This window comes from Capsicum annuum, chromosome 11 (assembly GCF_002878395.1).
Source record: "Capsicum annuum cultivar UCD-10X-F1 chromosome 11, UCD10Xv1.1, whole genome shotgun sequence".
Taxonomy (NCBI): Eukaryota; Viridiplantae; Streptophyta; class Magnoliopsida; order Solanales; family Solanaceae; genus Capsicum; species Capsicum annuum.
The window spans coordinates 69,711,821-69,783,909 of NC_061121.1; the positions used below are offsets into that span (position 1 = coordinate 69,711,821).

The 72,089-nt window shown below is 35.6% G+C and overlaps 2 protein-coding genes and 1 non-coding gene across 4 annotated transcripts; 1 reads left to right on the top strand and 2 right to left on the bottom strand.

Moving 5' to 3' along the window:
- Positions 1-26,648: 26,648 nt before the first annotated feature.
- LOC107852592 lies at positions 26,649-28,534 on the top strand. The gene has a single exon (XR_007046665.1). It is a non-coding gene; the product is annotated as a TLC domain-containing protein At5g14285 (transcript).
- On the bottom strand, positions 28,528-53,376 carry LOC107853276 (DNA polymerase alpha subunit B). 2 transcript variants are annotated; one of them, XM_047398793.1, is made up of 17 exons: positions 53,208-53,376; positions 52,915-52,990; positions 50,494-50,619; positions 49,673-50,033; positions 49,500-49,595; positions 49,178-49,257; positions 48,275-48,350; positions 48,015-48,191; positions 30,622-30,726; positions 30,430-30,525; positions 30,248-30,340; positions 30,127-30,165; positions 29,986-30,027; positions 29,534-29,661; positions 29,313-29,439; positions 28,986-29,150; positions 28,528-28,895 (listed from the first exon to the last, which is right to left on the bottom strand). In XM_047398793.1, exons 1-16 carry the CDS (start codon positions 53,281-53,283, stop codon positions 28,995-28,997), a joined length of 1,854 nt encoding a protein of 617 aa, XP_047254749.1. In that variant the 5' UTR covers positions 53,284-53,376; the 3' UTR covers positions 28,528-28,895; positions 28,986-28,994. The 2 variants fall into 2 exon arrangements, with proteins under 2 accessions (XP_047254749.1, XP_047254748.1); XM_047398792.1 differs by having other exon boundaries at positions 28,650-29,150.
- Positions 53,377-65,900: 12,524 nt separating this feature from the next.
- Positions 65,901-66,512, bottom strand: LOC124888852. The gene has a single exon (XM_047400144.1). The coding sequence runs from the start codon at positions 66,510-66,512 to the stop codon at positions 65,901-65,903; it is 612 nt and encodes a 203-aa protein (XP_047256100.1).
- Positions 66,513-72,089: the final 5,577 nt, after the last annotated feature.

The following is a 72,089-nucleotide window of genomic DNA, read 5'->3' on the forward strand; positions in this document are numbered from 1 at the left end:
CCCGTTATTGTTTCTTTTCATATTTATGAGCATGTTTCCGAATTATTGCATTTCTTCTACATTACTTTGATCATATGAATTAGGTGCATGAGGCCTCCATGGTTTGAAATGCTCGTCACGGCCAGACCCTGGTTCGGGTCGTGACAGTGAATCCCTTTACACTTATCTTGCATAATTTGAAAGTGTATTCAATTCTGTCTTATTTATGCATTCACCCCCATATACTCAGTATATCTAGAAGTACTGACCCATATATATGTCTATGTGCTACATTGTCTAATAATGTAGGTCCTAGTGCTCGTTCCCAATAGCACGATTGATTGTGGGCATCATCTCCTACATCTGTATACTTGGTGAGTCCTCATAGTCCGAAGATCTGGTCTATTAGCATTTCAGACTTTATGGATGTTGGTTAGTTATTTTATTTCCTTTATGGGTTAGCTAGAGTCTATCCTAGTGATTTTTCAGTTATAAGATTTAGGGCTTTTCAGACAATGTTTACTTCAGTTAAATTGATTTTATTGAGATTTCTAAGTTGTAAGGTTTCAAAAGGGAGATTTTAAAATTGGTTTTTTTTGGTTGTTGTGTATATCTTAGTCTACATTACTATGAGTTCATTGCCAATTAGATATCATGGATTATCTTGGGACTATTTGTAGTCTCAAGTACCGTGTGACATCCAAGAGGTATTCTCAAGGCGTTACACCAAAATTCCACAAGATAACATAAATATATAGAGACCAACCCTAATTCTTGAAAATAAACAAATTTCACCACAAATATTTCAAAATTGGATTTCAAGAATTAATTTTGAAGCTAATCTCCAAATATGGGCAAGCGGTGCTTGTTTGTCAGAACTTAAACGTATGTGTGAAGTATTATAAGCCAAGGACACGTTATAAGTCTGCCAAATACAATGACTAAAATGCATTTCAGATGGATTTCTTTGACATTAAGGAGACATGTTAAAACCTCTCCTTCTAATATATACAAAAATATATGAAAATTATTGTGTGTATGTAAACTACAGAAATGTGATGACCCAAACTAGATCATGGCGATGACGAGTATCTTAAGTCCCATGTGGACCGAATATTACCTCCTTCACCTAACCTAGTCAGCTTAACCACCTCAAGTGTCGGATGAATTTCAAACATATAACAAGATAGTGTAAACTAAGACGAATATTTATTCATGAAATGTCTAGACAAATAACAGGTGATTGGAAAAGAATCTGTCACCGAGGCAATCCACCAAGACAACACACCCAAGTCCACAATAATCCAATAAAACCTCTACAAAATCCAAAATCAATAAAAGGTTGGGACATGCTTCCAATTGTAGCCAAAATAAAGTCTAAAAAATAGAATGTAAAGACCAAGAAATGAAGCCTTCCGGAATATGAAAGCTCACTACTTTAATGACACCTTACAAAATAGCTCACGTACCTAATCACTACCCAGGAAAAGTAGAAGAAGTTTTGTTACCATTATCGTGTAGGAATACAACGTCTGGAGACAGTTAGCGATTGGAGTTTTAGCAAGTAACTCAGGGATAGAGGAATAAAATAATGTCATCATTCAAAACCAAGTCAAATCATCATATACAATCACATACATATATATATGTCATACCGGGATAGAGAACCAGGTTTAACATGTATTTAAAAACCTTAACCTGGGCTATGTAGCATAACCGTCATATAACAAGGCACCCACGGGCTATATGGGCCCAACTTTCCCCTAGATGAAAGGGCCCTAGTGAGTGAAGTCTCACAAACCAAAGAATATTCATATCCGTATATAGATTTATGGGGGACTCAAACCTCCTGACATTATCAAGGTGACTTAAGCACCAATGTATAAAATATGGGGACTAAAACCTCCCATTCATATATCCATTTGGGGGACTCAAACCTATCGATCATATAGACACCCGCACCGGCTAGCATGGTTTCCAGTGTTAGTTTGATGGACTCCACTTTCACGGCCCAGCTACACATCCCGTTTTAAAGCCCAAATTAAAACATTTATTTCACATACACAACCATTAATCCAATTACATACCAAAGGTATCTTGTTAGTATCGTCATACCAACCCCACTTGTAAGCGTACAACATGCCATAACCATTATTAATCAACTTTTGGGGCTCGAAGCCATAGTCTAAACAAGGACATCAATTTAATTCAACATTTAGGGACTTAATAAGTGCTGATTTTACCACTCATTTTCACTCATTATTTGTGCACCCTACCTTGTTTAGAATGAATAAGTGAGACATAATTGTGATTAAATGCACTAATATCCATATTCTGCTGGCACAAAGATGATGAGATGAAAAGATATGGATGAAAGCTACAAAAAGGAACAAAAGAAAGCAAAAAAGTATAGTTGAAGACCTAGAACAGAACATGGCCTCAGTTATCGGGATCGCAGGCATCAACCTGCGATCGCGCTGAGTCAAGCAGATCAAAGTACCATGATTGTGTGGCATTTCCTACAATCGTTGTACCACGGTCTCGTTAAAGACACTACAATCGCAACCTAGTGGGGTTTCAGCCTAAGGGCAAAACTATAAATGCAAGAATCTGTCCTAAATTTGCCCAACAAAATAAGACTCAAACCCTAATTTAATGTGTCATTGAATTCCATGTCGTTCCTTCTTCCCTAATTTTTCTACGTTTTAGCTTGAGACTTTGTAGCCTCCATTTTTGGAGAAGAAAATATTGTATAAATTTTGGTAAAGAATGCATTGGAGAATTTCCAAGTGGAATACTTGATTACTTCCATTGTTTATATTGTGGAGGAGCCAAGTTTGAAGTAATATTCGCTTAGATCTACCACAAATTAATTCAATGGAGATTATGGGTATATCTATACTTATTTATATTATGTGTAGATAAATCTCCCTCTTGGGGTTATGTGTGAATAGGGGTCTAAGTGTGTATGGGTTGTGATTGTTAGCATCTATTTGGTAGTTCTTGTTTATGGGTTCTATTATTGCTATTCTATTTTGGTTAGGATTTAATGGGTGAAAGTTCCAAATACCCACATGGTCTTGATGGGTGAAAGCTCCAAGCTCTAAAAAAACCTAAGGCTATCTTCGAAAGAAGGGTTTTGAGTGAATTTTAGGAATCTATATCATCCTCGAAAGAGGGATGTGGAGACCAAAGCAATGATAGATAATTATGTGTGTATTGTGCTAAATTCTCACTATCTTAGAAATAAGGGTGAAAGTGATGCTGACTATGACTTGGGTGTCATCCTAGAAATAAGGATGCCTAAACTGAGGTTGTGATTGCTAATTGTTAAACATATTCATTAGGTGTTCGAAAGGATCAATGGGTGAAAGTTTGGTGTTTTGCTAAAAGACTAGTATCAAAATCTATAACCAAACCTACCCATATTTGACTTACTAAATCGATGTTGATGACTAACTCCCACATGTCACTCCCTTAGTAATACATAATCCCAAGATCCGTGCATAATTGTTAAAAGTCTAATTATTTGTAGCCCCAAATTTATACTAGAGAATCCCAAAAAGAAACATTAGTGTAGGAATTCACTTCCCCCATTTTATCTTTTTGTACCCTTTATTTGAATTTAACCTGTAACTATCATTTAAAATTAATTTGATCGCCACTCATATTGTTCCTCGTGGATTCAACCCTGACTCTAAAGTTGGGTAAATATATTGACGATGACCGTCTTGCACTCACTTTGACTTGTAAGTTGAGCGTTATCAAAAATTGCATCGTTGTCGGGGAATAATTTGGTGTATTAAGTTAGTTTGCAATCATAGTTACTTGCTTGAATTCAAGCTTGTAAATATTTGTTTACGATTTTTCTTTGTAGGTAGATTTTATTTTATTGTTACTTTTCTTAACGGCTTCTTCTAACAAATAGAAGTTTAATGATTGGTAGTCATAATGTGACCCCCTATGTTCGTATTGTTACTGACCACTCTTCAGGAGAGATTGTAAGTATGCTCCTCGAGGAGAGATTTTACCATCTCAATATGAGTAAGAGTACGGTTTCCCATGTGTGGCCATCTACAAAGACATTGGGACTAAGGTCCAAACAGCCCCTCCCCCTATGATACTAATCAATTTGCAAGCTCTTCTTATGAGGTTGATAGATTCTATGAAGAAAAAAAGAAGAACATCAATCCAAATCCACCGGTCTTGAAGCAATGCTCCAAAATATTTTGGACTGAGTAGATGCAACGTAGGAGAATATGAAATCCATGTACAAATAATGGACGGGTACCAAGGAAGAGTTATTGGGCAAAGAAGAAAAGATTGAAACTATTACTACCTTTCCTATTACTCAAGAGGAGTTTTATTATGAAGAGAAACCAAGCTATGATGATAAGCTTGGTAGCAAAGATTCCTCAATGACTTCTCAATCATCCGACTCATATAAGGGGGAAGAAGCCATAATAAAGGAAATGGGTCTAGAGTCCAAAGAAGAAGCCAAGAAAATCTCTTATGATGACTCTACTCATTTTGTAATGGCTATGCTAAGTTGGATGTAATTCCTAAATTAATGGAGGGACCCTATTCTAACCACTTTTCAACATTATGCTTGTTAGATTGGATGAAAGTTTATCTACTCGGGTTAATGATGAATTATGGAGAGAGGGAACTCCACCATTATATTTTAGAATTTGGCACTCCAACGGATCATATGGAGCCCTATACATCAATGGCCAAGGAACTCAACTTTCCAAGCACAAGGAATGGCCTATTGATGCACACTCTTTTACCCAAGAAGACAAATCGTAAAATGGATACAAAGTTGGGTAAAAGGTTTAAGTCTTCGAAGTGGCATGATATAACATTCATCATCACACCCCTACATTTTCCTAATGCACCTCAAAGATGTAATGATCAACAATTGAGCAAGAAATTCATATCCTCTAAGTGGAGACAAAAATAGGGATCAAAGAGGCCTCATGCCGCGACATTAAACCAAGAGGTTGATGGGAGGCAACCCATCATTTTCATGTTTACATGATTTACTTTTGAATAAATCACAAAATTCTAATCTTTTGTAGGTGCTTTGAGGCTGCTTGAAAGGCAAAAACAAGGAAAAACAAAGTTATAAAATGCAGTAGCCATGCAGAAATATAGGTCAAAATAGAGGAGCAGATGGCCTCAAGTACCGTGATCACAGGACACAGGCCACGATCGCGACACCGCGATGGAACCAATCAGGTCATGACCTCGCCTCTCTCAGCTTTTAACATGGTTATCAATGCACTTTTAGGGAGCCCTTTAACCCTTCTTATGCTTTTAAACTGTGTAGTGAGATCACTACAAGCCATACGGTTGGGGTTGTGGCCCTACTCTTGTGTGTATTCATTGGTTTGAAATACTTGAACTTAGTACGCGTGTGCCATAGAAATTTTGTGAGTTATCTATTTTCATTTTTGGTTTTCCATTTTTTTTAATAAGGGTAAAGTGTCGTGTTTGGGTTTTGAGATATAGATGCAGGGGAATTCTAAGTACCCATGGCATTGTTGAATTGGGATCACGTTATACACAATTGGTGAAGTTTGAGTAGTCATATGGGTGGTTTTCCCATTTTGAGCCAAAATGTAAGGCTAAGGCTTTGATTGTGGCCATAGTTTAGCAAACTATGAGTGGTGCTAATGTAAAATGACCAACCCCCTCCATCCAAAATTTTTCAAAAAAAAAAAATCAAGGGCATGAACGTGAGCAATTTTGTAACAAAACATTTTCTCTTTTTGCGACTCCACAAGTTTTTAACTTGTAAATAATGATAGATACTCCAATTTTGTCTCTTATGGGAGGGGAAATTGAGCCCCACTTGGCAAATTTTGCATGCCATGTGTGGTGAACTGTTTGTATTTATCTCTTGTATACTTGTGTTATCTAGAAATTTCCCCGTTAGTCTTTCAAAGATAATTTGGACTATAGTTGGTTGAAGAAATGATCTTAGGCCATCCTTGTGATCGTGGAAACCCACTCTAGCCTAAAAATCCTACCCAATCATAAATGAAATCACTAGTTACCTATTTTGAGCCTTTGGGCCTTTCTTTGGCAAACATATTACAAGCCGTGAACCATTCTTTTTATCTCTCTTTTGAACCCTACCCTCCTTGAACTTGAAAATATAACTTGAGGCTAAAAGCCTAAGTTGGGGGTGGAAAGATTGATGGAAGTAAGTATGGGGCCACAAAGTTGTTAGTGAAATGCCTAAGTGCTTAACCATTGAAAACAAATGACTATAAAAAGCAAGGGTTTAACAAAGAAAAAATTACATGGAAATTGAAAGAAAAAGAAATACATGAAAATAGGTTAACAATGGAAGTAAAAAGTAAGCATATGAAATGATAGAACATAAAGAGGAGTGGCCTATAGTCAAAAGGGAGGATTGAACAGTGTGATATATATGTTCAAGGAAGGGTGTAGCCATGATGTTCCCAAATGATATCCTACCCTAAATCAAACCTATGTTATAAGCTTAGAAAGTCCTTGGAGATCTCCAACCATGAACTTTCTTCGTAGTGGCAATTGAAAATAGGGGCAATCCTATGGTATCACACTTGTTACATAGAAATTTCTTTTAAGAGGGAGAGAGTTCTTGCAATTGAAATTCCTTGTTGCATATTTGATAGTTTGGTCTGTAGAATTCTCTTTCTTGTGAGGTTGGTAGATAAACAAATTGAGGTAGGTGATTTTGTCACCTCCCGAGCAATTAGTCGAGTGGAGTATCGCTTAGATGTGGTTAAAAGGGAGTCACTTCTAGAGTGTTAATTTTTGTTGCTTGGTTACTCTTTAAAGTCTTGTGCATCCTTGGATATAACATCTTATGATGAGGGGTGTAGTGGAAAATAGCTTAGCCCATGTGCAATGAGCTACTTGAGGTAGTGACTAAGGTTGAAGTCATTGTGATCTTTAAGGCATAAAGTTTGGGTATAGATGATTGTGTCTCATGGTAGGAGGTAGTATTGCTTGAGGGCAGGCAAATACTTTAAGTTGAAGGTGTTGATAAGTGGTGATTTTACCACTCATTTGCACTCATCATTTTTGCACCTTACCTTGTTTTGAATGAATAAGTGAGACATAATTGTGATTGAATGCACTAATATCCACATTCTGCAGACACAAAGGTGATGAGATGAAAAGATATGGATAAGATCTAAAAAAAGGAACAAAAGAAAGCAAAGAAGTGTAGTTGAAGACCTGGAGCAGAACATGGACTCAGTTATCGCGATTGCGGGCGATTCAAGCAGTTCAACGTGCCATGATCACGTGGCATTTCCTGTGATTTCTATACCATGGTCGCGTTAAAGACATCGCGATAGCGGCCTAGTAGGGTTTCAGCCCAAGGGCAAAACTGTAAATGCATGAATATGTCCCAAATTTGCCCAACAAAAGAAGACTCAAACCCTAATTTGATGTATCATTGAATTCTATCGCATTCCTTCTTCCCCAATTTTTCTAGGTTTTAGCGTAAGACTTTGTAGCCTCCATTTTTTGAGAATAAAATATTATATAAATTTTGGGGGAAGAATACATTGGAGACTTTCCAAGTGGAATATTTGCCCACTTCCATTGTTGATATTGTGGAGGAGCCAAGTTTAAAATAACATTCGCTTAGATCTACCACAAATTAATTCAATGGAGATTATGGATGTATCTATGCTTATTTATCTTATGTCTAGCTAAATCTCCCTCTTGGGGTTATGTGTGAATATGGGTCTAAGTGTGTGTGGGTTGTGATTAGCAGCATCTATTTGGTAGTTCTTGTTTATGGTTTCTACTCTTGCTATGCTATTTTGGTTGGGATTTGATGGGTGAAAGCTCCAAATACCCACATGGGCTTGATGGGTGAAAGCTCCAAGTTCTAAAAAACCTAAGGCTATCTTCGAAAGAAGGATTTTGGGTGAAGTTTAGGAATCTATATCATCCTCGAAAGAGGGATATGAAGACCAAAGCAATGATAGACAATTATGTGTGTAGTTTGCTAAATTCTCACTATCTTAGAAATAAGGGTGAAAGTGAGGTTGACTATGCCTTGGGTGTCATCCTAGAAATAGGGATGGCTAAATTAATAATGTGGTTTCTAATTTTTGAACACATCCATTAGGTATTCGAAATTATCAATGGGTGAAAGTTTGGTGTTTTGTTGAAAGACTAGCATCAAAATCTATAACTAAACCTACCCATATTTGACTTACAAAATCGATGTTGATGACTAACTCCCACATGTCACTCCCTTAGTAATGCATAATCCTAAGATCCGTGCATAATTGTTAAAACTCTAATTATTCGTAGCCCCAAATTTATACTAGAAAATCCCAAAAAGAAACATTAGTATAGGAATTCACCTCACCCATTTTATCTTTTTGTACCCTTTGTTTGAATATAACTTGTAACTATCATTTCAAATTAATTTGATCGCCACTCACATTGTTCCTCGTGGATTCGACCCCGAATATAAAGTTTGGTAAATATATTAATGACGACCGCCTTGCACTCACTTTGACATGTAAGTTGAGCATTATCAGGACTCGAACCCATTTAGCAATTCAAACCAATTTATGGCCAACCATGCTTTCATAAAACCATTTACCAACCAAGGACATTATTAGGTCAATGCCTTAGATCAAAACATAATTCAACATGTGACAATATCATTCTCATATTTCACAACCAGGTTGAGGGCATACCATTATCAAACCATTATTCAAGCCAAAAACCATCAAGTTAGGGTTAACCATGACCCTTTAGTTTAAATCACTATTACCAAGCACCCACATGTGCAAAACTATTATCAAAACATATATAATCACAATTTAAACCATGAGAAAACAACACTCAATTGACTATGGATCTAGGGCTCTGATACTAACTTTGTCACGACCTGAACCAGGGCCTGGTCATGACGGGTATCTCAAGTCCCACATGGACCGAAGATCACCCCTAAAACCTAACCTAGTAAGCTCATCCACCTCAAGTGTCGGATAAATTTCGAACATATAACAAGATAGTGTAAGCTAAGACTAATATTTATTCATCAAAAGTCTAGACCAATCACAGGTGACTGGAAAAAAGTTTGTCACCGAGCCAATCTACCAAAATAAAACACCCAAGTCCACAGTAATCCAACTAAGCCTCTACAAAATCTAAAACTAATAAAAGGTTGGGACATTCCCCCAACTGTATCCAAAACAATGTTTGAGACATAGAATGTAAAGACCATGAAATGAAGCCTTCTTGAATATGGAAGCTCAACACTTCAATGTCAACTCTTAAACTAACTCGAGCACCTGATCACTGCACAGTAGAAGTAGAAGAAGTTTTGGTACCTACATCGCATGGAGATACAACGCCTGGAAACGATTAGCGATTGGAGCGCTAGCATATAACTCAGGGATAGAGGAATAAAATAATTCTATTATTCAAAACCAAGTCAAATCATCATATGCAATCACATGCATAAATATATATGTGTGTCATGTTGGGATAGGGAACCGAGTTTGATATGTATTTAAAAACCTTAACCTAGTTTGAGTAGCATAATCATCATATAACAAGGTACCCACAGGCTATATGGTCCCAGCTCTCCCCTAGCTGGAAGGGTCCCAGTGCATGTATCCGCACGAACAAAAGAATATCTATGTTCGTGTATGCCTTTATGGGGAACTTGAACCTCCCGTCATAATCAAGGTGACTTAAGCACTAATAATATGATATAGGGGACTCGAACCTCCCATTTATATATCCATTCAGGGGACTCAAACCTCTCGATCATATAGACACTCACACCAACTAGCGCGATTTCTAGTGTTAGTCATTTGGACTCCACTTTCACGGCTCGGCTACACATCCCGCTTTAAAGCCCAAATTAAAACATTCACTTCATATACACAACCATTAATCCAATTACTTACCAAAGTCATCTTGTTGGTATCATCATACCAACCCTACTTGCAAGCGTACAACATGTCATAACCATTATTAATCAATTTTTGAGACTTGAACCCATTGTCTAAATAAATACATCAATTTAATTCAACATTTAGGAACTCGAACCCATTTAGCAATTCAAACTAATTTATGGACAATAAGGCTTTCATAAACCATTTACAAACCACTTACATTATTAGGTCAACGCCTTAGTTCAAAACACAATTCAACATGTAACAAAATCATTCTCATAGGTAATTTCACAAACAGGTTGAGGGCGTAATTATCTCACCATTATTCCAGCCAAAAACCACTAAGTTAGGGTTAACCATGACCTCTTAGTTTAAATCACAATTCCCAAGCACCTACATGTGCAAACCCATTATCAAAATATGTATAATCACAATTTAAACCATGAGAAAACAACACTCAACATTATCCATTCAAACCCTCAACCATGGTTTTCAAAACCACAATTAATGATTTATGAACAATGTTTAAAATACATGATTTTTGTGAACTAACAATGAAGGAAGAGTCGCATGCCTGAGTTACGAATATTCACAAAGAGAATTTGATCTTTAAGCCTCTAGATGACCACCTTGAAGAATCCCTAGCCCAATCTTTCTTGAGAAGTTTTAGAGAGAGTTTAGCTAGTGTTTGATCTTCTAAAATATAGAATGAATACTCAATAAGTGTTATAAGATGTGGGATCTTGAGAGCTTGGGGTGGGAAATATCCAAAATACCCTTAGCTTAAAAGTTGTAGAAAACTTGCAGGTAGGTACAAGTTGACCCTCCAACTTGTCACCACAACATATGAGTTGTACCTTCAAGTCATCACCAGAACAGAAAGTTGGACACCATATTCTGTCTAACATACGACTTCCTTGCCCAACTCGTCACCATACCATACGACTAGTACCATCAAGTCGTATTCAAGGTAGAACATCAAGGGCTAGACACTAGATAACATATGATTGGACCCTAAACCTCTCATCACAAGAACATGTGACTCATATGGAGTCTCTTATAGCCAGGGCAGAATTTGGCCAACAACACACTAACCAACATATGACTTGTGGTGTGAGTCGTATGATGAAAAGAAAGGTAAGCACTCAAGAAATTTGCAAGGGCTAAAGTGTGGGGTGTTTCAAGAAGCTTTTAAGTGCGCCTCAGCGTGATTAACTCGGGCAATTTTTGGAGCTTCCAAGGTAGCGGTTGGACATTCATGCATCCAAAGTTCACCTCTATCTTTCTATAATTGTTATGTCTTTATTAGTATTCGGAGGTAGTTATTATTCCTTTGTGGTTATTTTTTTGATGCATTTGACTCTTGGATTTTATTAGTAGTTCTTACACTATTGACACCTGGTTTTGGGCATGATTGACATTTTGGATAAGTTCTTTCCACATTGTTATGATTACTTATATGGTTCGGCTTCATTCTAGAAGCCTTACCATGGGATATTTCTATCTTTTCTTCTTTTCGTATCAGATGGGTGATAGGTTTACATGTCAAGGTACACCGCGACAAGTGTCATCATGACCCTCGTTTTTGGGTTGTGATATTTTTAAATTTTTCTCAACACTAAAAAAAGAAGTAGAGTTGATGAACATCATATTACGCGCTTATTGATTTCTCTTCAACACTAAAAATCGCAGCAAACTAGAGAGTATTGATTTTTCTTTTAAGTTTCTTCGTGTGATTATATCTTCATAATTGAAAAAAAATAATGCTTTAGCTCTTTATAATTTTTGTTTTCACTTTTATGATGTTTTGACAAGAGATCATTTTTACTGGTGATTGTGATAGCTGATAAATATGATTACTGATGGTTAATTTGAAGTTCTTGAGGAGGTTGATGATATTTACCTCAAAAGTTCAAAGTACTGCCATAAAATCAATATTATCTTTTTTTGTTGAAAGAGAGTTTATTCAATACTTAATATGCATCATACGTAGTACAAAGCTGCGGATATGACCCCATAGTACACACATTAGGAACTAACAGCACACATTGCCTTACAAAAGGGGGGTTATTGGTCAACACCACACTAGAGTTAAAGTTAACAAACTGCCTAGCAAAAGAAGTTCCTTTTTTGTCTACTGCAATAGCTTTACGAATAAATAAAAGTGAAACTGCTCATTCTTTAAAAATCTGAGGTACATCCTTCTTCCTGCCTTCCTTAGCTAGGGAATCGGCAGCTCCGTTAGACCTCCTATCTTCATGGCGTATCAACATGATCCCCAACTCCTGAAGAAGATCCCTACACATAATGAGTAAATTGTTATCAGATACCACTGAATCATTAAAGGCTGAGGCCAATGTAATGGAATCCGTGGCTACAATACGCTTAGTACATTGCATTTTTTTTGCCATTTTAAGCCCCAAGTACAAGACTAATATTTCAGTATGTAGAGGAGATAGAGTAGTAAAATTAGCATTAAAGCCTCATACCCAGTCCCCATGATCATTAATTCTATATACTTTAATATTTCTTAGATCTTTATTAACGTTCACATGTTTGAATGAATTCAAATGGATGATGTTTATAAGTTTTTTTATTTTCATAAAATAAAGAACTTAACAATTCTAAATATGCTTTTTATGATTGCGCGAAGCGCGGCGGATGTGTCGACTAGTAATTAATAAGGAATATAATAATCAAATCTCACTCCTAATTTTTTATTTATAATTACATGATTATTTTTTCATATATATTTGATTAGAGGTTAAGAGATTGGGGTGGGTGGGGGTGGAGGCGTGTGTGGAAGGGGGTAGTTTTTTTTTTATTTTCTACTTTTAAAAATTGAGGGTTACAGGGGTAGGGGAGGGGATGGAGAGGGAGATGGGTAGTTTTCTTTTTCGCATTTCATTGAAAAATAATATGATAGTAATTGACACAATTAAGTACTTTTAGTATTTGGAATGAAATTGAAAGATATTTTTTTTAAAAATAAAAGTGTATAGTAGTTGAAGTTGAATTGATAGACTAAAAAATTTGAAATTTGAAATGAAAGGTAAAGAGTATAATTATATGTCTTAATTGATGAAAAATATAAAGGCAAGAGTCCAACAATAAAATTAATAATTATTTAATAATTAATAGTTTATTGTTTTTAAAAATCAGTTAATGAAATATGATTAAAACAAATAGTAATATAATTCTTTTCATATAAAACATCTAAAATAATTACAATTGTAAGTTATCAAGTATTAGTTGTACTTTCATACTAACAATTATTTTTTATATTTCATTGTCTTTAGAAATATGTTAACGTGATATAATAAAATTGATTAATTTTATAATTTTAAAGTAAACAAATTAATATTTTTTAATAAATATTATTAAAAGAACATACCGCGCATCAGGCGGATACCTATACTAATTTACATAATACTATCACAATTCACATTACCAAGAATTTATAGTAAAAACTGTTGATCCTGTCTAAATTGCCAAAAAATGAATTCTCACCAGGTCTTTTTCCTCTCCCACTCCTAATGAATTAAAGTACACCACATTCTATATTCTATAATATATTATTCTAATTTATAGAAGAATGAAGGATACACCACATTCTATATTCTATAATATATTATTCTAATTTATAGAAGAGTGAAGGAAGCAGGTGAAGGTAGCCATGCCTGCTTTCTCCGTGATTTTACTATATCACTCCTTAATTAATTATTATATATTATTTAAATATTAAAAAATTAATAATATTTACTAAAAAATATAAAATAGACTGACATGTCTGTTTCAGCTGCTTCAACCGTAATTTTACTATTTCATCACTAATTAAATTAACTTGATGACTTATATGGGGTCCACTTAAATTTTTTTTATGTGTACTTTTTATAGTAATTTACGATATCGCTTCTAATTACTTAACCATTAATATTGTAAATTAGCTTGACGACATATATGAGGTCCATTTAAATTTTTTTTACAAGTATTTTTCATAATAGTTTTATTATATCACTTCTAAATAGTTATTATAAGTCATTTAAGTATTAAATTATAAATAATATTTAATAACAGGAATACAATAGATCAAAAGTTATAAACTAAAAAAGATTGGATGAATTACTGTGTAATAGTAATATTTGTATCAAAAAAAATATGAAAATAGTACACCTACTAAGATCTAAATGATTAGATTTAAACAAAAATTAAATATATAATTACGAGCTAATGTCTGAATAATTAAAATATCATTTTTATTAGGGACAACTAAATGATCAAAAAATAGCCCATTAATCTGGTCCATAACATAATATACATTAACAAAAAAAAAAAGAAATTCATTGGAGCACTATTTTGTGTCTCACGTGTCATAATTGGCTAGAATAACAAAAATAGAAAATTATTCCTTAAGTATATGGGATAGTAGCATCCCATAATTGTCCCGGATGCGCAACTAATTACACCTTTACTATATACATAGTTTGATTTATGCTGAGGAACTTGTTTTTTTTTTTTGGAATTCCATGTATTGTTTGTGTTCTGCTAACTATGAAAACATTAATTTAATGATTCTGTGAGATGTGGTTGTTGTACATGTTGTGGTATATCTGTAAAATGGGATTGATTTTATTACACAAATTTCTTGTCTTTGAATGATTTGGAGCTTCATGTTTTCAACTTTTGATGATTCTTTGAGATTTTTATGCTAAAATTAGACTTAAACAAAAATGCTCTGATGTAGTTCTGATTGCCACATACAAAATTGACAGTTACGAATTATCTTGTCACTATTATTGAGCCGGTGTTGGCGCGAGCTTCTCCATCTAGTGGCGAAAAGATACCCATAACGTGCTATTTTTTGAGTTCAAATATTAGATTGTCAGATATTTAATAGGTGTTTGGACATGCTATTTCATCTCGTAATTTGAAATCATGAGATAAAATCAACGTTTGGACATATGATTTCATCTCATGATTTTAAATCATGAAATGAAATTTTAAATTCTCCAAAAAGCTTGATTTAAAAATTTTATATCTTGATTTGAAAATTTTGATTTGAAAATTTTCATATACAAAAGTTAACTCACATTTATATTTTGAAAAAAAAAAAAAAATACCACTACTCTCACCAACCTTCAACCAATCAAATTTATTACTCCCTCTATCTCATTTCATGTGAAACATTTTTCTTTTAGGTCCATCCTCTAAAAAAATGTTACCGTTCTTTACTTAATAAATATATAAAGACATAATTTCTCTTTTAGCCTTATTGGTCCACTTAAGTTCAAAGTTATTTATTTCTTTAAATTTTGTACCCGTTTAAGATGTGACAAATAAAAATAAAACGAAGGAAATATTACTTCAAACCAACGCTTACTTTAGTATTTCTGACCAGATACATATCGCAGGGCCATTAGTGTTTTTCACACAAATGGTTCAAAGTAATAATGTTGGTTCGTCTTCTCAATCATTTCATCGAGAAATGTTGTTCAATCTGAGGAGATTGTACGTACTATATTGGGGAAACCCCCACCACTACAATTCTTGTTCAATTTTAGTTTTTATTGAACTAAAGTTCGATCAATAAATGTTGTATATATTTTTTAAAAAATAACTTTGTGGTAATGCATTATACTTTTGTTATGAACTTTTGCTTATTTGGTAAGATTGTATGAAGAGTTATCACAATTTTAATAGTTTTCATAACTTATGAGATTTTCATATATATGATAAAACATAAGACCGAATTACATGTTCAAACAAACCTTCAACTTCTTCCCAAATAATTTTATATAATTATTTCAAATTATGATTTTACCTCATATGACCAAATGGGCCTTTAGTACGCATCTGCCTATTTGGGGGGTTTGCGGGGGGAGGGCGCTGATAAGTCATAACAACATTGAATAAGATAAGTAGCTTGATATATATCACATATTTAATATGTGTCTGGACATAAAATAAGTGATATTAAAAAAGTAAAACTTATATAAATTCCTACATGTTTACCCCTAATTACACCTATTCTAACATTTAAAATGATTTCATAAAAATTTGTATTTTTATTTTTTTGATATATCTACTAACAAGAGATACGTCTTAGCTAATACATCCATTAAAATAACTATTGCGCCTAAATAAGGAAATAATGCGCGTTAAAAAAAATATGTTCAATTTGTTATGAACTTCAATTTGAAATTCAAAAAAATATTAGGATTCTTCTAGTAACAACGAGCGGTCATATCTCCAACAAACTTGTGTTGCTGGAGCAACCACAACAGATCCAAAACATTCAAAATCGTTGTGAGCTCTAACCCGTTAAACCCTCAATCATTGACCATTATTCTGGTTGAATTTCCTATCCAAAAATTAAAATCCTCTTCTCGTGAAAAAGACATAACTGTTATCACCACTGTCTCTCCAACCAGCCAAACGGTGAAACACGACCTTTCACACATCCACAGCGATACATATCAATACAATCCGATTCATAAATTTGATGTGTTCATACCGATACAAAAATTTGATGTATTTGGATGTAAATTAATAAAATAGACACATACTAATACATAAATCTGATGTATCGGTAGATCAATTTAGAATCTTGATACATAGTTTTGAGATATTTTTCACCAGATGCATCATTCTATCTCTTTTAGAGGGTCCCGTGATGTATCTTTATGTCCTTTACCACCCCACCATTTGATACAATGTTAAGTGTGTATCAAGAGATTCCAACCAACACAAGAACAACAAGATGAACAACAAAGTGCTAGTGAATCGAAAATGACCACGCATGGCTTCATTAGGCTTGCAACACTTGTTTGAACTAGAAAAGTGAGTTTAACAACAAGAACAACAAAGACAATATTGCTAGTGAATCGAAAGAGCCCCACACGGCTTCACTAGACTTTTATATTCAACAACACAATGTTAACAAGATTTACAAAGAAAGAGATAGAAACTTGACACACAATATTCATTAATCTAAGAACCCTAACAAGAGAAAGGACCCTAAGACTAATAAATATCAATACCAAGTTCTTACTTGGACCAAGAGGAACTCAAAGAACCCCAAGAACCTAGTTTCTAGCCAAGATACAACACTAGTATCACTCTACTAGTGAGAATTTGGTTTTGGCCTCTCCAAATGAGAAAGAGAAGTAAAAAATTTACAAGTCTTTTGTTTCTTGAATAATAGGAATGAACTAAAGTAAGACTAGCCCTATTACATGGCTTATATAGTTACTTAGAAAGGAGCGACAAAGACCAAAAATACCCTTGGCATTTAAGTAGGTGGGTTTGGGGTGTCTTGGTGGGCCTCTTCACATTTTATTAAAAATAGGCCCTTAGTTGGGCTCACAAGGGCCTCACACATGGCCAAGAATGTAAACAAGGCTTGGAGTCGTTGCAATTCACGTGCTTGGCTTCGTGTGAAAGGTATCAAGCTAGGAATTTTCGTATCATCCTCTCCATCTTAAAGGGAATTTGTCCTCAAATTCAGATCATTGCCATCCTCCACTGTTTCCACCCGAGAGAGATCACACACATTGAAAGTGTTGTACACTTGATATTCCGGGGGTAGATCAATCTTGTAGGCATTGTCATTGATCCTTTCTAATACTTGGAACGGGCCATCACCCCATTGCATCAACTTAGCATTCCTTTAAGATGGGAATCTATCCTTCTTTAGGTGCACCCACACCCAATCTCCCGGTTTAAGAATAAGCTTTCTTCTTCCTTTGTTGGCTCGCCTCACAACTTTTTGGTTTTTCTTTTCCAACCGCAAACTCACCTTCTCATGTAGCTTTTTCATGGCCTTGGCCCATTTGATTCCATCTGATCTTATCACAAGATCACTTGGCAAAGGGGTTAATCAAAAGGGGTAAGGGGGTTGATGCCGTATACACACTTAAAGGGTGTCATCCACGTGCTCGAGTGTATAACACAATTATAAGAAAACTCAATCAACAGTAAGTGCTCCTCCTAAGAAGTCATTTTTCCTTTAACCATGGACCGTAGCATAGACCTTAAGGTCATATTTACTACTTCTGTTTGGCCATCGATTTGTAGGTGGCATGAAGTCAAAAACAACAACTTAGTGCCGAGTCTACCCCACATGGACTTCCAAAAGTGGCTTAGGAATTTAGAATTCCTATCACTCACTATGGTCCTCGGAACACCATGAAGTTTTACAGCATTATCAACAAATAAAGAGGCTATGCTAGGTGCATCATCACATTTAGAACAAGGAATAAAGTGAGCCATCTTGGAAAACCGATCCACCATGACAAAAATACTTTCCCACCCCCTTCTCGTCCTCGGCAATCCCAACACGAAGTCTATTGATATGTAAAGCCAAGGACGCAAAGGGATGGACAATGGGGTGTATAACCCATGGGGTTGGAGCCGTGACTTAGCTCCTTTGTACTCAACACATTGGCCGCAAATTCGCGCCACATCCTTATGCATTCTAGGCCAATAAAATTGTTCTTCCAAAATTTCGAGGGTATTCTCGACCCCAAAATGGCCCATTAGACCACCATTGTGTGCTTTCCTCACAAATAATTCTCTCTACGAACTTGAGGAAACACACAATCGTCTATCTTTAAACAAATATCCATCAAATTTGGTATAGGGATGGGAACCCCTATCCGTAACCCACCTATCCCTATCCAACTCTTTACTTTCCCTATATATAGGAGTGAAGTAAGGGTCCTCAGGATATAAAGACTTGAGGCTTTCAAACCCTATCAACTTAGACGATAAAGTAGATACAAGTACATATTTTTGGGATAAAGCATCGGCAACCACATTACTTTTACCCTTCTTGTAATGAATAACATAAGGGAAAGTTTCAAGAAATTCAATCCATTTGGCATACCGCCGGTTAAGCTTGTCTTGTGCCCGTAGATGCTTCAAGGATTCATGATCCGTTTGGATCACGAATTCTTTAGGCCACAAATAATGTTTCCAAGTAGACAAGGCTTTAATCAAGGCATACAACTCTAAATCGTACGTAAAGTAGTTTAGAGTTGCTCCTTTGAGCTTTTCGCTAAAGTAGGCAATAGGCTTCAATTCTTGCATTAAAATCGCACCTATGCCGACTTTGCTAGCATCACATTCGACCTCAAAAGTCTTATCAAATTCGGCAATTATAGCAAAGGGGACGAGATAAACATAGCTTTCAAGTCCTCGAAGGCCTTAAGCTTGTTCATCTCCCCACTTGAAAGGCCGGTCCTTTTTAATCACTTCGGTCAAGGGGTTAGCAATGGTGCTAAATCCTTTGACAAAACGTCTATAAAAACTAGACAACCCGTGGAAGCTTCTCACTTCACCTACGGTTTTGAGAGTTGGCCAATTTTTAATGGCGCCGATCTTAGATTCATCCACTTCGACCCCTCTTGAGCTCACCACAAACCCAAGAAATACAACCTCATGGACACCAAAAGAACACTTTTCTAGATTAGCATATAACTTCTCATTTCGAAGGACATCAAACACACATTATAAATGCTTTACATGCCCATCTAAGCACTTACTATACACCAATACATCATCAAAGTAAACAACAACTAACTTTTCGATAAATGGCTTCATCACATAATTCATTAGCCTCATGAAAGTACTTAGAGCGTTTGTTAGGCCGAATGGCATAACCATCCATTCATAGAGACCAAATTTGGTCTTGAAGGCGGTTTTCCATTCATCACCCGATTGCATACAGATTTGGTGATAGCCACTCCTCAAATCAATTTTAGAAAAGAAAAACACGAACCACTTAATTCATCAAGCATATCATCTAACCTAGGAATAGGGTGATGATATTTTACCATTATCTTGTTGATGGCTCGACAATCAATGCACATACACCAAGTCCTATCTTTCTTGGGAACTAGTAGCACCGGGACCGCACAAGGGCTCATACTCTCCTTGATATACCCTTTGTTGAGAAGTTCCTCAACTTGGCATTGCAATTTCTTGGTATCCATTGGGTTGCTCCTATAAGCCAGTTTGTTGGGCAATTGTGAACCCGGTAAAAAATCCATTTGGTGCTCAATTCCGCGAAGTGGGGACAATCTTTGTGGTAATTCCTTTGGGAAGACATCCTCGTAATCCTACAAAACATGAAAAATAAGAGGAGAAATGGAAATATTAGTGGCGTTAGTATTAAAACAATGAGCCAAGAGGAGCATCAGAGTGTCCTCATCATGATCCACAAATAATTCTTTCCTCCTAGCCATCATCACCACATTTCCTTGTCCCTTAGTAATTAGGAGCCCCTCGGTTTCCCCTGCTCGCTCACTTTTGGGTTCCCCTCTTTTTCCCTCACTCTCAGCTTTATTTCCCTTTTTCCTCAGTTCTCATATCTTTTGGTGTAATTAATTCACTTAGGAAGTCAATAATGTATGGAGAGTGACCTTGCGGCCATCCTTCTCAAGTGTATACCAATTGAACCTTCCATCATGTTTGGTCGACCTATCGTATTGCCAAGGCCTTCCTAACAACAAGTGACAAGCTTTCATTAGTATCACATCACAAAGCACCTCGTCATGGTAGTTGGCTACCTTAAAAGGTATCATACATTGCCTTGTGACCTTTAACTCGCCACATTCATTCAGCCATTGCAACTTGTAAGGACTAGTGTGAGGTTTAGTCAGCAATTTCAAGAAGTTCACCATTGCAACACTAACTACATTTGCACAACTTCCACTATCTATCACCATAGTGCACACACTTCCCTTTATAAGACATTTAGTATGGAATAGATTCTCCCATTGGCTAGGATCATCTATTGCCTTACTAATCATGGCACGCCTCACTACAAAGTTTGGAACCACGCATTCCCCTTCTTGCGGATAAGCATCCTCACAATCATCATCATCATATGGATCATTTTCGGGTTCCTCTCTATCTTGAGGCTCGGCCTCATTCTTTTCTTTTTTAAGACCCACTTCCTCACCAAGGTAATATAATCTCCCTTCCCTTAGGATCATATTATGCCGGTTTGGACATTCATTGGCTTTATGTCCCCAACCTTGGCACTGGAAACATTGGAATCATTTAGGATTAGAATACTTATGAGCTTCTTATCGGGGAGGAAATTTGTGGACTATTTTAGGCTCGGGCAGCCTTGTAGTGGCGGTTGGTCCTTGTTTTTGGGCCAACCCAAAGATGGTTGAACCATATCTTTGCTTCTCGACCAACCCGAGGTTGATGGTCCCTTTGCCTTGAATGACGACCTCTCTTTAAGATCCTTTTCAATCTCAAGAGCCGCTTGGAAAATCCCTTCAATGGCATCAAACTTGTGAAGCGTCAAATGAGTGGAGATCTCTTTGTTCAACCCACACTTGAACCGAATGATGTCATGGCCAATTTGTTCTCCCTGATGATTCAGCTTTAACATGAGTTATTGAAACTCGTCATAGTATGACATAACACTTCGATTCCCTTGTCATAAATTGTACAACCTAGCAAGCAACTCATAACGATAACTTTTGGGAAGATACCGTTGCCTCATTAGGTACCTCAACCAAAACTATGGTGGTGGTTGTCCCTCTACCAACTCATTGCCGAACCGCTTGACGTATTCCCACCAAGTGTTAGCATAGCCTTCAAAATAAGCTATGGCATAACAACTCTTTTTCTCCTCCGAGATATCATTCACTCGAAACACTTTATCACACGCCGACTCCCAAGCAAGATACACCTCAAGGTCACTTTCACCCTTAAAGATAGGTAGGCTCAATTTGATGGTATTGATGCCTACGTCTCTCTCTAGGTGTCGATTTCCCCTTTCTCCATAACCTCGGTATCTCTTTGGATCCATACGACCCCCTCTCATCTCTTCCTCCCTTATGTAGGCATCGTCAAAGGCTTCATACCCTTCATAATCCTCTCTATCATATTTCTCAACGTGGAAGGGATGGTTTTGGACATTTGGAACTTGATTCGTAGGAATTAAATTTTGTGGAGGTGGTGGTCTTTGGTTTAGTGGAGCTTGGAAGGGGGGGTTCGGATTTTGTGGAGGCATTTGACATTCAAGTACCTCTTACGGAACTTGAGGCATTTGGGAATGGGTTGGTCTATTGGAGTCTCGGTTTAGAGGGTTGTAAGTGGTTTGGCTTGCAACATTTAGTGGAGCTAGTGAAAGATTTGGCAATTGTGGCCATGTTTCGAGAGTAACGGTGGCGGAGGAATTTCTATCATGTCCACTTGATGAAACATGTCAAGGAGTAGAAGGACGAGAGTTCCTTTGACTCTCCACTTGTTCTAACCTCCCACTAATAGTCGTCACTTCTCCCTTATGGCTCCCACTTCCGTACTCAACTTTTCAAGAGCTCGGGTCATAGCATCAAGAGTGACCCTCATATTCTCCATTTCATTAGAATCCATGATTTGAGAAGCGTTTCCCTCCATTATGAAGGTATCACCTACACAAGAAATAAACGAGTTAGTTTAAAATCCCTCTCCTCACTCACACTCTCTTGGTTCACTCACACTCAAGTTCCACAAGTGTTGTAGATTGGCTAGGAACTCGTGAATCTGTAAGGTATGAGTATGCTCTTGCCCGGAATGGATTCTTGTTTGAAACTCAAAGAATTGTCATCGGACTAGAGCCAAGAGTTACAACGTATTCAAATGATAAAAGCACACAAACAAACGTTGACACGAACACAAGGCTTCAAGGGACTAATTGACAAGCTAGTAGGAATGTACTAGTTTGTTAATTAGTTCTCAAGTTAATTAGAGGAAACTAGGAATCAATAATTAGAAACTAGAACATCCAAATTTGAGCTTAACTATCACGTGAACAGTAACTTAGGTGATGTGACAGCATGTCATTGGCCACGGGTCCACAAAAGTAGTTCATCAACTTGAAGTCTTAGTCCCCTTAGAACTTTTGTAATGGATAACTTGTTATTGGGATGAAAACATAAGGTCTTGTAACCTTTTTCAACTTTTTTTTTCAAACTCAAAAGGTAATGTTTGACCTCACTAATCCCACTAGACAAGGTTCCTTGTTTGAAGGAAAAGTGGTTGTCAAGTCTTGAAAAGGTGATGTTGGCAAGTCTTCTCACAAATAATTTTTTTCAATTTTGTCTTACAACCTTTTTTTTGATCTATTTCTCTTTATAGAAGTTAAGATATAAGATGAGGAGAAGTTTAGGATGAACACAAAATCAACACCTTCAAGAACATAACAACAATACACCACAATAGGCACTTCCAACGCCCCAACACAAGTCAAAACTCACGGCCACTTCAAGTTTTCACAACAATAATTCTCTTCCAATTAAGCTCAACTTTGGATTTAGACACTTTTTGTGTTGATGAGGAAGAAATCAACACAAGAAACAAACTAAACAAGTAAAATCTTTTGTAGATCTACAACCAATTTTTTGACCAAAATGTTCAAGAACACACTTTTTGGTAAAAGCTTCCCAAGATTGGTTTTGTAAGAACAAAACCTAGCCTAGAGCTTTGATACCAAATGATACAATGCTAAGTGTGTATCAAGAGATTCCAACAAACACAAGAACAACAAGATGAACAACAAAGTGCTAGTGAATCGAAAATGACCACACATGGCTTCACTAGGCTTGCAACACTTGTTTTAACTAGAAAAGTGAGTTTAACAACAAGAACAACAAAGACCATATTGCTAGTGAATCGAAAGATCCCCACACGGCTTCAATAGACTTTTATATTCAACAACACAATGTTAACAAGATTACAAAGAAAGAGATAGAAACTTGACACACAATATTCATTAATCTAAGAACCCTAACAAGAGAAAGGACCCTAAGACTAATAAATATCAATACCAAGTTCTTACTTGGACAAAGAGGAACTTAAAGAACCCCAAGAACCTAGTTTCTAGCCAAGATACAACACTAGTATCACTCTACTAGTGAGAATTTGGTTTTGGCCTCTCCAAATAAGAAACAGAAGTCAAAAATTTATAAGTATTTTATTTCTTGAATAATAGGAATGAACTAAAGCAAGACTAGCCCTATTACATGGTTTATATAGTCACTTAGAAAGAAGGAACAAAGACTAAAATACCCTTGGCATTTAAGTGGGTGGGTTTCGGGTGTCTTGGTGCGCCTCTTCACATTTTATTAAATATAGGCCCTTATATAGGTTCACAAGGGCCTCACACATGGCCAAGAATGTGAGCAAGGCTTGGAGTCATTGCAACTCACGTGATTGGCTTCGTGTGAAAGATCTCGAGCTAGGAATTCCTATATCACCATTAATGGTAGATACTTCATGAAACCTGCGAAAAGAAATGATTTAAGGTGAAAAAGATTGAATCGTGGACCACAAAAATCTTGAAGAGGAAAGTAGGAAGGCATTGAAATCATTGATATCTTGAAGGCATTGAAATCATTGATATCTTGAAGCAGACTCTCAACAACCTTCTTAACCCCAAGAATCAGCTCTGCATTGTCCCGCAGCAGCTGCATTAAGTTCTCCACTTCCTCAGGATAAGTTAATATGATACTAAGATAATAGAGAGTATCAATGAAAATAGAGGAGGACCATGATCGAAAGTGGCGGAAGGAGAGACTGGAGAAAGAAGTGGTGGCGGTGGCGACAACGACAACGGTGGTGGAAGATGGAGAGTAAAGAGAGAGAATTGGGTATTATACCTTTTAAAGGTATTATTAAATTGGTGGAGCGAAGATTTTCAGCCAATTTTTAGAGGACAATTAATATATTTAATTTTTTAGGGTGAAAATGATGTATCCAAAAATTTAAAGAGAGAGAACGTAAATCGGAAATTTTAATAATTAATGTAAAAGATGAGGATTTTAAGTAGTTTAGATAAGTTAATTTGTAGTATTAGGTAATTTTTTCATTAAAAAGGAAAGTGGACATGAGCTGACATTTTTCAAAATTAATAGCACGTGTTTGGGCCATTGGACATTACATGGCCAATCGGTCAAAGTAATTCCACATATTGGTCATTCCAATTTTGGACTACTACCCATTTCACAATTTGGGTCATTCAAGCCTTCATTCACATTCTTTTGGCTCCAATATGGGTATCGAACACCGGATGGGAAATAAAAAAAATGTACGTTTATTATGATATCTACTACTTACTTATTATTGTAGAGGGGCTTGGGGTAACTTATAAAGTTATTATCATGCGATCAGGAGTTCGTAGATTTAAGATATGAAAACAACTTCCAATAGAAATGCAAGATAAAATTGTGTCTTGTGAATTTTTTTTTAAGTGGTCCCATATAAGACGTCAAGTTATTTAAAACATCAAAAAATAATTTATCATTTTATGCCTATTTTATTTTTTTAATTAAATATTATTAATTTTTTAATACTTAAATGACTTATAAAAATATCAAAAACTAATTTATTATTCTATATCTATTTTATTTTTTATTAAATATTATTTTTTAATACTTAAATGACTTATAATAATTAATTATGAGTGATATAGTAAAATCACGATTGAAGCAGCTGAATCAGTCATGTCATAAATGTCTATTTAAAAGTTTTTTAGTTTTTTAATACGTAAATAACTTGTAATAATTAATTAGGGATAATATAGTAAAATCACGGTTGAAACAGCTGAAGCAGGATGCCGACCATTAGCAGCCTACTTCAGCTTCTTATTGTCATTTATTAAATATTATTAATTTTTTAATACTTAAATGACTTGTAATAATTAATTATGAGTGATATAGTAAAATTACGATTGAAGCAACTGAAGCAGCCATGTAATAAATGCCTATTTTAAATTTCTTATTAATTTTTTTTAATTTTTTAATACGTAAATGACTTATAATAATTAATTTTGCCTAATATAGTAAAATCATGGTTGAAGCAGTCGAAGCAGACATGTTATAAATGTTTATTTTAAATTTTTTATTAATTTTTTTAATTTTTTAATACGTAAATGACTTATAATAATTAATTAGGATAATATAATCACGATTGAAGCAGAAGAAGTAGGCATGTAACTTCCTCCGTGATTTTATTATATCACCCCTAATTAATTATTATATGTCATTTATGTATTAAAAATTAATAACATTTAATAAAAAATATAAAATAGACATTTATGACATGTCTGCTTCAGCTGCTTCAATCGTAATTTTACTATTTCATCCCTAATTAATTATTATAAGTCATTTAAGTATTATAAAAATTAATAATATTTAATAAAAAATAAAAAATAAATAAAAAATAATAAATTAACTATTAATGTTTTAAATTAACTTGACGTCTTATATGAAGTCCACTTAATTTTTTTCACAACTATTTTTTATAGTAATTTTGCTATATCACTTCTAAGAAATTATCCCTAATCAATTATTATATGTTATTTACGTATTAAAAAATTAATAATATTTAATAAAAAATAAAATAGACATTTATGACATGTCTGTTTCGCGACTTTAATCGTGATATTTGATTGACTGTCGAAATTATATCAGTATCACATAAATTGAAATAGGAGAAAAAATTTTATAAATCACGATAATTAAAAACTTAAATTATTTTTAAAATATAATTGACTACTAGTGCCACAAAAGTTTAGACAATGAGAGTATTATAAATTACAATGACTAACAACTTAAAATAGTAAATTACAATGTCAAAAAACTATTATAAATTATAATAAATAACAACTTAAAATATCTAAAAAAAAATATTTAAAATGTAATTACTTATCTAAATTTTATTTGTGTCACATAAATTGAGACTATAGCCTTCGATATCTAGTACAGATAAACATCGATTTCTTGCTAGATTCTCTCCGGGAAAAATGAGTTGAGAATGTTTCTCAAGTTTTCAATTAATTAAAAGTGATAAGCGAATTTCATAATATTATTAAGTTAAAAAATTAAAACCACTCAAACAATTAAAGACAATTGTTCGACAATTACATTAGTTGTCCCTATAACTATCAAAGTTATTCAATAACTTCACACGATTATTGAATAACTTTACACATTTACCGAACAACTTTGATAATTATTGAGATAACTTATGTAGTTGTTAATACAAATTTTATAGTCAAAAATATTAAAATAAAACATAAAAAATAATTCTTTTTTTTTCTAATTTTTAAAATTTAAAAGACCTCACTTAATAAACAACTTATTTTTCACTTTTAATCGCAAAACCCATTCCCCAAAAAGGAAAACAAAAACTAGTTACAGTAATAAAAAGCAGGTTTTTGCAGCTTTTCATTTGACACACATCTTGATAGAAAATTCTTTCCTACCCTATTCTTTATCTGCAAAAAAATCAATCTTTTCTTGATACCCTAATGGAAACTTTGAAAATCTTGGAACCAAACCTTGTTGGATTCAGTCTTTTATTCTCTGTGATATATTTCTTTGGATATTTTATCATCTTCAAAGATTGGAAAGAAAAAGTGAGGTCTGATGCTTCAAGTTGTATCATGTCTTTAGTACATGGTACCCCTGCAGTTATTTTATCCATATACTCGATGTTACAGAATTCACAAACCTCATTCCAAAATCTTGTTTTTTCCACCAAAAATGCATCATTCCAAGAAATGATACTTGAATACAGCATTGCTTACTTCTTAGCTGACCTTTTGTATTACTTTGTCTTTTATCCAATTTTATGTTCTATTCATTGCTCATTAGTGTCTTTATTACATGGTACCCATGCAGTTATTTTATCCATACACAAACCTCATTCCAAAATCTTGTTTTTTCCACCAAAAATGCATCATTCCAAGAAATGATACTTGAATACAGCATTGCTTACTTCTTAGCTGACCTTTTGCATTACTTTGTGTTTTATCCAACTGATGTTCTATTCATTGCTCATCATTTGGCTACCCTTTATGCCTTCTTAACTTATCGGTTTGTCGTTCATCATGGTGCAGCCACCCTTATTGGCCTTGTTCCAGCAGAGATCACAAGTCCTTTCCAGAACACATTGGACTCTTGCCAGGTACAGAAAAGTCAGATACGCCTATGGCTGCTAAGTTGTATGAAAAATTATCTCCAGCATTTTATATGTTGTATAGTTTGGTTAGGGGAATTCTTGGACCCTTGTTTGTTTACAAGATGGGGTTGGCTTTGCAAGTGGAAAAGCAGATGGTGTGATTTCTAGGCCTATGTGGACTTCTTGAATGGTTGTGATTGTAAGTGCAATCTTGGTTAGTATATTGTGGGTTATGAATCGTTGGGTAGAATTGTTTAGCCAAAGACAGAGGAAGCACTTGAAGAAATGTAATTGATACACACATTGGATGATTGGCTTAAAGAATTTGAATGTTGAACTAGTCTGCAGCTAGCTATAATGGGGGCTAAACTTACATTTTGTACACTTGTACACTTGTGTAAATTATGTTGTTCGCACAAATGATTTTTTTTTTCTGTCGCCATTTAATTTCTTATTTAGATACATATAAGTGGACTGTTCAAATTTGATGCCAAATTAAAGGGCATATTTATGTATTATGCCTTGCATGGAAGTACTAACAAACACTCCCTAAAAACTGAAAATAACTTCCCTGGCAAACTCAAGTCTTAGAACACTAACGAAACACTCGACTTAAAAGTGAACCATCCTCTCCAGCATCTCATGGTTGACAACCCTTGCAAAATTGTATTTCATCTTGTAGAACAGGATCTTCCAAGAACTAACAGACAGTACAGTATTTTTATATTGCATGTTTCTACTTCCTATGGACAAAGACAGCAGAACTTCTCGGGTAAACTGAGATAAATAAACTTGTTACATAGTACACATTCACACATTCACCTCAGAGTGCAGCTGAATTTGTTAGGTATCCTAAGTTATGCTATAACCAGCTAGACAGAACGATGACTTAATATTAACATAGCACACAAGAGGGAGTTTGAAATCACCGAGGGAACAGATGCAGTTACAGCATGACAAGTCACCTGCTTCTTTAATGGGTATCCATGACAAGCCTTCAACAAGTGCAGTCTGCCACGTTTTTCATAGTCATCGTGATTTAGTTCTAGGGTTTCCACAATCTCTGCAACTGCTAAAAACATGAACTGCAGGAAAACTTACGTCTCAACATTATATCCGAATAACTGAAGCACTTGATAAATCACAGCTTCCATGGTAGTTAAGCTCCACAAAGAAACCTCCTCCTTCTCCCCGTGAAAGTCGTCCAGGATTCACACATATGCACTTCACTTCTTCTCCTTCATTTCTTTCCCCAAGGGAGATCACCTGCGGGAAGATGAAATTGAGAAATTAAGAAAGAGATTTAAGAGATTGATGGTGTATCTTCACGTTCAAGCGCATGCATGACTATTTGACATAAGTGCCTTAGTTCAATATAGTTGAAATAATAGAAACAAAGGTCGGTTTGGAATCAGCAGCTCATCTTACCCTAACAAAGTGAGCCAAGTCTGAGGGTAAAATAAGTATATCTGGGGCAGTTGACATCTGAAGAGCTTCTGGAGCAAGAGAGAAATCAATAGGTACACCTTCAGCTGGTGGATATAGAGGATAAAAGCTGTTGCAGTTTGCAGAAAAGACCAAACAAATACTAGGTTAGTTGTGCTTTTTGCAAACAAGAGGAATCACAAATGATATCCCATGAAACATGCCTGCGCTGGTGTAAAATGTGGTTCGCAAGAGTTGTCATCCGTTGCTTGGATCCCCCTTGTGGATTTCGTGAAATCTCCTCTGCACTGAGCTGTTTAAGAACATCAACCGTACAACAAGCCACTTTCACCTGAATATAATACAACATCAAGAACTGGAATAGCATGTAGAAATCCATTTCCACTTGGGGCAAGAGGTAAAAGTAATCTCACAACTGCTTACTAAGTTAGATAATTAGTATTGATGTGTAGTCCAACTTTAATTTTCATGTCATCCTCGATTCAATTTTTACAGTCTAGCTATTGGAGGACAGCATTGACAGAACTATTCCAAGATTCTTCAGCTTAATATCAGTGAGAGTATAAATCGAGCTTGCATCTTGAATGTGAGAAGAAAAGCATGTAAGAGTTGAGAAACACAAGGGAATGCAGTTATTGGAAGCATCAGCTTCTACCTCGTTTGCACAGAATATTCCAGGATTCGTAATGCTATTTATCTGGTGATACACAAAATCCTTGTTAGTAATGGTACATGATCACCAAAATAATTTTTCTTCTCTATGAAACCATTTGACATGTGGCAGTACACTGCATACCTGATGTTCAAGATCAGGTGACTGAATGTCGAAGGCTGGCTGTAAGCAGCAAAAAGTTGTTTTAATAATGTACCTTTGATATAACACCAAACAACATGACTAAGCTGGTGGAGATTTTCACCTGAGGGTAAACGAAGTCATGGCTAGCATCTCGTACAGATGGAACAAGAATAAAACGAGCAGCAGAACCCATATATTCTACATAATCTCTCAACTGAAAACCAACCAATGGAAGGAAACTAAATAAACATATAAGCTAGAAATTAATTCGAAAAGGGAAAGAAGTTTTCTATATACAGATACCCTTGCAAGAATTTCATCCTGAAGGATTTCATCAAATGGCCTATTTACAGATCCTTTCTTGATCTCAGGATGATCTGAATCTACAAATGGTCCTAGCTGTCGAGAGAATTTACAAAGGTAAAATGAAACTTCAATATCAGTTATTAAAAAGAGTTATGTACAAGTTTGGCATGAGAGCTGTAAACTCCTTACCAGTATGATCAACTGAGGCTGCTTGCGCCGCGCGTACGATAGAAGCTCAGCAAGAGGTTCAAAAAATAAGTTATCAACTGTTGTAAAAGGACCCGCAGCTATAATCTGAGCAAGGACGCAAATGTTAGGTCCAAAGTTTCACTTGCTAATTTTGATGATAACAAACCAATACAATTTAATAAAAGAACATTTACTTGTGGTAAATTTATTTTTGATACAGATTTATTTGATAAAGAAAGATTTGGTGAAGATCTAAACAAACATGAAAAAGAAGATATTATGGAAGAAAAAGATTTGTCCAAATCAAGATTTATTTAATGAAGAACTTAGTGAAGATCTCAGCAAATATGGAAAAGAAGATATTATGAAGAATATCTGCTACAATCCTATGGAAGGAAATATTCTACATAAGAAAAAAGTCAAGATCAATTTGTTACTCAAGGAAGGTCCAATAGTTTGAGAGCATCAAGATATGTCTGAAATTCAAGTTTGCACGAAATTCAAGTTTGCATAAGAGTCCAAATTCAAAGTGATCAAAATTCAAAATCAAGAATATGGATGTATTTACATTCAAATTAAAGGTGAAATGAAGATCTTGAAATTCTCTTGGGTTGCCAAAATAAAAGCTCATATTTGTACAACCAAAAAAAAAGAGTGCAGAGAAATTATTGAAAAAAATATTTGTTTGTTTGGAAAGAAAATATTCTATAGAGATACTATGAAAGAAAGCTATCGGATTTGCACTACAAAGACCAAAGTTGGAAGATGATCAAATCCAAAAGATCTCAAGATGAAATGCAATTTGTGAAGATCATGAGTACATATGGAAAGAATCAAATCAAAGCATTAACGAGATTGAAGGATCCCAAAATATGGAATCAGAAAATACTTATAAAAAGAGCAAATTTCGGAGAGCAATCAGACGAGAAGATTAGCACCACCATAAGATGTCAGGATAACCAAAAAAGGAAAAGGATCATATGAATTACATGGACATATCTGGTATGGACATGTATGTATACGACAAAGGAAACAACATATGTAATGCACGGACATATCTGATATAGACGCGCTAACGATATAAGCCCTCAATCAAGGAACCCAATCAAATCTTTAATTGAAAGAAATCCCTTGGGTTTTCCTTTTAGAGCAAAGAAGCAATCATATAAAGACATTGAAGACAGAAGACAAAGAACGCAATCACACTTTCGTCTCAACCATTCTCAAGTTTCTTTGTTCTATTCTTCATAAGCATTGTAATTCATTATCAATTTATTGTGTAGTCAAAGGAGAGAAGAGAGAAATATATATTGTTTGGTGAGGTATTGTATTGGGAGGTTGTAACATCATCGTTTCTTTGGTGTGCGAGTGAAAACCAAAAAGTCATTGGTGAGCGAGTGAAAACCAACCTTAAAAACGTTGGTGGTGAACATGGAAAACCATTAGGGTTGTACTCAACTCAAGTTACAAAGAGCTTAAAGAGAGAACCTCCTTGCAACCCAAGGAAACTAGAGTAGGATGCCACATTGGCTCCAAACCAGTATAAAAATTCTAGTGTCATTTATTTTATACTCTCATATTATATCCTGCATCTTGAATGTTTATTTGAAGGACTAACAATTATCTGCAGGCAATCTCGTCATCAGTCGACTAGGTCCTGACAGTAGTCGACTAGCTAAATTTTAAATGTCCAAAAAGGGGATTTTCTTCAAAAAAATGTTCAAAAATTGCAATTGCAAAGTGATGGCATGCGCAAATCCACCAGTCATAACTCTTTTAGGTCAAACCAGTCGACCCAACAATTTAAACCAACTGGTACGAAACCTATTAATGACTAGCTTGCCTTTAGTAGGTTGACATCTAAGTTAGTCACAAATGTTAGGATTGATCAACCGATTTATTCTATCAAGTCAACTAAAAGGAAACCTGAAAGTGACAAACTTACTTTTGGCAAGTTCACTCATCAGTCAGTCATTAAAGAGCCTTTTTCTCTAAATTGTTATTGTTGTGGTAAAAATGATAATAAATTTTATAAATGTAGATTTCGCTATGAAAATATATATGGTTAGGTATGGAGACCCAAACGTAATACTAATAACATTGAATATAACCCTAAAGGACCCAAGTAGGCTTGGGTACCAAAAACAAACTAATTTGTTTTGCAGGAACTCCTCGAATCTGGCCATAAAGAAAATGATTGAATTTGTATAGTGACTGATCAAGGAACACAAGAATAAAAATGCTGGAAGTTCATATATATTATAGAAAAATGAGATGATAAAACTAAAATGATTGGTGTCAGAAAAGCTTATTCAAGTTCTTCTCACTGCTATAGGTAATGTGTATCTAACTGTAGTGTTAATCTTAATTAGTCTACTAAGTTTAATTTGGTACTAGTCAACTGTATATAGCTTTGAGTCGACTAATGCGTTATGCTACTATGTTGAAGCAATTTTAAGTAACTATATCATGTCATAAGTTTTAGAACAAGAAAGTATGTTATTTTGATTGATATCATATATTTGATTTATGTGTAAGTTTTGTCTTGAACGAATCATGTGCCATATATGTCTATCTTGGTAAGCATAATAACGTTTTATTCAAGCACTGTACTACTCAAGGCCTGCTTAATCTCGTCATATAAACATATTGATAATCTTTAAGGCAAAAGGTACGTATTTTTACCATTGATAATTATTCAAAAGTTCCGTGAGTTACAGTTTTTGATTTATCTAAAGAACTCTCCATCCCAGCTATAGCTATAGCTACATTTGGAGAAGAAACAGGTTGTCAAAAGCAAGATACAGGGCAGTCAGCAAGCTCAAAGATGGAAATGACTTACTTGAAGAAGAAAGCAAGCTTCAGTGGACTAGACCCAAAGTGTTAGCACCAAAAAGCATTGTCAGCATACTAGAGATCTCAACTGGGACATTAACAAAGGAAGATTCAAAGCAGGTTCTTAGTACAAGATTAAGCAACAACCAGAGCAAGAATGGACTATACTTACTCATGCAAGCTGGAATAATCCTTATCTCAGTGCAACCATGGCACGGTAATAAGCACCCAGAACTAAAAAAGAAGGAATTGAAGGTTGACAAAGTTGAACATGATGAAGGAGGCGGAGAAGAGGGGAGCTTAGCTCTAAGCACTGATTTGGAAACTCTACTGAATTGTGTGTTTTCTTTTCGGATCAGGTCGATTAATTGGGCCGGTCCATTTTTTCTTTTTTGCAGACTTAGTAGTTGGATTATTTGGATGGGTTGGTCCATCATGTTTAAGACATTTTGTTGATTAATAAAATCCCAAATTAAACCCAAAAAAAAAAAGGAAGAAAGTATCCATTAAATTTTTTTTTCATTCTTTTGATTGTAAATGTCCATCATAATGGTAAAGATAGTTTTGATAAGTTATATGACATTTTATAATCCTTTATTACTTATAATTATTATTATTTTCAGACATTTCGTTACAAAGACCTTTACATTTGTTTCGTTTAGACTAATACTTTTTCTGAAGTGATATGAGCATAAAGATAAAGAAAGCCCTTGGAAAAACAAGCACAAAATTGATACGGATACATACGCGAAATCAGAAATAAGTTGTCGAATACGCTGGCAGATTAAGGCATAATCTGCTCCACTGATGAGCTGGCAGATTTGATTACAATCTGCTCCACAATAAATTGACAGATATAATTGCAATCTGCTGCTATAAATATGGACATCATATATTGTTATTCTAGGAAAATAGACTAGAGAAAATCCCTTGACTCATGTATCTCCTAGGAATTAGGGATTGATTAGATTATTTGATCTTCTTGTTCACCTATAACTAATGTATAACTCTAATGAATAAAGATATACTTTTGTAGTATCCAAACCTTCATGGTATCAGAGCGGGACTTTTTTCCCTAACATCATATGGTTAAAACAACCTTTCGCGGAGAACACCTTTCTGAAACACCAAAAGAAAACAAAATGTTTTCTCTAGAAATTCCGACAAAAAATATGATGACTCAAGGAGGCAATGCTTCTCACATGTCCTTCCAGTCAACTTCTCATCGATTAAACAGGAAGAACTATCTGGAGTGGGTACAATCCATAAAGCTTGCAATCGATGGCCGTGGAAAGTTGGGACATTTGACCAGAGAGACGAAAAAGCTAGAAACCCAAAGATGAACACCTGGAGATTAAAGAATTCACTCATGATTGCCTGGTTAATAAATTCCATGGAGTCGATCATAGGCAAGCCTCATCTTTTTTTACCCACTGCTAGGGATGTATGGGAAGTCGTTCGGGAGACATATTCTGATGTAGAAAATGCCTCTCACATTTTTGAGTTAAAAATTAAACTATAGCAAGCTAAGCAGGGTGAGAAAGAAGTCCTTGCTTATATAACGAAATGGTGTCTTTGTGGCAAGAGTTAGACCAGTGTTACAATTATGAATGTGAGTGTTATGTGGATAGTGTCAAAGCAAATAAAAGGAAAGAAAATGAGAGAGTTTACCTTTTTTTAGTCGGATTAAATCGAGAGTTTGATGAGGTCAGGTCACGAATACTAGGAATAAATCCTCTATCCTTACTTCGTGAAACCTTTTCTGAAGTTAGAAAAGAGAAAACTAGGAGAAAGGTTATGTTAAAACCTGATTTAAGCATTGAACTAAAACCTGCAATAGTCAGCTCTTGTAACAGTGAAAAATGAAGATGACAAAAAGAAAAAGCCATGGTGCGATCATTGCAAGAAACACTGGCACACCCGTGAAACATGTTAGAAAATTCATGGAAACCACCAAACTGGAAGAAGGGAGCTGATAACGTGGCACTCAATATCTACATGATCAATATCTACATGATCAGGCCCTCCAAGCAACTTATTTTGATAAGGGGCAGCAACATTTTCCAAATCATCTCCATTTACAAAGGAACAATTGGAAATTCTGCACAAACTCACAATTTCATCCAAATGCACCAAATCCTTCTACTCCTTGTTCCTTTGTTGAAACAGGTATTGTACCATCCGTTTTTCTTAGCACCAACTCCAACCAAATAGATTTTTGGATCATAAATCTAGGAGCTACTGATCACATGACTAGAAGTTCTCATTTTTTTCTCTACTTATACTCCTTGTGCAGGGAATAATAAAGTCAAATTAGTTGATGGTTCCTTCTCTACAATTGCTGGAAAAAGAACTGTTAAACTATCACCTTCCCTCATGCTTCATAATACTCTTCATGTTCCAAAACTCTCTTGTAATCTACTTTCTGTCAGCAAATTAACCTGTTCTCTTAATTGTCGTGCTATTTAAGACGATTGGCAATGCTAGAAAATCTGGAGGTCTTTATTTTCTTGACAACGGGAACAACTCTCTACAACCGAATCCTATTTGTTTGAACTCTACTTCTATTTTGAATAAAGTCATGCTTTGACACTATAGGCTTAGACATCCAAGTTTTTATTATTTAAGACGTTTGTTACCTCAGTTATTTAGAAATAAAAGGCCATCCTTATTCCAATGTGAATTCTGTGAAATGGCTAAGCATCACCGATCTTTTTTTCCTTCTCAAAAGTATTAGGCTTCAAAGCCTTTTATGATGATTCATAGTGATGTTTGGCTACCGTCTAGAATTTCAACATGTCTGAAAAACGATGGTTTGTAAATTTTATTGACGAACATACTATATTGAGTTGGGATTTTTTATTGAAGGACAAATCTGAGGTTAAAAATATGTTTGAGACTTTCTATGTGATGGTGGAAACGCAGTTTAATGAAACAATCAAGATTTTTCGAAGTGACAATAGTCGTGAATTCTTTAATGAACAATTAGGATTTTTTTTAGAAAGACAAAGGTAGTACACCAAAGCTCTTGTGCTGATACACCTCAACAAAATGACATCGCAAAAAAGAAAGAATAGGCACCTTTTATAGGTAACGAGGGCTTTAATGTTTACTAGTAAAGTTCCAAAGTACCTTTGGGGAGAGGCTCTCTTGACCGTTACTTACCTAATTAATAGAATGTCATCCCGTCCTCTCAAATTTAAAACACCTTTAACGTTTTCAGAAAGAGTTTTCCTAACTCTAGGTTAGTTGCAGATTTGACACTAAAAGTTTTTGGGTGTACAACATTTGTTCATGTTCATAATCGCAGTAAACTTGAACCGCGGGCTAAGAAGTGTATTTTTGTAGGATATGCTCCAAGTCAAAGGGATATAAGTGTTATAATCCACATGCTAGAAGGATAATTGTCACAATGGATCCAACTTTCTTTGAGTCTCAACTCTATTTCACTACTCATCTTCAGAGGGAGTATCACCTAGAAGATTCGTTTTGGGGGGATATTGAGGAAAATGGACATCAGACTAATGAGGAGCTAGATATTACAATAAATACTGATGTGGGGGATCTAGAAGAAGATATGAATAAGTGTGATCCAAATGATGAATAGGGCGATCTGAGAGATGATAGGAACCTAAATGACTTAAAAGATAAAAACTATGATATTGAACTTATAGAGACTTCAAATGACAAAAATAAAAGTGAAATCGGAGAACAAACAAAAAAAATACAGGTATACTCGAGAAGGAACCAAACTCAAGACAAAAAGACTAAACATTCTCAACACTACTAAAAGTTAATCCCGCAAGACCTTATTGGAATTCAAGGTAACCTTCCAACTGATTCAATTTCCAATTCCTTCTCTGATCTGGACCTACCTATTGCAAATGTAAAGGTGTTAGAAATGCTCCTAAATATCGCACTTCTATGTTTGTGTCCTATAAAAAGTTGTCTCCTAGTTATTTAGCCTTTACTTCACAGCTTTCTAGTATGGAGATTCCAAAAACTGTGCAAGATGCTCTACGAGTTCCCGAGTGAAAGCAAGCTATTTTAGAGGATTACGAGCTCTTGAAAAAATGAGACATGGGAATTGGTTGATCTACCCAAGGGAAAGAAACCAGTGGGCTACAAATGGGTGTTCACCAAATTCAAATCAGATGGATCCTTGGAGAGGTATAATGCCCGACTGTAGTTAAGGTATTCACACAAACATATGGCATCGACTATCTTGAGACATTTGCTCCAGTAGCTAATCTAAACTCAATTAGAGTTTTGTTGACAATTACAGTAAACCTTGACTGGTCGCTTTAACAGTTGGATGTAAAGAATGCTTTCTTAAATGGACAACCAGAGGAAGAAGTCTATATGGAGCCCCCACCGGGTTTTAAAGAGAAATACAAGTCAAAAACATGTAGACTTAAAAGATCTCTTTACAGTCTAAAACAATCTCCAAGGGCTTGGTTCGATAGATTTACTCAATTTGTGAAGAAGCAAAGGTATGTGCAAGGACAAATAGATTATACAATGTTTACTCAACATTCACTGGAAGGAAAAATTGCAATTCTTATAGTGTATGAGTTCGCAACAAATTTTCGTTGTGTTGAAACTTAACTGCAAGCAAAAACAAAATAAACAACAAAGTAATTTTATTAAAATGAATCTTCTGAGTACAATTCTGTGACTCTTGATTCTCCTCTCCTAAACTTAGAAATAATTCGAGGGTCTTCAGTAGTGTGTTTCTCGAATCGTTAGATGATTTGAACTCCTAGAGACGTATTTCAATCGTCGGGGATGTCGGAAAGTGTTTTGTCGCTTTGGAATAATCTTCGGGAAGAACTCCGTTGATTGCTCCTTGCAAGAACTTGATAGTCAATGCCAACATTGTCAATGCTTCTCAAAGTCCTCTTTTCTAAATGTCCTTTAGAATGTTATGTTACCCCCTATTTATAGTTGTAGGAGGTAGGCCTGGTTGCTTGTGATTGGCCGAAATATGTCACTTTGACACTTGACGACTTTTGACTGGCTCTTGAATTTGAATGAGATTTCCATATCATTTGGACATGTGGCAGCACCTTGTTGGTCTTTAATTTGACAGGGATGCCAAGTCACCCTGACACATGGTATGGGTTCGGGCTCCAAAGTGTAATGGACCTTGGGCTTAAATTTAACAAAATGGACTAATTAATTTGTAGGGCCCAAATTTGTTAATCAACCCAAATGATCATGAATTAAACTCAAATTTTGTATGAATTTAACCCGTTGAATTTTATGTCTACAAATGCCCCTTACTTCGGGCTTGTCGACGTGTAGGCTTGCCGAAACTTGGCGACAAGACTTGAAATACATATGAATGTGTTTTTTATATTTTTTTGTTACTTCAAAGGTACTTGTTTCTTGTCGGTGCCTTCTAGATAGACCGCCACTTGAGAGTGGTCTAAAATTCCCGCCACATATTTTCTCATAGAGAAAGCTCTTCTCTTGGTTAAGCGTGAAATAAATGACCCTTAATATTTGTTCAAGTCATTGCACTAGACAATATTGAGGCCCCTCCATATGGATTTGAAATAGGACCATATTGAGTAAATCCTTCATTTACTGCCCCTTGCACGTTAGTAAAGATTCTTGAATTGTAAAGATTCTTGAATTGAACTTTTGAACCAAGCAAATATTAACTTTCCTTTAGTGCTCAAGAAGAATCAATCTTTTTTCAAAGAAATCTTTCAAACATGGTAATTTTCTTTTAGCTACTTGGAAACTTGAAATTCCCAGGGATTTTTTCTTCCAATCTTATTACCATCTTTCAAATATGGAATTTGTATTTCTAATGGAAGGACCGCCTCTACGCTATACACCAATGAATACGGAGTTGCTTGCGTTGCAGTTCTGAAGGTTGTATGATATGCCCATAAAGCTTCACCAATCTTCTCATGCCAATCCCTTTTATTTTTTGCAACAACTTTCTTCATTAGGTTACCAAGTGCCTTGTTAAAAGCTTCGGCAAGACCATTTGCATGTGTATTTTACATTGAAGACTTATGCTACTTAAAATTGAACTTCTCACACAAAGTCTTTATGAGTTTATTGTTGAAGGGCGTTCCATTATCCGTAACTATGCATCTTGGTATGCCATACCTGAAAATTATGTTTGACTTGATAAAATCAAAAACATTTTCCTTTTTCACTTCTTTTAATGGCACAGCTTCAGCCCATTTTGAGAAATAGTTGGTAACGGCTAAGATGTACATTTGCCCTTTTGACGACTTTGGAAGAGGTCCAACGACATCAAGTCCCCAGGAATCAAAAGGCCATGAGGCCAAAGTTGGATAAAGAGGCTCTGGAGACTTATGAATATAATTAGCATGGAATTGACATGCTTGACACCTTTTGGCATGCTCTAGACAAATGACCACCATTGTCGACCAATAGTAGCCCATCCTTTTGATGCGAAAATGAAGTTTAGGCCTTGATTGGTGTTCCTCCACACATGTCCTTTTTTCAGAATGTCCTTTAGAATGTTATGTTACCCCCTATTTATAGTTGTGAGGGGTAGGCTTGGTTGCTTGTGATTGGCCGAAATATGTCACTTTGACACTTGGCAACTTTTGACTAGCTCTTGAATTTGAATGAGATTTCCACATCATTTGAATATGTGGTGTCACCTTGTTGGTCTTTACTTTGACGGGATGCCAAGTCACCCTGACACGTGGCATGGGTTCAGGCTCCAAAGTGTAAAGGACCTTGGGCTTGAATTTAACAAAATGGACTAATTAATTTGTAAGGCCCAAATTTGTTAATCAACCCAAATGATCATGAATTAAACTCAAATTTTGTATGAATTTAACACGTTGAATTTTATGTCAACAGTATGTCGACATATCATCCTCACAGGAGATGATGTGGTTGAAATAGGAAAACTAAAGGAGCGTCTTGCCTCAGAATTTGAGATAAAAGACTTAGGCGCGCTAAAATATTTTCTCGGCATGGAGGTTGCACGATTGAAGAAAGGAATTATAGTGTCACAATGGAAGAATGTTCTTGACCTGTTAAAAGAAACAAGAATGAGTGGTTGTAGACCAGTTGAAACTCCAATCGACCCGAATCTAAAGTTTGCAAAGGAAGGAAAACTGATTGATAGGGGCCAATATCAGAGACTGGTAGGCAAGTTGATTTACTTGTCACATACTAGACCAGATATTTCCTTTGTTGTGAGCCTAGTTAGTCAGTTCATGCATTCTCCACGAGAAGAACACCAAGAAGTTGTGTATCGAATCTTAAGGTATCTAAAGAGTACTCCTGGGAAAAGGGTTGTTCTTCAAAAAGAATAAGCAAAGAAGTGTTGAGGCTTATACCGATACGAACTGGGTTGGTTCATTTATTGATAAAAGATCTACAACTGGATACTGTACATTTGTTTGGGGAAATTTAGTGACATGGAGAAGTAAGAAGCAAAACATAGTGGCTCGGAGTAGTGCTGAGGCTGAGTATCGATCCATGGCACATGAAATTTGTGAAATGTTATGGCTCAAGAGACTTTTGGAAGAACTAAGAAGACCTATGAGTTTGTCAATGAAGTTGTATTGTGACAATAAGGCTGCCATAAGCATTGCTCATAATCCAGTTCAACATGACAGAACAAAACATGTTGAAGTGGACAGGCTCTTCATTAAAGAGAAGATTGAAAATGGAAGTGTGCGCGTCCCTTTTGTTCCAACAATTGAACAAGTTGCAGATATTTTCACGAAAGGCCTTTTTAGAACTACTTTTGAGTTCTTTGTGAGCAAGTTAGGCATGTTCGATATTTACATGCCAACTTGAGGAGGAGTGTCGAATGAGTTGGCAGATAGGCATAATCTGCTTAACTGATGAGATGGCAAATCTGATTACAATCTGTTGCTGTAAATATAGACATCATATATTGTTATTCTAGGAAATAGACTAATTCATGTATCTCCTAAGAATTAGGGATTAGGGATTGATTAGATTATTTGATCTTTTTGTTCACCTATAAATATTATACAACTCTAATGAATAAAAATATACTTTTGTAGTATCCAAACCTTCAGCAGTACTGAGAATAAATACTGAGTACAAAAGAAAGAACTCTGCAACGCAAGAATTGTTAAATATAAATGAACAACATATCACAATGGATCTCATTGTCAATGAGCTGCAATTATCAATATTCAGATGCACCTGATGAAAATGCTAAGGTTGTCAAAACTAAGGGAAAAGTTATAGCCCAAAGTTTCACTACAAGAAGATTTGTTTACATGCATTGAGACTTTCAGTCAGATATTACCTTTCATGAGCATTTTATAAAGCTTTTAAATTGTTTTACATGTCAAAATTATTTTCTAGATGGATAATTCTTTTTCAAACATTTTTTGAAATTTCTTTGAACTCATGGGGTCAATTCTTATGATTTGAACCCTCCCAAGAGAACAATAAGAAAAGTTGATTTCTCTTTGTTTGAAAAATAATTTTCTAAAAACATGTTTGTGAAAATATTTCAACTGCCCCGGATCTTTAATCTCAAACTCCGAGGCCAACTGTTTCTTTAAATTTTCCATTTCGGACAAGTCATCTCTTGTAAGTACAATATCATCAACATACACTATCAGAATAGTTGTCATTCCTTCAAGAGAATGTCGAATGAACATGGTATGATCTGCTTGCCCTTGAGTGTACCCTTGTTTTTTCACAGACTGAGTAAACCTCTCAAACCAAACTCTTGGAGATTGTTTGAGCCCGTAGAGAGATTTCTTTAGCTTGCACACTCTAGTTCCATACCTTACTTCAAAACCAAGAGGAGGGTCCATATAGACTTTTTGAGTTTTCCATTCAAGAATGAATTCTTCACGTCTAGTTGTTGGAGGGGCCAATCAAGGTTGGTCGCAATGGTCAGAACCCTTATTGAATTCAATTTGGCAGCTGGAGCAAATGTCTCAAGAAAGTCAATCCCGTAAGTCTGACTGAATCCTTTTGCTACCAAACGCATCTTATACCTCTCTAGGGACCCATCTGATTTAAATTTGATGGTGAACACCCATTGTTTTCTTTCCACGAGGTAGTTCCACCATTTTCCAGGTTTCATTTCTCTCCATAGCGTTCATCTCCTCAAGAATTGCCTCCTTCCACTCGGGAAGGTTCAAAGCATCCTACACATTTCTCGGTATCTCCATTCCAGATAATTGAGAAAGAAAAGCTATATAGGAAAGGGATAAGTTTCTATATGACACAAAATTTGACACGAGATAGTTGGTAACTTTTCTTAGCCCTTTACGTTTGGCAATTGGAAGATCAAGGTCTAAACTAACAAGGGGTAAATCAGAGTTAGGTTTTGGAGAATTACCTTGTGTATTAGTAAGATCTTGCGGGGCGGACATTTGGTTCTGATAAGAGTCCTTGATCTCTTTTTCTTGATTTTGATTTCTTCTCATGTAAACCTGTAATTCCTTTGTTTGTTACCTGTTCTTGTCATTAATTGTATCATGAAAATGCTCTATTGCCTCAGGATCCTTATTTTCATTATTTAAGTTGGGATGTCTTACCTTATCTAGGTTGTTTTTACTAAAAAGACTTTCCTATATCTATCATAAAACCTGGATCTTTTTGTTCCTCACACGTGAGGTCAAGAAGATCTTTATCATCCCTCGAATCTTCACTCTGTTTCTCCCCCCAAAGATAAGCTTCAAAAAACAATTGTGATTCAAAAAAAATGACATCCATTGTGACAATAACCTTTCTAGTAATTGGGTCATAACACTTGTAACCCTTTTGACTAGGGGCATAGCTAACAAAAACACATTTTTTAGCACATGGATCAAGTTTAGTCCTATTATGATCATGAACATGAACAAATACACTACACCCAAAAACTCTCAAAGATAGATCAGTTGTCAATCTGGAAGTAGGGAAGTATGTCTTGAACATATTGAAAGGGATTTTAAAACTTAGAACACAGGATGGTATCCTATTCATAAGATGGAGGGATGTCAGAAGAGCTTCTTCCCAAAGAAATTTAGGGACTCCACTTGTGAACATTAAGGCTCTAGTTACTTCCATAAGGTGCCTATTTTTTCTCTCCGCTACTTCATTTTGTTGGGGTGTATTGAGACATGAACTTTGGTGCACTATTCTCTTGAAGTGAAAAAATTGCTTCAGTGGTCATTAAAAAACTCTCTCATTATCACTCCTAAATATTTAAATCTTCTCATGAAATAAATGTCTCAACCATAACATAAAAAGCCTCAAATATATGCTTTACCTCCCCCTTGTCTTTCAATAAACCCACCCAAGTTAGTCTAATGTGAACATCTATGAAACATACAAACCACCTTTTTCCATTTACAGTTGCTATCCCAGAAGGTCCCTAAACATCCCTATGGATTAACCTAAAAGGGTTTTGTGGCATGGTAACTTTGGGATGAAAAAGATGAACGTTTGTGTTTAGCCATATCACAAAATTCACATTGAAAAAAGGATGTAGTTTTATTCATAAACAACTGTGGTAACAAGAGTTTCAAATAATGAAAACTAGGATGACCAAGGCGATAATGCCATAACATGACTTTATTATCAACTAGAACAGAGTTCAAACAAGTTGATTACTGAATTGTCGCCATCTTTAAGAAAATAGAGACCTTCAGACTCTCTAGCATTGTCAATCATCCTCCCCGAGACCTTGTCCTGAAATACACACGAAATATCGTCAAAGATAGCACGACAATTAAGGTTTTGAGTTAACTTGTTGATGGACAAAAGATTATGAGACAATTTTGGAACATGAAGGATATTAAAAAGGGTCAGAAAAGGGGTTAGTTTGATTGTCCCTTTCCTAGCAATTGTTGAGAAGGAACCATCAGCAACTTTGACTTTTTTATTTCCTGCTAAAGGAGTATTAAGTCGAGAAAAAATGGGAGCTCCATGTCATGTGATCACTAGCCCCTGAATCTATGATCAAAGAGCTTATACTAATAGAATCTGTACTTAAAAAAGCACATGGCACACTACTTGTTTGGGTAAAAGAACAACTGTGAGTAGAAGGACTAGGTTTACTGGATTGGAGTTGAGATTGGAGAAGTTAGTGCAGTAGCTCTAGTTGTTCCTTGGTGAATGGTGGCATTTCTGAAGAAGATTTCAGCCCCGGTTCTTCGCTGGAACACTAAAAGGCTTGATTGTCATGATTTTCTGCCCTTTTTCTGTTCCAGATGGGCGATTTTCCATGGATCTTCCAGCAAGTCTCACGAGTGTGCCAGTATTTTTGTTCCACGACTTCTTTTTCTTATCATTCTCATTTTTCGCAACAACTAAAGCAGATGACTATATTTTTTGATTCGAGATTGAAATCTTTTTTTAGCATAATATTCCTCCTTGTTTCTTCACGCCTAATTTCAAAAAATGTTTCCCTCAAAGTGGGCAGCGGATTTTTTTCAAGAAGTCGAGAACGAAATTCGTCAAAATCTTGGTTCAACCCTGCTAAAAATAGATATACCTCTCACTTTCTTCCTTTTTCATTACATTTACGCTCTTCTTCGAACATTCTCATTCATCATTATAGCACTGATCTAATTCTTGCCACAGGAAAACCATCTCATTATAAAAAAAAGTAACACTTCTCTCTCCCTACCTCGCTTTCCACAGTTTAATTTTTAATTCAAAAATCTGAGAGGCATTTTCTACATCGAATAAGCTTCTCTAACCGCCTCCCAAACATCCCTAGCAATGGGAAGAAATAAATATGCTTCACCTATGGTAGGTTCCATGGAGTTTAGTAGCCAAGCAATTACTATCGAGTTTTTTGAGCTCCAAGCGTTCATTTTCGGGTCTCGTGATTTAGGCTTTCTCATTTCTCCAGTCAAGTGCCCAAGTTTTCCTCGACCATCAATTGCCAAACGGACAGATTGCACCCATTCCAAATAACTCTTTCCATTCAGCTTGTGAGAAGTAAGATAAAAGAATCCCCGCCTTGGCTCATTGCTGTCTCGGTCGGGACTTTGTTAACAAAATTCTCGGCTTCTGTTAATGCCGCTGGATGACGTAGCCCAATAAATGTTGTTTTAGTCATCAGCAACACAACAATAAAGTTGCTCAAATACCATGTAAGATTGGCACCAAAAGTGTACATTTTATTCATTGAAGAGCTACAAATTTATAGTACAGGAAAGCAAAAATAACATAATCAAATCGCTTGATTCTAGCAGATATGACAATCAAGATGTGATCTTTTTTATCTAATTACCTAAACTATCTACAACAAATTAGATATGATTTTATCAGATCAATTACGATCCTACAAAATCAAAGCTTAAATATTCACAAATCAACAATAACAAACCAATACAATTTAATAAAAGAACATTTACTTGTGGTAAATTAATTTTTTATATAGATTTATTTGATGAAGAAAGATTTGATGAAATCTAAACGAACATGGAAAAAAAGATATTATGGAAGAAAAAGATTTATCCAAATCAAGATTTATTTAATGAAGAACAAATTAGTGAAGATCTCAGTGAATAAAAAAGATATTGTGAAGACTATCTGCTACAATCCTATGAAAGAAGATATTCTACATAAGGAAAAAATCAAGATCAATTTGCTATTCACGAAAGGTCCAATAGTTAGAGAGCATCAAGACAGGTCTGAAATTCAAGTTCACAAAAGAGTCCAAATTCAAAATAATCAAAATTCAAAATCAAGAAAATGGATATGTTACATTCAAATCAAAAGTGAAATGAAAAAAAATCTTGAAATTCTCTTGGGTTGCCAAAATAAAAGCTCATATCTGCACAAGCCAAAAAAAAAAGAGTACAAAGAAATTATTGGGAGGAATATTTGTTTCTTTGGAAAGAAAATATTCTATAGAGATATCTATGAAAGAAAGCTATCGGATTTGCACTACAAAGACCAAGGTTGGAAGATGATCAAATCCAAAAGATTTCAACATGAGATGCAATCTGCGAAGATCATGAGTACACCCGAAAAGAATCGAATCAAAGCACAGATGAGATTGAAGGATACCAAATTATGGAATCAGAAGATACTTATAAAAGGAGCAAATATCGGAGAGCAATCAGAGGAGAAGATTTGCACCACCACAAGATGTCACGATAACCAAATAAGGAAAAGGATCATATGAATGAATGGACATGTATGTATATGACTCCTACTGCGACAAAGGAAACAACATATCATAATGCACGGACATATCTAATATGGATGCGCCAACGATATGAGCCCTCAATCAAGAAATCAAATCAAATCCTTAATTGAAAGAAATCCCTCTGGTTTTCGTTTTAGAGCAAAGAAGCAGCAGATGATAAAGACTATATAAAGACATTGAAGACAGAAAACAAAGCACGCAGCCACATTACTTTCATCTCAACCACTCTCAAGTTTCGTTGTTCTCCTCTTCATAAGCATTATAATTTATTATCAATTTACTATGTAGTCAAAAGAGAGACAGAGAAAAAAAAATTGTTTGGTGAGGTATTGTATTGGGAGGTTGTGTCATTATCATTTCTTTGGTGAGCAAATGAAAACCAAAGAGTTGTTGCTGGTAAGCGAGTGAAAACCAACCCTTGTTCGTTGTTGGTGAGCGAGTGAAAACCAACCTTGAAAACGTTGGTGGTGAATGTGGAAAACCACTAAGGTTGTACTCAACTCAAGTTACAAAGAGCTTCAAGAGAGAACCTCCTTGCAACCCAAGGAAAGTAGAGTAGGATACCACATTGGTTCCGAACCACTATAAAAATTCTTGTGTCATTTATTTTATGCTCTCATATTGTATCCTGCATGTTGAATGTTTACTTGAAGGACTAACAATTATTTGCAGACAGTCTCGTCATTAGTCTACTAGCTAAATTTTAAAAGGCTCAAAATTGCCCCCCCCCCCCCCACTCCACCGGTACTTTCAATAAAATGTGGAGAAAACACCAAAAAAGGAAGAATACATTTAGAGAATGGATGTTATAATCATCTGCTGCAGAAAAGAGATTTGTTGCAAACCCAAAAGGTAAAACCAAAGTATGCAGCATTTTCTTCATCTGCATTGTAGTCAGAGCTTCTAATAAGCTCAAGAAAAGAAGGGAGCAAAAACAAACACGCCCAAAGAAAACTAAATGGATATTGAGAGCAGCAAAATCTGTAAACCAGAAGGTCTCCTTATGGAAGGTATAATCATGACATACATAAGAAATATGCCAATTATTCCACTTTTAAATCAATTCTTGTAAAAGGCTATCAGAGTTCTTCAATGCGGAGGTTTAAGAAGCCCGCAGGGGTTACCACCATTAATAAGGCCACAAATATCTCTAAAGTGCACTCCGATATAGTTTGTTTCCAAAAGGCAGGCTAAAAAGTAAGTGAAATGAGGTGTCAGCATCCTTAAATTTCTCGCTAGGCATAGGAGATGAACACCCAAATCCAAGGTTACTTCTTAGTATAACAATCATTTGCTATAATTGCATAAACAGATTTCAATCATTACTAACAAATACACGTATCTAGCTCTTATTTTTAATTTTATTGTGACTTATATGAACTACAAGCTTACCCACCAATGATAGCTCTGGCATAGCAACCACGGCATTGGTTGACTGAAGATATTGATCTACTGCTTGTTTCTTAGCAGGTGGGAGATTTTCCGTGGAAGAAACTGACAAGGGAATGCGGTCAACAATTTTTGATGCAATGAGACAATGACCACTTGGGTTATGCCCTTCAACACCAACCACCTGAGTATGAATATTTGAGGTTTATTCTTTTTTCAACATTTTTAAGTACTAATAAAATAATGCATGCACTCTGTTCACAATACCTGGCCAGGGAAAACAGAAAAGTGGTCCAAGTTTTGCAAGTCAAGGCGCACACGTTGACCTCCGGAATGCTCAACACTGTCAACAAGTCAGCAACTAGATATCGTCAACCATAGCAAGCAGCATATCCATGGAGAGACAAATTTACATAAATCGACAGAAAATTCTCTAGGTTCTTCTGATATCTATCAAGCAGGTCAAGAAAATGGTTCAATATCATTACTAGTCAAGATTATAGGTGAAAAATGGCAGGTTGGGCTGAATTTGGGTGGGTCAAAATAAGTTGAGTTAATAAATGAGCGGGTTATCAACTCGCCCAAAAGTTACTTTGGCTGAGATGGGCTAAAATGCAGGTCATAACCCAATCTGCTCAATTATTATTATTAAGTTTTAATTGTTTTATTTGTTCTTTTATAATTTTTTCGTACCTAATAAAACTTTTTTCTCTTTATTATGGCTATATGTGACATCAAATGTTTAAAAAAGTCTTTTTGACAAGATTTCTCATGGGTCAATTTGGCCCATACATCAGCCTAATTTTTTATGAGCTGAAGTGGGTTTGGTTGAAATGTGATGAGCTAATGGGCGAGTCAATAACCAACCCAGACTTGGGCAGGTTATGTTTTCATGGGTTAGTCACCTCTAGTCAAGATATCAATGGTAATACACTTATTAAGCTTCTATGAATATGATGTAACTATCATACTTCAACAATAGTTGATTGACTTGATCGAGAGAAATATAAGGGTGTGGATTCCTCTAAATGTTGAAATGCTTAAGAAGTGAACTAGTGATAAATTCAACCAGGTTGGACCATCTGTAAACTGCGGAAAAACATTGACACCAACTCTGTCGAAAATAAAGAGTTGATTTCACAGGGAAAGCGAAAGGCTAATTATATTTACCTGCTTTGCAGTAAGATTGGCTTTTCCTTCAAACGCCCTTCTTCCTCACAACAAATCATACCAACAGCAAATAAAGATCTCTGAACAACAGGATCCATAGAAGAGTTAAAATATGTTGCATTTTTTTCTTTTGGTGCATAAAATATGTCCCTTAAACAAAATGGAAAAGAAGATAATAATTGGAAAAGCACTAACACATAGTAAAATGCACTTCAAGTGCCGAACTGTTAATACTTGCCATTGCATTATAGTACCAAAACATTGGAACACCAGTGCAAATATTTGGAGCGGGAATTTCATACTTCAGAAGCAAAGATGTTACCTGTGAAGCAACAGTAGGATCAGTTGGTTCCTCGCGCAATCCAGAGGCTACAAGTGCTGATGCATAACCTTTTACTCGGCTTTCAAGAAAATTAAACTGATAACAAAAAAATAGTAAGGACTTGGTAACCGAAAAAACTGGGTATTCTACAGCTGTAACATGATAAGAAATACCTTATTTTCCATCCTGTCATACATGAACCTGCACCCAGGCTCAGGTTGAGAGCTAATGATTTGCAAAGAACATCTTTTGATTGGTTGGACTCTCTTTATAATGTCGTCATTGGGGTTCTCCTCATCATGTTCTATTTTCACACTCTCGACATTGGCCGTCTCGTTGAGAGAAAACTGCACCACAAACTTGTTCTTTCTTTGTCCAAAGGGTGTAATTGTTTCTAAATGCTTTCTGGAGGTGGAAATGCTCCCATTAGTTTTTCGAGCTGAAACAACTGTTTCTGTCTGTGATGTCTTTCGGTTATCTGTTGGAGTACCAACAGTGATTTCATTTGTGTTCTTGTATTCATCATTCAACAACCTGCATTTATATTTTCAGCATTAAGCATTGAAAGGTCACATATTTCAGTAGCCTGGAGCAAAAACTGAATTCCACATTTGAGGCCACTTAACTAAGTTCGCCTTTGTTAATAAAGTAGAGAAAATTTTCTTTTGTTTCCCACTTCGCAAAAATTAACATGAGGAAAGATAGAGGTCAAAGGGAAGTGGATAATATGCAGATATACAGGTAAAAGGTTAAACATGAGCGGAAGTCTTTCTCTGATAGAGATTTCCAGAATCAGAGGCAAAAGAGATACAAAATATGAAACGATTTAACTGAACCACACAATGAGATATATTTGGCCCTTGGTCCTTAAAAGGCTAACTGCTCATTGGACAGAAAGTCAAGTCAGCCTATAAGTTAACCCATTAAGACACGAAAAGAGAGGAGGTTCAAGGATACTAAAATCATAAACTCAAAAACACTGGAGCAGACTCACATGGAGATATCACTGGAGTAGAAATGTAAACCAGGTTCCTTTTTAACAATCTCCTCTCTCCGCTCATTCTGTAATTGTTGTAGAAATGCACCCATATGTGAACCCTGCACCGTCAATTCCAGCCCCCTGAAAGAAATGGCCATCAAGTAGAACTTCGGGTTTATATATCAATTAAAATTCAGAGAAGTAAAATTTAATGCCACCTCAGTTTGTATCCAAAGGTGAAAAATCCGGTGATTCAAGTTATTTGCCTATCCATTCGTTGCTCCACTGTATAAGTGTTTTTTCCACTTTGTTTTATTTTCTTCAACATTTCGCCGACCAACTAACAAAAAAGTTTTTATTTTTGGACAATGATCACATCTGTAGTCATATATACTCAAACCCAGTGACTTACTAAATGACAAGAAAATACTAAGTCTTTTAAATTTTAGCAGAATCTGATCTAATCAAATATGTTTCAACATCTTTTCTGCAATGAACACAAGTATGGAATTTTACTATGTTCTCAAACTAGCTTGAGAAGCTAAAAAACTGGAAGCCGAAAAAAGTGGCTCGTTGTTTCATACTTTTTTTTCATCCACTTAAATCTTCATTTTTCTCACAACTCAAGAATAATCTTCGTTTCACTAGTAAAATGGCCAGATATTAAGCTTAAATGACTCAGCTCACTTCTCTCTATCACAACGAAAAGGGCATGTGAACTCATTTAAGTTAAATCTTTTTAATCTACTCAAGCTCAGAGGCGGACCCACGTGGTGCCTCGAGGGTGCACGTGCACCCGATAACTTTTTAAAAAAATTATATATATATGTATATATATCCTACTAAAGTGTTAATATATTTAATTGTGCACCCTCAATAATAAAACTTGTGTGGGTGCACTGGTTTGGAACTCAAACGCCTACGTTCTTCTGGTCCGACGTCGCGTGTTCGATTCCTGATGGAGTCTCTCGATTTTTTCATTTTACTCTTTATATACATTTAAATGCCACCAGCTAGGCAGCCACCTCATTTGACCCCACCCATCCTTAATTAATATAGTATTTACTATGTACTAAAAAGGGCCTTTCCCCAATCCCAAGCCCCATATTTCCACCCCAAATTCAAATTTCCAACCTGAATTTCCCCAAATCCCCCCAATTCCAAACTCCCTGAACTGTTGGACACTACAATTTACAAATTAATAGTACCACCAGCTAGGTAGCCACCTCATCTGACCCCACCCATCCTTAATTAATATAGTATTTACTATGTACTAAAAAAGGACTTTCCCCAATCCCAAGCCCCATATTCCCCCCCCCCCCCAAATTCCAATTTCCAACCCGGATTTTCCCAAATCCCCCCAATTCCAAACTCCCTGAACTGTTGGACACTATAATTTACAAATTAATAGTACCCAAACAAAGAGAAAGGAGCAATTTTCCATTTGATGCTAATAGGTACACATTTCTTTCATTTTTTTTATTTTTTATTCAAGTTTGGGTAATGTTAATTGCTTTTAATATCTACTTGTTGCTTGAAAGTTAGTGTGTAAAATTTATTTATTTCTTTTTCTTGCTTCTATTTAAGTTCATAGGATTTGATTAAAAATAAATAAATAATTATTTTTACTTATATTCTTGATGAATTTTTTATTTTATAGAAATTTGTTATTGATTCTTGTGAATTGAAATGGATAGATATTATTCTCTTCAACCAAGTTCTCGTTTTAAAGACAATTCTCATCGCCTTACTTGTGAAGTTAACGTTGATTTTACCAGTCGCTATTGCAACTGTAGAGAGAGCTTTTTCATCCATGAAGCATATCAAGAATGAATTGCGTAGTAGCATTGGTGATGCATTTTTAAGTGATTGTTTAGTTTGTTATATTAAGAAGATATATTTGTAAATATAAGCAACGATGTAATCATTGACCGTTTTCAGAATATGAAAACGCATCGATATCTAGTATGAAAGAATGATCTACTTTTGTTATATTAGTACTAAATTAATATCATTTGATCATTTTGAAGTTTACACTTTGCCCTTTTTTTTTTAATAATTTTTAAGTTTAAAAGATTCATATGTCAAATTGTGTGGTTGACGTTGACCAAAAAAAAATTGTGTACTTGATAATCGATATGACTGTTAAAGATAATGGTGCACTATCTTCAAATCCTGAGTTCACCTCTGCTCGAGCTTCAGTTACAGCCAGATAAAATGTAAATGTCCATTAGAATTTGTATTTGTTCATCAATACAAATAAATCGAAACCCCCACTAACAAGACATTCTGGATCTGTACAGTAGTTTCATCATAAAGAATATAAGTACTGAATTTTCATTTTCGTCTAGTTTCCTAGTTCACTTACAGAAAACTGAAATTTGCACAAAATAAGAAAAGTAGGAATTTTGTTTGAGTAAAGTTACAAGTGCTGACCTGTTGAGAGAGAATACATCCCAGCTAGAAACGAGATCGGAAGGGCTTAGGTTGAATTGAATACAGAAAGTAAGACCTAAATATAACACACAAATACGAATCAGGTAACTTAACCTTGATTCATCACATGAATTCATCGGCGGATCCAAAATTTGCACTAATGGGGTTCAACAAATAAAAATATAGTGAATGGAATTTGAAATTGCAACCTCAAAGTGAATTTGCCAAGGGGGTCGGGTGAACACCCTCAGCCCTACTGCAAGAAAGGGAAAAAGAATGAACTTTATACTTACATTTGTTGAGAATTTCTGCTTCATCATCGAGATTGAACCCATTTTTAAGGAATTCAGCTTTGATTTCCTCTTCCATGGCGGTCGCTAGCCTAGGGTTAGCAAGAAGAGAACAAACTTAAGCTGAGAGGAAAATAGCGGGAAAACCTTCCCTCCACTTCTACACTTGGTTAATTTATTTATAGAGAGACTCATTGGTATGTCTTTTTTTCCATCGAGCAATAAAACTATATAAAAAAAAAAAAAAAATTATTAAAAAGTAAGAACTAATGCTAGAATAAATTTTGTATCCATATATAACTCGTAAAAAAAAAAAGATAATCATCAGAGCTTATTATTAATAATGACAAGCTTGTCAGATCTCATAGTTTATTCACAATTAAAATAGTCTCATATAATTAAATTTTACAAGAGAATTTATATAGAATTAAAATGACTAACTAATTTCTTGTGACACAATGTTTAGTTCATTAATTGCATATGAGTCATAATAATCAAAAATCACAAAGTACTTATCAATAAACATTTATTTATAAAAAATACATAATTATTATTTGAAATCTCAAGTACATACTAAAATCACAAAAGAAAATTTCTCAATAAACAATTGTCTATCAAAATATATGATAATTTATTTTTGGGAACATAAAAGTATATTAAAATTTTAAAAACTGACCTCAATTCAGTATTAAATTTTTCTCTTCAGTCAAAGTTACTATCCTCCACAATAATTTATTTGTTTGCTATAATATAAAAGAAGAAAATAACATTATGTAATGAAAAAGTTAGAGAACAACACCTTAACATAAGGATCCATTGAATTTGTCTTTCCTCCGATGATAATTGTCTAGGCTAAATTAGATCATTAACATGTTCCAATTAATAGTAATACATTAATACTAATACATAACTTGAAATAGAAAGTCACTTAGTGCACATAATATTTGTATTGGAATTAGATTTAGACTAATAGGATAAACATATATACATGGTTGTAGATTAATGATTGAAAGCATTGAAAGGGTTTCACTGAGGGTTCTAGCCACCTACCTAATCAAATTGATTTAACAGATTTAGGACTAATTGTTTAGCAACTTCACATGGAAAAGAGTTGAAAAATACACGTATGTATATGATCAATTACACAAGACCAAAATAAATAACATGTATGAGAATTTCTTATCAAGGGTGAGAACATTTTTGCTACTTTTTGTCAAAGAACCGCTACTAAACATACGTTAAATTAGGTTCTTTTATAGATATGGTTTCTAACCAAAATAGCTCTTTATTTATTACGTAAGAAGTATTCCTTAATTGGTTAAAAAGTCCTAGTACTAAAATGATTAAAGAAATCCTATTACTAAAGTGATTGTGAAGCTATTTTAGATATATTTTTGTAGTTTAAAGTGCTTATTTATCACAACTCTTTCCATATATTTAGGAGTTAATATCATAAATATAATTAAATAATAAATTGAAAAAATAGTAAAAAAATTATTTTATCTATTGCGGAGTATTTTAATGGACAAAAAATTTAAATCACTTTTCTAAGGGTCTTCACACTTTTAATATATTATAGATATAGATATAGATTATAGATATCAAATGAAAATCTAACCAATTTATTTGCTTGTGTTGCACGTGGATCATATGTTAATTAAGAATAAATGTATATAAAAATATATAAGTTATGCATATATTATTTTATTAAGTATAAAAAAATTTAAAATAGCATAAATTTTTCAAGATAAAAAAATGTAGCCGATTAAAGAGCAATTTAATAATTTGCTGATTTTCTAATTTTAAAAGCACATTGTTATTATGAATAGTTATTTTTTATCTTACGATTCTATATATTTCTACTCTATATAAAATGTAATTATCTTTGAAATATTTTCCATACCTACACTAAAAAAATTCTACTTCACTTGTAATTAGATGATCCATAATAATAGAAAACATAAAATTTAATTTACAACATAAATTGTAACAATTATATTTTAAAACTTAGTACACATTCAAAATACTTCATATAAATTGATCAATAGAGAGCAAAATTTATACTAAACTTTAAATTTTTTGTGTATAAACATGCATTTTGAAGAGTAAAAATGACAAAGTTTGGCCCAAACCTGAAAAGGCCCAATAATTTTAAAAAGATAGAGAAAAACCACTTAAGAAAGTAAATAAATATTATTAAATAAGTATTATTTGTACTTTGTCTGAACTCTAGAAGGTTCATTTTCTTCTCATGAACATCTTTGTTTTGTTCGTGTATGTTGTCTGCCTCTTGCATTGTTTCATTTTGCTATATTCGAATTTTAGTGCAAAAAATAATGTTCTATTTTGCTCTTCTCTATAGCCGATTCTTTTTTATATTGTTTCTCTACTTTAAAATGGTGAGCAATGTTAGAGCTTTTGTGTCGATCGATGAAAGAAAAAAATAATTTTGAATTTAGGATCTTCAATTTCTCAATAACCTTTAACATTTATTCTCCCACGTGTTGTCTCTCTCGATTGTCAAGATTCAAGGTGAGCTCTCTTTCCTCAACCTTGATTTGTTTTGATTAACTGCAATTAAGGGGTAGATTTCTTGTTATGTAGTTGTTTATATCTCTTTTGTGAGTTCTATTTACATTGGTGTGTAGTGTTTAAATAAGCATCTTGATTTGTGGATTTTGACTTGGTTTTGAGTATTTCAAAGTACGTTCTTCAATGGTGCTGGATAATTAATTTTTATAGCTTCACATATAATATGTGTCAGTTATGCTTAATCTTGCCAATTTTGAATGTATCTTAGATGTTTGCATGTCAACTGAGATACTTGAATTTGAGGTACTGAATTGAAGTAGGTAGAAGGTTGTTTAATGGAAAATATTATCTAAATATATTATTGGGAGATAGAAGATACTTGATAAAATAGTTGAGATGTGTAATCTAATTTATAAACCATTAATTTAAGGAAAAACACATGCATTTAGGCTTTTGAACTTGACTATATGAATAGCATGGTCAGTTCCAAGTTCGGATTAAAAAAAGCAGTGTCGGAATATGTAGACTAAATGTGTAAAAATAGCTAACTATGATTAATCACGTGGATGGTATTTGTCGAGACATGCTACTCGAATGTGTGTTATATTGTTGAACTTGAATTGACTTCAATATAACAGCATGGATGCAGATAATTAATATAGTTGGCCTAAACTATGTTTGGGGACTGAGGTGCAGTTGATGATATAAATGCAGGATGATGTTGCAATTACAGCCAACAAATGAAGAAAAGTCTAGGTAGTGACATAAATGAACATTTATCTTTATGTTGTTACTGATTATGAGAAAGCCATTGCATTTTCATTTGTTTTTGGCTTGTCTTATTTCCAAAATACCTGTTATTGGAGATGAACTTGGCATGACCAGTCCAAGTGTTTCTTTAGAATAAATATGTTTTTACAGTTTATGGAACACCTAGTTTCTAATTAACGTTGCGATGCAGGGACGAAGGGAGTTTGACTTAAACTATCAATTGAGAAATATGATCCAATTCATATTGCAAAAAAGGTATAGACTATATATCAAAACTCTAACTAACTTTTTTGCTTTTGCTGAAGAACAAAGTCTATAAAATGTTCCTTTAGCTTCTGATTCTATCTCTTTTTTCAACTCAAACACTAAAGTTACTAATTATATAGGAAGGTCTTATTTTTCTCTTAACACTGCAAATTATTGTCTTAATTTACCGTCTAATAGTTTTCTGCCTTACTATGTAGATAGAGTGTGTATGGGTCATTGCTCCAAATAATTAAGAGGGTTTAGTTAGTAATGCAACATCACATGCTAGGGAAGATCTGAAGAAATTTCTTGAGGGCTTATCATGACATCTATTTGGTACAAATCTATATCTTCTTGACTGTTTCTAAATATTTATAAAACTAAAGGTTGAAATACTATTTAGTATGTCTACCTGTGTCAGTTGCTTGATTTACATTTCTAAATCGTGTTATTGTATGTATAAAGTAGGGAAAGGGGGCAATTGGATGCATCGAGCATCTAATGTTCATGTAGGGTCTGAATTTGGTCTACTCCTCGTGGAAGTATGGTGTAGACAACCTATCATGAAACACGCATTAGTGGATAATTCATAACGCTCAACTCACTCCATGATTTATGGGCAAGGCGATCGTTGTCAAGTATATTAACCCACATGAGTTGGGGTCAAATTCTCGTGGAGTGGAATTAGTCTTCAAGTCCTATGGGTGTTAATAGCTACTAAAAAAATACCCGTAATGTAAACAAAGTGAAATATATAAATTAAAATGGGGGGTTGGTTTGGAAAGGTTGTTTTGCCAAAATCTACTCAAACTATCAATTAAGGGCAACAAATGTGGATAAGATTTCAATATGGAACAAGTCTTGGGATTATGTCTTCCTAGGGGCAATTAATGCATGTGTTTATGTTAATCAAATGCAAATGCTAGTTAATGGCTACTTGAGCAGGCTAGGTTAGACGTTTTGATACTAGTTTTTCAACTAAGCACCAAAAATATCACCCATAGATCCTCTTAGATACCTCATGGGTATGGCAAATACTTTCACCCAAAACCTCAATTAGGCATCCCTATTTCTAGGAAGATGCCCAAGATCTAGCAAATTCTTAATCCACCCTTATTTCTAAGATAATGAAAAGGGAATACACTACATCTCTATTGTTCATTAATACCTTGTCACCCATATCCCTCTTTCAAGGATGATATAAAGTCCAAAAGTAGACAAACATCCCTCTTTCAAGGATGATATGAGAATTTTGGAAATTTGGGGTTTTCACCTACAAATTCCCATTCAACAAGCAAGAATTAGCGAACCCCAACATTATTAACCAAAAATCTACACTAATAATCAAAACCCACACATATTTTCACCCTATTCCATACCCCCAAGATTTATATTTTGCTACTTATGAAGTTTAAATAAATAAATATACCAAAAGGATCATTCAATGCTTCCATTCAAGATACAATCAAGAGTATTCTTCAATTTCAACTAAACTCAATTAGAAAATCAACCACAATAGTTTTTCCAATTTGGTAGGGTTTCAAATTATTCCAAGTTCAATTCTAGCTGGGAGATGCCAAAAAATGAAAGGGTTTTTGCTCTATATTGGATTTAGGGTCGGCTCCATGAAATTACAAAACTGCCTCTTGGCATAAACTCGCGCTGTCACAATCACCTTAGATGATCGCGATCGCGACTCCCACAATCGCGGTGAGTCCTTCGTGATCGTTGACTCTAACTGATCTTGATTGGCCGCGATCACGGCCTTCAAACCGCGATTGCGATAATTGAGGGTTAGATCCTGCTCTTGCTTTTCCAGCTTTTACACTTCTCTTCCCTGTTTGATCCTCTTTTAGCTCACTTCACTTTTTTTCTCATCACTTATATACCTGCAAAATATGGGAACTAGTGCATTCAAATGACTAAGTCATCTCATTCATACCATTAAATCATAGTAGCGTGCACGCATTTGGACGTAAATGAGTGGTAAATTTACCACTCATCAACACCTCCAACTTAAACCTTTGCTTATCCTTAAGCAACACTACTTCTTACTCAATGAAACTATGTAATTGTAATCCTATTTAAACGATCAAAATAACTCTCAAGCAAGGGTAAGGCTATTCTCACGACTCTCCTTAACACGAAACACAATTTTAAAGATGCAAGGGACTTCAAAGAACAATAATGCAATAATCACTAAACTCTCTAGAAGTGACTCTCTATCGATAGCAACTCAACTACACTTCTTTTGCCTTATTTTGGGAAAGATAACAATTTCACTCGCCTCAATATGTTTACATACCTCCTCACACAGAAAATTCCACACACACCCAATTATCTATTATGAAACAAGAGATTTTAGTGAAAAACACTCTCTCTCACAAAGACTATCTCAATGCTAACAAGTACCATACCATAGGCTTGCCTTTATTCTCAATCGCCACTACACTGAATACACTTGGTTGGAGATCTCGAAGGACTTTTTGAGCTTGTAACGTAGGTTCGGGGAAGGGTATGATATCATTTAGGAACAAAGTGGCTACACCCTCTTTGAACATCTACATCACACTATTCAATCCAACTTTTGACCATGGACTACTTCATGTGTTCCCAAAATTCACACATGCCTACTTTAGCTACCTTGATTTACCCATCTCTTTAAAGGCATTTTCTTTTTGACTAATTCTCTTGCTATCTAATGTTATTCCTTCATTTGATGATTCCTTTATTCTTTACTTTATTCATTTCTTTGCTTGTTTAACATCAAAGACATCCAATTACATTACCATTGCCCAAGGTCATCTTTTCCAAACTTACCACCCCTAACTTAGGCATTTGGCCTCAAGTTTCATTTTTCATGTTTAAGAAGGGTAGGGTTCAAAAAAGGGAAAAACTTTGAACGATTCAAGGCTTGTAATGTGGTTGCCAAAGAAAGGCTTGAAAGCTCAAAATGGGTAACTAAGGTTACTATTCTATGTATGGGTAAGATATTTAGGCTAAAGTGGGCTTCTATGTGCACTAAGAAGGCCTAAGATCATTCACCAACCAAGTATAAGCACAATTAGTCTTGAGAGACTAACATGGCAAGTTCTAGATGGAACAAGTATGCATGAGAGTTAGACAATTACGCTTACCGCACATGGCATGCAAGCTTTTCAATGAGGGTTAATTACACTTCCTACTAGAGACAAAAAGGAGTATTTACCAATTTCTACAAGCTAAGGAATTCGGAGTCACAAAAAGAGGTGAAGTATTGTTTCAAAAGTGTTCACGTCTATGCCCTTGGTTTTTAAAATATTTTGGACGGAGGGGGTATTTGCTTCGCATTTACACCACCCAAAATTTGCTATTGATGGCGTCAAACCAAGTCGTCATCTCACATTTTGGCTCGTAAGAGGGCAAACCATATGGCTACTCAGATTTCACCATAGGTGTAAGGGCGATCCACCAATGCTACGAGTACTCAGACTTCCTCTGCATTTATGGCTCAAAACCCAATCATGAAGATTTTCCCTTTAAGAATGTCATCACTCAATCTATCATAGGGAAAGGCTCGTTCGATATCATCATAAGTAAGATAATAATAAAAACTAAAAATGAAATAAGCAACTAATTCATGAAATGCGGGCACCATCAGAGTGCCCGAATATTACAACCTAAAATAAAAATAAAAATCATCCAAATCATCATAAAAACATTAACAAATATCTCAATAATACAAACCTAATGAATGAATATGAAGATGGGCACCCCCAACTAAATAAACTTGCAATAAACTTACTGGATAATCAATAAAGCATAAAGAGAGTAAAAGGGTGCTCGTTATAACCGCATCAAGAGATGTTGTCGCCCTTGGACTCAACATCACCTCTTATATCATCTGAACCAGACCACTCAGCTGGGGCTTCATCATTACTATCAACTCTAGGAGAAGGAAGGAAGTCTCTGGATGTAACGCCCCAAATCTGGTACCCGAAATGCCACATGGTGCCCATGACCCCAAAGGACCACAAGCTAACCCATGACTGATATCTGTACCTAATCACTGCATAATATACTGTATAAATGCAAAAATATGAACTGAAAGGCCATAAGGTTCAAACTGGATAAACATGTGATAAAATAATGTCTGAAAATGGTATAACAATACCGAAGCAAATCTGAAATAATATTTGACATGCTATAGTCTGAAATCCTCTAAACTGTCTAAATAAAGAGTTGATGGGACATGTACCCAAGTAACTCCAACTACTGAAAATTAAAATAGTAATGTGATTATCATGTCCTCGAAGGATGAGGACTCACTGCTAACTCTGATCGCTGAATTGGGATACTTCTGGTTCTCTGGAGCTCGTGCTTCTAAACCTATGGTATAGGACACCATAGCATAAATGCGTCAGTACTTTGAATGTACTGGTATACAAGTGAGGTAGGCTAAATGCAATGGTTCATATGCATGAACAATACTAACTGACTGACTAACATGAATAAGAGAATACATGCATGATTATGTAACTGTAACTGAGATTGTGATAGGACTAAATACTGAGTCTACTGATATTAACCCCTGAGTCGCTGATAAGTGAGAAAGACCGATACTGTATTACTGAATACTAAGGGACTGATACTATGTTACTGATACGTGAATAACTATTTCTGACAGTTCTGATGATGAAGAACTAGTCTGGTTGACTGTATTTGATAGTCCTGAAGCTGAATACTGATAATATGAGTTCTGAGAACTGATATAATTGACAACATAAGTGACTATATCTGACAGTCCTGAATATGATGGAACTAGCTGAGTTTTATACTGTATCTGAATTTGACTGTATCTGACACCTAAAATCTGAAGAACTATCTGAGTTCTTTTACTGAGACTGAGTCTGAGACTGAGAGTGTGACTGAGACTGTGGGAAGTAATCATCTAACCGACATGCCCCAGAACTGAACTAGTGGGGTCCAACCTGTAACCCCAGCTGGAAGGGTGTCAATACCGTGCCACGGGTAAAGACCTGCTGTAAGTATACCCTTGCTGACAAGAAGCTCTTCTATCAACCCCTCCTAGTAGGTAACCCAAATGAGATGTATATATATATATCCCTAAATGCATAGGGTGCATCTCAACCTACGCTAGCTACGTAGTTCTGGAACACAAGAATTGTTTCTAAGGATCACACCCTCCACTGAATAACACGTGAGTCCCCATCCTTGGGTTCACTCGGTGCTGAATCCTACTCCCAACTGAATAGTTACTAAACTGATTAACTAAATAAATTTAACTGAACTGAACTGATTAACTAAACTGAACTGATTTAACTAAACTGAACTGATTAACCGATGGTATTATTTAGTAGAGCTAAAACTGAATTTATTGAGTTTCGTTGACCGACGGAATGCTACTGAGATCTGAGGACTGACTAAGAGTACTGAAGTTACTGAGACTTACTGGGAATACTAAAATCACGGAGGTTACTGAACTACTGAGATTTTTGAGATTTCCTGAGTCACATAACTGACTGAGTTCTATGGATTGTGAATTGTCTAAGAGTATCATGAAAACATGACATGGCTCTAGGCATACAGCTAAGTTGTCGAGTACAAGTACTCCCAAGACTCGATGGAAAGAAACTGACATAACATGACTTTCTCGAACGCATGACCAACAACATAATTTTATAATTCATATATTGAAGCATTTCATCAAACATGTGATATTCATAAACTTGTACATAAATGCTAGTTGGGCACTTTTCCTTCATATAGGCATTCAATCAAACACATGGTAGGCATAGTATATGTAAACAATATTGTACAACAATTAGACATCATGGTTCAATCCTAATTTTCATCATTATAGGGTTTAATCATAAGTTCACATGAATATACATCTATACTAATCAATTCCCTATGGATAGAATTCAATTAATCATTATCAACATGAACAAAATAAACCCAACATGAAACTCATAAAGAAATCCATAAACTTGAAGTTGGAAAAGAGATTCTTAGGCTTCATGGACATAAAGAGTCCATGAATGAACACTATGCATACCTTAGCTTGTGATTCTATGAAGATTGATGGAGAGATTCTTGAAATTTGACGGTGAATTCCCTTGGAATTGAACCTTCTATGAAAAACCCTAATGTGTTCTTGAGAGGATTTTGAGAGAATAGAGTATATTTTGGTGTAATGGAGGCTCAAATCCGTGTTTTTGAGCTTATATAGGGTAGGGAAATTGAAACTTTTAACCCTAGGACACGTATTTTAATTATTGTGAAAATTTCCTGATTTTCATCCTTGGCACGACGTGGAACTATCGCGTTACCACCTTGTTTGAGACCTAGAAGTTTGGCGTGACACACCAATATCACGGAGAAACACTGGAAATTGACAATTACCATTTAAGCTGGCTCCGCGATGCGCTGATGCCCCAGGTGATACACTGTCTCACTAAAAAGGCTCTAACTCTTTACCCGGGTGTCGGATTTGGGCAAATTTGGTATCGATAGAAAGCTTATGGAATTTCCCACATTAAAAAAGTAAAAATATTGAAAATAACACATCTATAAAAATGGATTCATCTTTCGAAGAAAGCTTCTAACATTCTTGGGGAAAAATTTCAAGCTAGGAAAAGTACGGGTATTACACTGGGTTTCAGGAACTTCCAAAGGCCCTTTACCCCCTTCCACATCTTGGTGAAGAATTTGTATCTCCTCTTCTCCCTCTTTTTCATCATCTCATGTGAGTCCCTGAGCTCCTTGTGAGAATGTGCCAAAGATGAGTAGACCCTCTTAAGCCTAGAAATAGTGCCCTCCTGCTTCTTCTGATCCTCCAGGTACTTCTTATAATAGGATTGAGAAACTCATGAATGATGGGTAGTGGAAGACTCTCCCATCTCATGATGAAACCCTAATATAATCTCCTTTATCGCCCTCATCTTCACCGATATCTCCTCAAAAGGCCCTGCTATGGTGACCTCCAGAAGTCAGTATACTCACCTATTGACTCGCCTAAGTCGATCTTTCTCTTCTTGCTCTTACTAGATGCACCATTACCCCAAATCTTAAGAGGGTAAATTGGGGTATTAGGACGTACCCAAGAGTCTTCGAGACACTCTTCAACCTCGGTTCTCCTGTACAACTCAATAATCAAAAAAGAAAATAAGTGAAGTGTACCACTGTAGTACTTGAAATGCCTCATGTATGAAATCACAAGCTGACCAACATTAAAAGGAATGATGTCTAGTATACAAGAAACTATCCGATATCACACATCTGGAACAACTCAACAATCATGTGTGTGCATGGAGAAACCCGACTACAAATAATGTTCAACCATACCCTTGCCTCAGCTATGAAATCATTCATCGATATACCCCTTTTGGTGGCCACCTAATGAACCTCCTTACCAGGACACAATTTTTCAGATATCCAACTTCTCGATTCACACCCTTTTGCCTCGAATTGGCTCATGTCCTCATCTAGCAGCCCATATAAATCATTAATCTGTTCGGCCCTGAAGTGAACATTCTTCCCCGGATCCGTACAATTGGTTTGAAGTGAGATACTTTGCTAAGGTTAGCGTAGAATTTCCTTACCCAATGCTCATTTGCCCGGCTAGGATTCGGGGCAAAACAACTCCACCTGATGGCTACCAAACGATCATGAAATGCCAGGAACTTCTTCGGTACTCTGTCCAAACAAATGCCTTTCTCAAGGAGCAATTTGGTTTTAGGGAGGTCGACATAGTACTGATTATGGCATTCTAGGGTCATGAACCGAGTTTGGTCATAATCTTCCATATTGAGCCTTGAAAACCTGAGAATCACACAATAACATTAATCATCAACATTTACATGTGAAAACTATTATATGTTATCAATTTAAGCCAATGGGGTGGTGCCTTAGCAATTTTTGTGCAAGAAATGGACTTAGCAGATTTTTGGTCTAGGCTAAAAATCAGCCTTAGATGCCGCAATTGCGGGCCACTAAGCCGTGATAGTGGTAACGAGATAACGATCATGTGACCGCGATTGTGGTAACTAAGGCTATGTCGACCAAAATTTTCAAACACTCACTTTGTCTAATTTCAATGCCAAATTGTGTTCCAAGGCAAAAACATACATTAAGAGCAAATAACATGGTTCCTAGGTACCCGATCATGCCCTTAGAACATGGAAATACTAACATTGAATTCGTTTGTGCATTTAATAGGCACTTGGTGTGCACACACTATTTTTAATAAATTTTGAAGAAATTGGGTACTCAAGGCTTCCCCAAATGTGTGCACACCAATTTCAATAATGGACCACACTACAGAAGCATAATTAACCAAGGATTTAGCATGTCAAGCACAATTCTATGCCATTCCCATAACATGAGGTTTAAGGCCTACATATACGTACAATGAGAAAATTTTAAAGCATATATCGATTTAGCGATGCAGACTGAGTGCTAAAACACTTTTGAGATGTCCAAAATCCAATCACAAAGGGAGTAATTTGAGAGAAATTTGAAAATAAAGTGTGCGGGAATTGGCAATAGACTGGTCATATAACACAGTCCTGACTACGATTATCATCCAAGTTCCACAATCATGATCAAGTGGCTACAACGATTGCGATGGCACGGGTGTCGTGATCGCGGTAACTAAGGCCATTTTCTGGTCCTCTGTTTTCCCTTGTTCAGTCCACTACACAAATTTTTCACACTTCTCCCTATATAAACTCATTCAAACACCTTATAGTACCAGAATTTCATGGATCACAAGCAAAAATGAAATCACTCTACTAACTCAAAAACAAAGGATACAGGTCACTTTCGTGGTGTTGGCAGGTTGCCTCCCACTTAGCACCTAATTTATCATCGTGGCACGACATTCTTCATCTTTTCAAGTTGGATCCTCAAGGGAACCATCATTTACCTCTGTGTCTATACATCAATGACGGACACCACTTATAGGTGTATAGATTGTTTTTCAGTTTTGCAATGGACCCAAAATTTTATTTCTTCTAGGTCTATATCAACGATAGCTCTTTTGGTTGCTAGGAGAGGTCGACCAATGATAACAGGTATCTCTTGGTCGATTTCACAATCAAGCACCACAAAGTCTGCCAGAAGAATGAAATGGTCCACCTTCACCTAAACATCGAACAATATCCCAACCGGTTTCTTCATATGCCGGTCCGCCATCAAAAGCCTCATTGTTGTTGGAGTAGGAGTACCTAAACTAAGTATTTGATAGATTGCATGGAGCATGAGATTGATTTTTGCACTAAGGTCACACAAAGCTTTTTCAAACTTGTGTGTCCCTATGGTGCAAGGGATTGTAAAAGCCCGAGTATCCTCTTTCTTTTTCGCTATAGCACTAGTCATAATAGAGCTACACCCATGAGTAACTTTAATGGTCTCATCATCAACAAGACATTTCTTTGATATCAACTTTTTCATAAGCTTAGCATATCCTGGAATCTCTTGAATGACCTTTAGCAATGGGATATTAATTGATACATTACTAAGCTTAGAAAGGAACGTCTTGAATTTAGCATTGTCCTCCTTCTTTTTTAGTCTTTGAGGGAATGGAGGAGGAAATTTCATGGTAGGCAATGGATCACCTTGTTGTTCATCACTCTCAACTACCTTAGGATCTCTTTCCTCATCAACCATTTCTTTACTCATCATTAGTTCTTTTTCATCTCTTTCTTGAGACTTTGGAGCCTCCTCATTTGAATCAACCACAAGCTTCTTATTCATATTTGTTTTCTCAACATTGGTATCTTTTTTAACTTTCACCACATGATCACCGAGTGCTTTGCCACTCCTAGTGATGATTGCCAATACTTGAGCATTATTTTTTGGATTCACAATGGTATTACTCAGAATGCCTCCTTTTTGTCTAGCATTAAGTTGAGAGGAGATTTGGCCAATTTGTGTTTCCAATTATTTGATTGAGGCAGAGTGGGATACAACCGTTTAGTTGATTTTCAAAAAGCCGCCTTTCAATTCTCGGACCATCTTATCTGCCCCCTCCACTTTCATCAAGATCCTTGACAACACATCCTCGGTCTTTAATTTTTTGAGATAAACAGAATTGGAATCTTTGCTCTTTTCTCGGTCATGGGGGGCACATATCTATCATACTCCCTTTTCTTCTCCCTCCAATCAAGATCTTTATCCCTATCATGCCATTTCCATTCTCTTTCATGCTTGATCCAACCTTGATTCTCACCTTGCCTTCGATAGGCCAGCGGAAACCCACCGAATAGTTAGCCAAGTATCGAATTTCTTTATCAGGCCTCTTGGTTTTTTTTCCATCATAGCCCTTGGATGCCACGACATTTATCATTTTTGTGGGCGTACCCATCAAATGCTTTGTAAGAAGCTCCAATTGTGTCATTATTTTTGTCATATTTTCCTTTCTCTCTTTATCTTTCTTTCGTTGTTCTTTATCAATATATGACATGGTAGGGGATTTTTTAGCTACCTCGGTGTCACGGGTGTGCCACACCCTATTTTTCTTGGTGATTTTCTCAAGCAAGTTTGTAGCCACATTATATGACAACTTCGCAAGTGACCCACCGGTCGCATTGTCCGTCACAGTTTTATTTAGTTGATCCAAAGCTCGGTATAATATTTGGAGAAGCTTATTCTCCAAGACCTCAAGTTTGGGACATTGCATGTGTTTCCCATTAAATCTCCCACAACTTATGTAGAGGTTGTTCATTCAATTGACGAAAATTAGTGATTTTGTCACACAATTGTAACATCTTGGATGGTGGTAAGTATCAATCTAAGAAAGCACGATACATTCATCCCATGATGTGATTGAACCGGTGGGAAGAGATTATAGCCACAACACCACCTCACCCATTAGATAAAATGGGGAGAGGCGCAACGATATGGATTCTTGTGATATGTGAGCAATATCAAAAGGGGCACAAACTTCCACAAAATTCTTCAAATACAAGTTTAGGTCCTCATGAGCTTGACCCCCAATGAGACCTTTCATTTGAAGCACGTGCAACATAACACTCATGACGTGGAATACCCCGTTCCCTTGATTAGATGGGATACAGAGAGCACTCGTACGTCCAACATCATGGAGTTGCTCCTCGTCATTAAGAGGACTATCAAAAGTCTTAACATTACTTGCATGGTCACTCATTGTGTTGTGGACACTATTGAACTCACCAAAAAAGATACAAAATAACAAATAAAATAATAAAACACCACCATGGGTATACCCAAAGCTACAATCAACATCGCACAAATGAAAACTAAGTTTCACTCTCAAATAACGGTGCCATTTTGATAATGCTCAACTCACTTCATGATTTATGGGAAAAACGATCATCGTCAAGTATATTAACCCAACGTGTGTTGGGGTCGAATCTTCAAGAAGTGGAATTACTCTTCAAGTCCTATGGGTTTTAATAACTACCAAAGAGATGATACCCGTAATGTAAACAAAATGAAATACATAAATTAAAATGGGGGGGTTGGTTTGGAAGGGTTGTTTTGCCAAAATCTACTCAAACTACCAATTAAGGGCAAAAAAATAAGATTTCAATATGAGACAAGTCTTTAGATTATGTCTTCCTAGGGTCAAATAATGCATGGGTTTATGTTAGTCAAATGCAAATGCTAGTTACTGACTACGTGGGTAGGCTAGGTTAGGGATTTTGATCTAGTTTTTCAACTAAGCATAAAAAATATCACCCATGGATCCTTTCGGATACCTTATGGGTATGCCAAATACTTCCACCCAAATCCTCAATTGGGCATCCCTATTTCTAGGAAGATGCCCAAGATCTAGCAAATTCTCAATCCACCCTTATTTATAAGATAATGAAAAGAGAATAAGCTACATCTCTATTGTTCACTAATACCTGCCGCCCATATCCCCCTTTCAAGGATAATATAGGGTCCAAAAGTATACTCACATCTTTCTTTCAAGAATGATGTGAGAATTTAGGAATTTGGGGTTTTCACCAACAAAATCCCATTCAACAAGCAAGCATTAGTGAACCCCAACATCATTAACCAAAAATCTATACTAATAATCAAAATCCACACGTATTTTCACCCTATTCCAACATAACCCCAAGATTTATGTTTAGCTACTTATGAAGTTTAAAGAAGGAAATTGTAACACCCCGAGATCCCATCCTAAGATGTCACACGGTGCTTGTGACCCAGAAGGACCATAAACTAACCCTTTTCTGATATCTGTACCTGTACACTGCATAATATTTGGAATAAATGCAGAAATTGGCCATAAGGTTCAGCAAGTCTATAAATACTCAAAATTTAAAATTGAATACTATATAATACATCAGTCTGAAAAGCCTCTAATCTGATTGAACTGTGGAGTTGATGGGACAGGCCCCCAACTAACTCTGTCAACTAAAAGTAAATAAGATTTTGATTACAATAATAGAAAACTGAAACTCATTCTCAAAAGAAGAGGACTCACTATTACTGCTGCTGACTGGGACTGATCTGCTGATGATACTTTGGGTCCTGTGCCTCTAAACCTATGGTGTCAAATGAGACACCATAGCAGAAATGCATCATCACAAAATGTACCAAGTATGTAGATGGGGTAAGGCTAAATGCAAGGGCTCATACATGCAAAATATGTATAACCAAAATGATCATGAGAATACTGCACGAAAACAAGCACACATACAAGAATGCATGAATCATACTCATAATTATCACAACTCTAGAGACTTGACCTTGTATACTGCTTTACTGCAAACTAAACTCACTACCATTACTGAGATACTGAACCACTAACTCATCTGCTACTGATAACTGAGGATCTGAGTATACTTATATCAAAGACTGAGTTCTGAGCTTACCTCTTTCAACCAACAAAATTAGAGATTCAACTTTTCTAACCGATAACTTTGGAAGCTTTATTAATGATAAGAAAATAGGATTATATCCTGATCCGACAACAAGAATACTCAACAAATTCTGAGAAGGAGACCAAGCCTATCTAACGGGAGATCTTTAAATATGATAATAAGAATATTCAACATGATCTGAGACTGAGATCAAGCCTCTCTGATGGGAGATCTTTAAATATGATAGTAAGAATATGTATATGAGGCCAAGCCTATCTGATGGGATGGTCCATGAATCAATGAAACTATCTGAGTTCCTTACTAAGATAGATGGCTGTACCACACTATCTTGACTTCTGAAGATTGATACTGAAATTGTAACTGTGGGAAGTAGTCACTTAACTAACATGCCCCGACTTACCATAGGTGGGGTATAACTTGTAACCCCAGCTGGAAGAGCTTCAATACCATGCCACGGGTAAAGACTCACTCTCGGGTCAAGCCTCTCTGATGGGATGGCTCTCGCAAGATGTTGACCTGAGGCAATATAATAGTCAACCTCTCTGACGGTGACAACCTCTACTGACGGGGACTCCTATATCCTGCGTTGGATATGCAGTTCTAAAGTTCAAGGATTGCTACTAACGACTTCAGCCTTTCTCTCTGATGGGAGAAATCGCCATCCCTTCCCTCGCTCGGTGCTAGTTTCTACTCCCAACTGAAAGACTCTCACTGAACCCTTAGAATGAAAATAATAAAGCTGAATCTGTTTACATGATTATGTTTCTCAAATGATCTGGCTAAAATATGCTGAGATCACTTGGTTTCATATCTGGTAGAAATAATATCGAATCACGATATATGACTGACGATACATGGCTTGATTAGATTATTCAAATCATTTCTGAGATTGGAATTGAATCACTTGAGTTCCATTAGGACTGGGCTGAGTACAGGTCTGAGGCTAGATTACTAGCGATACAGAGATCACAGAGATAATTGAGATTACTGAGCTTTATTAAGCTTTGCACTTGTCTGAGGATACAGAGTTCTATAGTTCACTAATTTCTAAAAATCATTGCTCGGTTGGAATTATCGAGAAACTGACATGGGCTCTAGACAACAACTCTATTTTCGGGTATAAATACCCCTAGGACTCGATAACATAGAAGTAAAGCATCATCATTCATTCAAGCATCACAAGCATTCATGCATCATTACCATCATTTAGGCATATTCATGAGAAACTCAGAAATCATGCCATATATTCGATTTCACAATCATTAGAACATCACCTCAAGCCTCTAAGGATTCACAAATGTCTACTCATCATCACAACTACAAGGGGTCACTCTAAGTGTTTCAGAATCATAACATACTTTCCCCCTCACAAACCTTATGACATCGCATCTATCATTTAGAAAATATAAACCTCTATTCACCATCATGATTACCAAAGAATCGCTCCCAACATGTAGGCGTCATTAATATCAATTCATCATCACAAACTACCTTAAGAAAGACATGCTATTAAATTATATCCCATTCAATAAAGTCTTGCATAAAGTACTTCACACCTATATCGGTCTTGACATAAATCTAGATATCACGAGATTTCAGAAAAACTTCACACTATCATGTCATTACTCTCTTGCTAACCACTTAGTATGTATCAAAACTTAAAATAAATCAAAGAGCGCTCACTTGGGAGATTTACCACTATTTCGTCTCAACTTACTCACTACAATCTTTCAAAAACCACTAGACATGTCCGGTTCTACACCTACTCGGGGTTTCCATATTATTATGGCTCATTCCGCTCACTAAGGCAGGACCTAGCTGAGGACAGTCCGTAACTCTGTGTCCTGGCTTGCCACAACCAAAACAAATGCCTTGACCCGCTCTGCACACACCCTGATGGTACTTACCGTAGGTCTGACACTGTGGATAAGTGCGGGTACTGCTAACACTTCTCTGAGATTTACAGCTTGGTGCCCTGTCTTTATTGCCGTCCCTGAACTTTGGCACTGGGGCACTAGCGGAGAAAGGGGCTGGAACTGCTGACTTAGGAAGAAACTATGAACGATTTCCTCCCTCTTATTTGGGTTAAGCAAAATTGAAACTGCCTGCTCTTGCTCTCTTGTTCTGCTTCTTCTTAGTCTTAATCTTCTACTCCTCTATTTGTTGAGCGTGGGTCATGAGCCTGGCTAAAGTCATATCATTGTTCAGCATCGCAGACCTACACTCATCTACAATGCTATCATTCACCCCTGACACGAACTTACTCATCTTAGCCCTATTGTCTGCAACCACATGAGGGGCATATCTGGCTAGCTGAGTAAATCTAAGAGAATACTCTATAACTGTCATATTTCCCTGCCTGAGATTGATGAACTCAAGAACTTTGGCCTCTCTCATCTCATGGGGAAAGAATCTGTCTAAGAAAGGTATGACAAATTCTTCCCACTCAACAGGA

Bases quoted from the DNA above. Each gene is read 5' to 3' on its own strand.
- LOC124888852 (XM_047400144.1), bottom strand. From the start codon at position 66,512: ATGAATAAGAAGCTTGTGGTTGATTCAAATGAGGAGGCTCCAAAGTCT.
- LOC107853276 (XM_047398793.1), bottom strand. From the start codon at position 53,283: ATGGAAGAGGAAATCAAAGCTGAATTCCTTAAAAATGGGTTCAATCTC. The intron at 29,440-29,533 runs GCATGTTTCATG...AAACTGCAACAG, and splicing joins CACATTTTACACCAGCGCAG to CTTTTATCCTCTATATCCAC. The intron at 29,151-29,312 runs GTAAGATGAGCT...ATCTTCCCGCAG, and splicing joins ACTTGGCTCACTTTGTTAGG to GTGATCTCCCTTGGGGAAAG.